Source organism: Cervus canadensis, chromosome 9 (genome assembly GCF_019320065.1).
Source record: "Cervus canadensis isolate Bull #8, Minnesota chromosome 9, ASM1932006v1, whole genome shotgun sequence".
Classification (NCBI taxonomy): domain Eukaryota; kingdom Metazoa; phylum Chordata; class Mammalia; order Artiodactyla; family Cervidae; genus Cervus; species Cervus canadensis.
The window spans coordinates 39,789,106-39,861,194 of NC_057394.1; the positions used below are offsets into that span (position 1 = coordinate 39,789,106).

General features: G+C 36.8%; 1 long non-coding RNA gene across 2 annotated transcripts; it reads right to left on the bottom strand.

The window, feature by feature from the left end:
- Positions 1–16,552: 16,552 nt before the first annotated feature.
- LOC122447473 lies at positions 16,553–45,085 on the bottom strand. Of its 2 annotated transcripts, XR_006271249.1 has the most exons (4): positions 45,009–45,085; positions 32,083–32,213; positions 17,642–17,841; positions 16,553–16,925 (listed from the first exon to the last, which is right to left on the bottom strand). It is a non-coding gene; the product is annotated as an uncharacterized LOC122447473 (long non-coding RNA). The 2 variants fall into 2 exon arrangements; XR_006271250.1 differs by lacking the exon at positions 17,642–17,841.
- Positions 45,086–72,089: the final 27,004 nt, after the last annotated feature.

Here is a 72,089-nt window from a genome sequence, read left to right on the forward strand (position 1 = left end):
AATGTTGAGTTTTAAGCCAGCTTTTTCACTCTCCTCTTTCACCTTCATCAAGAGGTTCTTTAGTTCCTCTTTACTTTCTGCCATAAGGGTGGTATCATCTGCATATTTGAGGTTATTGATATGTAGACTATGGTTTTTCCAGTAGTCATGTATGGATGTGAGAGTTGGACTATAAAGAAAGCTGAGCACAGAAGAATTGATGCTTTTGAACTGTGGTGTTGGAGAAGACTCTTGAGAGTCCCTTGGACTGCAAGGCGATCCAACCAGTCCATCCTAAATGTGATTAGCCCTGGGTGTTCATTGGAGGGACTGATGTTGATTCTGAAACTCCAATACTTTGGCCATCTGATGTGGAAAGCTGACTCATTTGAAAAGACCCTGATTCTGGGAAAGATTGAGGGCAGGAGGAGAAGGGGACGACAGAGGATGAGATGGTTGGATGGCATCACCAACTCAATGGACATGGGTTTGGGTGGACTACGGGAGTTGGTGATGGACAGGGAGGCCTGGCATGCTGCGATTCATGGGGTCGCAAAGAGTCGGACATGACTGAGCGACTGAACTGAACTGAACTGAATTGGTATGTGTCAATAACATATTCTGTTGAATATTCATCTTTATACCTGATGCTTCTCAGAAAGCTCTCTCTTCATTGATACAGATTTCTTTACGTAACTTTACTTTTTAATTGTCATAGAATTATGTCTGTAGTACAGTTGTTACTGAAGCTTAACTTATAATAGAAAAATACACTTGGCATAAAATGTCATATAAGATGAAAGGTGCCACAGTATAGAAAGAAAGCAAAATTAACAAACACCAACCAAGCAAATAAAAAATACACTTTTCTTACATTATGTTTTACAGTTGGGGAAAGAATGCCATTATTTCTCTAATAGGGAAATGATACTCTAAAAAGAGAACTACATAAATATTCAAATAATCATTTTAAATTGAGAATCAAATTTGATAACAGAGACCCAAATGCTTGAACGATTGTAGCCTGAGAGGCCAAAACACAGCAGGTGACAGCGTAAACAAGCCGAGAGAGCTCTCCATGAGGGAGCAGATAGAGCTGGCTGGGCAGTTGCTTCTTGTCTGCCTATTGTGTTGAATTTTCTGTCTCTCCAAAATTAGATAATATTTTTCAATGGAAATGCTATTTTTTCTGTTTTACTTACAGAGAAAAGTAACTTCTCATAGGTGAAAATATCAGAATCAGAAAACTGGTGAGATGGTAGTGTCTGCATGTGTGTTTGTGTGTGTGTGTGTGTGTACGTGTGTGTGTGTGTGTGTGTGTGAATTTGACCCCAGGTTTTTCAAAATACAAAGACGGTGCCATTACCACTGGGTGCTATACAAGAGAATTTACCTGTCAAATCACTTGTGTCCTATTTTCTGTTTCTGAAGCCATAGACTTGTGACCTTCAGACCCATGGGTCCCCTAGAATTCTTTTAAAAGGGGGTCATATATGATAGCAGATAGTCAAATGTTTAGAAGAAGATGTTTGGATATAAAACTGGGCCTGATAAGTTGTGGTAAAAATGTAACAGGTGCATCTGAAAAAAGAAAAAAAAAAGAAGGGTAAAGAAAAGGAAAGCGTTTTTCACTTACAAAAAGAAATCCCTCAAAAATCTATTGAGGCCAAGGAGGATGATCAGCTTAGCTTATATTCATTTAACTGATTATAGAAATTATCACTCGGTTTTTATAGCACAAAGACAGTCAAGACAACTTGGCATGGAAATCACTGTTGCTAAAATTTCAGAAAAAAATACAGTATTTGCTGCACTACATTATATATATATATATATAATGTATATATATTATACACTTGGAAGATGAACATTTTAAATGAGAAGTCAGTGGAGAAAGAATATTTGGCATCATTACAGGATTTGGAGAATCTAGTTCCTATTCTTCCTGCCAAAAAGTTTTTAGGACTGATTCCAGCTCATTCTTTCAGCCAAACACCTACATTTAAAAATTTTCAACATTTCAGAACAAGTATGAAATTACTACCTTGAGAATCTGGCACATTTAACTAAAACATCTTTATATTTCTTAAGTAGACATGACTCTAGTAGCAAAATGCAATTTTTTTTTCTGTCTCTCTTGTTCACCTATCTTCTCCTCACAATTAGGAAATGAAAGAATATCCTGATCAGATTCAGAATTGTTATAGAGAAGCCTCTGGACCACAACAAAGTGAGAAAAAAGCTAAAAATAAAGACACAGACATGAGAAAACTAGTTTTTCGACTCCTCTATAGCTCTCCTCCACTAATCCATACGGAGACTATCAAGAGCTTTGGTGCATTTGTGGGTATTTAACCCTAAGAATAAAGCAGGCAACAGTCTAGTCTTCTTTTATAGCAATGGATCCAGAGTTAATTAGCTAAGGTAAATAGATTAAGTAAAATATCTAGTAAAATAGCAAGTAATAGAATACCCCAAACCATAATTCTCATAATTATGAGAATTCTCAATTACCCCAAACCATAATTCTCATAATAGATTACCCCAAACCATAATTATCATATTCTCATAATACTGTAATTTGTAGAGATAAAAGTCTTCTTATTCTTCAACTTCTAAGTATTTGGGTGCATTTTCCCCTTTTATTAAAAAAGGCATACAAGCTTCTGTGATTGTGAAAGAAACAACTTTGGGGGTGTTAAGAGTACATTTGTGAACTTTCCCAATTGAGTTTTCAAAAAGATTATTTAGAAATCTTAGAACATCACCATCCTTTTTACTCTACCAGACAGTGTGCCAATAATTTCTTGGGTGATCATTCTAAATATGTAATAATGCATTTCATTTTCATGCCTAATTAGTACCCCCTCTGCTTTGAATGTTATGCTGGTTAACCTTTCTCTCCTCCTTCCTATGACTGATCTGAGAACTGTTTGCTTTTACATAAAACATCACTAAATATTAATAAATTTTTTGCCTATAGGTTGCATGTGCTGAAACGTATAAACACTGCTAGTCTATGCTGTCAGAGGCTTACATTTCTTATCGCCAAACAAAATTTTACTAAGGAAACTCACTGAGTATATATCTAAACACCACATAGTCTGAATTGAAGAGGTAAAGAAGTAGGCTGACATATCTTTTTACTTAAACTCAGATTTAAATAAAAGTTTCCTCTAATTTTTAGTAATAATTTTGATGAGATATAATTGAAATGTCACATAATTTACCTTTTAAAGTGCATAATTTAGGGTTTTTTAGGGTATTCACAGTTGCACAACTTTTTGTTGTTCAGTTGCTAAGTCATGTCCAACTCTTTGCAACCTGATGAACTGCCTTCTCTCGGAGTTTGCTCAGACTCATTTCCATTGAGTTGATGATGCCATCCAACCATTTTATCTTCTGTTACCCCCTTCTCTTCCTGTCCTCAATCTTTCCCAGCATCAGGGTCTTTCCCATTGAGTCAGCTCTTCACATTTAGGTGACCAAAGTATTGGAGCTTCAGCTTCAGCATCAGTCCTTTGAATGAATATGCAGGGTTAATTTCCTTTAGGATTGACTGGTTTGATCTCCTTTCAGTCCAAGGTAGTCTCAAGAGTCTTCACCATCACCATAATTTAAAAGCATCAATTCTTTGGAATAGTGCACAACTTTAACCATTATCTAATTCCAGAACATTTTAATTATACCAAGAAAAACCTTGGGCTTCCCTGGAAGCTCAGCTGGTAAAGAATCTGCCTGCAATGCAGGAGATCCCAGTTCAATTCCTGGGTCGGCAAGATCCTCTGGAGAAGAGATAGGCTACCTACTCCAGTGTTCTTGGGGTTCCCTTGTGGTTCAGTTGGTAAAGAATCTGCCTGCAATGCGGGAGACCTGGATTCTATTCGTGGGCTGGGAAGATCTCCTGGAGGAGGGCATAGCAACCCATTCCAGCATTCTCACCTGGAGAATCCCCATGGACACAGGAGCCTGGCAGGCTACAGTCCATGGGGTCGCGAAGAGTTGGACATGACACAGCAACTAAGCACAGCACAAGAAGAAACCCCGCACCGATGGTACCCACTCTCGGTCCTTCTCTCTCCTGAGTGTTGACCATCACTAATCTACTTTCCGTCTCTATGGATGTGCTCACTCTGGACATTTCATATAAATAGAATCAGAGACCGTGCAGTTGTTTGTGTTTCTTTCACTTAACATAATTTCAAGTTTTATCCATGCTGTAGCATTTATCAGTATTTCATTTCTTTTTATGGTGAATAGTATTTTGTGGTATGGATAGACCACATTTTCTTCATTCATTCGCCAGTTGATGGACACTTGGCTATTTCTACTTTTGGTTAGTGTAAATAATGATACTTTTAACATTTGCATGCAAGTTTTTTTTTTTTTTTGGTGGACATAGATTTTCAGTTCCTTTGGATATAGACCTAAGGGTAGATTTTCTTGATCATATGGTAACTTTATGTTTAACAATTTGAGGAATTGCAAACTGATTTCCAAAGTGAATGTATTATTCTACAACCCCACCAGCAGTAAGTGAGTTTTCAAATTTCTCTATATTTTAGCCAGTACTTGTTACTGTCTATCTATATTGTTTGTATCTATAGTGGAGCAGTCCTACATTCTATTTACTGGATATTTCATAAAGAAGTTCTGCTTTTACCCTTTCCTACTCCCAAGACTCTAGTCTGTTTCAACCACATCTCTTCCTTGAATAAATACAGCCATCTCTTTTTTGCTTCCCACCATTGCATCCTTCCTTTCTATACAGTTACAGTGATCTTTCTCCATCTACTACTGGAGAAGGGCAGGGAAATAGCTCCAGAAAAAATGATGAGCCAAAGCAGAAACAACACCCAACTGTGGATGTGTCTGGTGGTGAAAGTAAAGTCCAATGCTGTAAAGAATAATATTGCATTCAACCTGGGCTGGTAAAGTAATTAGCCTCCAACTAATAAAAATAAATGGAAAAAAAAAGAATAATATTGCTTAGGAACCCGTAATGTTAGGTCCATGAATCAAGGTAAATCGGAAGTGGTCAAATAGGAGATGGCAAGGGCGAACATTGACAGTTTAGGGATCAGCGAACTAAAGTGGACTGGAATGGGTGAATTTAATTCAGATGACCACTATATCTACTACTGTGGGCAAGAATCCCTTAGAAGAAATGGAGTAGCCTCATAGTCAACAAAAGAGTCCAAAATGCAATACTTGGATGCAATCTCAAAAATGATACAATAATCTCTGTTTGTCTCCAAGGGAAAACATTCATTATCACAATAATCCAAGCCTATGCTCCAACCACTAATGCCAAAGAAGCTGAAATTGAACATTCCATGAAGACCTACAACACCTTCTAGAACTAACACCAAGAAAAGATGTCCTTTTCATCACAGGAGAACTGGAATGCAAAAGTAGGAAGTCAAGAGCTACTTGGAGTAACAGGCAAGTTTGGCCTTAGAGTACAAAATGAAGCAGGGCAAAGGCTAGCAGAGTTTTGCCAAGCGAATGCACTGGTCATAGAAAACACCCTTTTCCAACAATACAAGAGACAACTCTACACATGGACATCAGCAGACGGTCAACACTGAAATCAGATTGATTATACTCTTTACAGCCAAAGATGGAGAAGCTCCATAAAGTCAGCAAAATCAAGACTCAGAGCTGACTGCTGAGCCACAGTTCATAAGGATCATGAACTCCTTATTGCCAAATTCAGATTTAAACTGAAGAAAGTAGGGGAACCACTAGACTATTCAGGCATGACCTAAATCAAATCCCTTATGATTATACAGTGGAAGTAACAAACAGATTCAAGGGATTAGATCTGATAGAGTGCCTGAAGAACTATGGATGGGAGTTTGTAACATTGTACAGGAGGTGGTGATTAAAATTAAGAAAACCTTCCTACGTGAACAATGCAAAGAAATACAGGAAAGCAATAGAATGGGAAAGACTAGAGATCTCCTTAAGAAAATTAGAGACACTGAGGGAGTATTTCATGCAAAGGTGAGCACACTAAAGGACAGCATTGGTAGGGACCTAACAGAAACAGAACATATTAAGAAGAGTTGGCAAGAATATACAGAATAACTATACAAAAAAGATCTGACCCAGATAACCACAATGGTGTGATCACTCACCTAGTCAGACATCCTGGAATGTGAAGTCAAGTGGGCCTTAGGAAGCATCACTACAAACAAATCTAGTGGAGGTGATGGAATTTCAGTTACTTCAAATCCTAAAAGATGATGCTGTGAAAGTGCTACACTCAATATGCCAGCAAATTTGGAAACATAGCAGGGGCCACAGGACAGGAAAAGGTTAGTTTTCATTCCAATCCCAAAGAAGGGCAATGTCAAAGAATGTTCAAACTATTGCGCGCTTGTACTCATTTCACATGCTAGCAAAGTAATGCTCAAAATTCTCTAAGCAAGGTTTCAACAGTAGTTGAGCTGAGAACTTCCAGATGTTCAAGCTGGATTTAGAAAAGGCAGAGGAACCTGAGATCAAATTGCCAGCATCTGTTGGATCATAGAAAAAGTAAGAGAATTCCAGGAGAATATCTACTTCTGCTTCACTGGCTATGCTAAAGCCCTTGACTCTGTGGATCACAATAAACTGTGGAAAATTGTTAAAGAGTTGGGAACACCAGACCACCTTACCTGCCTCCTGTGAAACCTGTATGCAGGTCAAGAAACAACAAATAGAACTTGATATAGAATAATGGAATAGTTTCAAATTGGGAAAAGAGTACATTAAGACTGTATATTGTCACCCTGCTTATCTAACTCATATGCAGAGTACATCATGAGAAACGCTGGGCTAGATAAAGCACAAGCTGGAATCAAGATGGCTGGGAGAAATATCAATAACCTCAGACATGCAGATGACACTACCTTTATGGCAGAAAGAAGAGGAACTAAAAAGCCTCTTGATGAAAGTGAAAGAGGAGAGTGAAGAAGCTGGCTTAAAACTCAACATTCAAAACACTAAGATCATGGCATCCAGTTCATCACTTCACGGCAAATAGATGGGGAAGCAATGGAAACAGTGAAGGACTTTATTTTTTTTTGGGCTCCAAAATCACTGCAGATGGTGACTGCAGCCATGAAATTAAAAGATATTTGCTCCTTGGAAAAAAAGCTATGACAAACCTAGACAGCATAGTAAAAAGCAGAGACATTACTTTGCCAACAAAGGTCCATATGGTCAAATCTATGGTTTTTCCAGTAGTCATGTATGGATGTGGAAATTGGACCATAAAGAAGGCTAAGCGCTGAAGAATTGATGCCTTTGAACTGTGGTTGGAGAAGACTCTTGAGAGTCCCTTGAACTGCAAGGAGATCAAGTCAGTTAATCCTGAAGGAAATCAGTTCGGAATATTTATTGGAAGGACTGATGCTAAAGTTGAAACTCCAATACTTTGGCCACCTGATGTGAAGAGCTGGTTCATTAGCAAAGACCCTGATGCTGGGAAAGATTGAAGGCAGGAGGAAAAGGGGACGACGGAGGATGAGATGGTTGGATTGCATCAACGACTCAATGGACATGCGTTTGAGCAAGTTCTAGGAGATGGTGAAGGACAGGGAAGCCTGGCATGCTTCAGTACATGGGTCGCAAAGAGTTGAACATGACTGAGCATTGTTGAAAAACAATGACAGTTATCTCTAAAAATATGTGAGGCAAATGGAAACATTTTTTCAAAAGCCACACTTGCTGGAATTTTTGCTGTTGATAACCTGCATCTGCAGGGGCGGGGGGTGGGGGTGGGAAACAGTAAAAGCTAAGTTTTTTTCAGCGCCTTTGAGTTTGGATTTATATTTCTTTTCAATACATATCTATGTTTTGTTTTAAAGTTGGTGAAAAAGATCATGCTTCTTTTGGGTTTTTACTGCAAGACATTTAGATTAAAACAGCAGTAAAGTCAAGCAGCTCTCAGATGTAATAGTAGCTTAGTTTATTGAGTGCGTACTATGTACCAAGAAGTTTTCTCAGTACTTTCCACGTGTTAACTCATCTATTTCTGATAACAAAATTTCTGATGAGGTGAACATGGTTATTATTGAACTCATTTTCACCTTATGCAATAGAGTCACCAAAAAGTTAAGTAACTTGCCCATGGTCTCATAGTTAATAGATGATAGAGCCTAAATTCTAACCAAGGAGTCTAGTTCCCAAGGGCACAAGTGTAGCCACTAAGGTATATTGTCTTTATTTTTTACTTGCCATCTTAAATGTATTAGATTTAAAATAAAAAGTTTTAAATACTAGAAAAGCCATATTCTAGTATTCACTGTGGTTTAGGGTAGTTTAACACTGTTCATGCTTTAATTTTTATACAATATTATTATATAATGCAATAAGGTTGTATATTTTAAAAAATCTCCGTTTTTACCACCCAGAAATTTCCAAAATCAATTTTGCCAATAAGGTCCTACTGTATAGTTCAAGGGTGGTGGTAGTGGTTTAGTTGCTAAGTCATGTTTGAGTCTTGCAACTCCATGGACTGTAGCCCACCAGGTTCCTCTGTTCATGGGATTTTCCAGGCAAGAACACTGGAGTGGGTTGCCATTTCCTTCTCCAATAACACAGGGGACTACATTTGTTATTCTGTGATAAACCATAATGAAAAAGAACATGAAAAAGAATGTGTATGTATGTATAACTGAGTTACCCTGCTCAAATTAACAAGAAATTAACACAGCATTGTAAATCAACATTACTTGAATTAAAACTTAAAAAGCAGTAACTTAAAAATGCTATTGAATTACTTAAAGGACAACTTCTAAAATACATCATTAGAAAAAGACATTTCCTGAAATTTTCATGAAAGCTGATGTCTTATTATCATATTGCCTGCCTGTTTATGTGCTATCCACCCCCCCAACCTCTTTTTAACCATCTAACAGAGCATTTTGTGTTTCTGAACATTTACATTCAATTTGTTAAATGTCACCGAGGAAAAATAAAATGGAGAGGACATCAGTTAATAATGTACTCCTACTTTCCGTCATCCCATGATTCCATGTCTTGCCATGGTGACCTAATTTGCCATGACAGGAACATGGTTCTGGTTTCAGAACATTCCAACTGTAGCAATCACTAAACCTTACTGGGAATTTTTGCCCCCTTAGCAAATTGAACCAGATTGCTTTTCTCAGGACTGTTTCAGATGGATATCTGTGACAAGGTGGGGAGGGAATGATGGAGAATTGAAGAGTGACTCTTTTATATTAGAAATATTTCAAATATACTGAAACATAATGTGAATATGTATTATTACAGAGTGGCTGATTTTTACTGTTTAAGTAGACTTGAGGAGAAAAGATTCCAAAGAATATTTTATTAACGCTTCCTAGTTGTGTGAACAAATCCCTCAGTCCCCCAACTCTAAAATGAGGATAATATTAATGACAATAACTTCTATACATAACAATAGTAATACCTATATTTCAGGATTGATCAGAAAATTAGATAAAAATTCACTCTAAGTAACATTTAAAACAATATCCAGTATTCAGAACCCACTGTATAGGACAGGGAATTCTACTCAATGATCTGTGTTGACCTAAATGGGGAGGAAATCTCAAAAGGAGTGGATATATATATATATACACACATATAACTGATTCACTTTGTTATGCAGCAGAAATTAACAGAACATTGTGAAGCAACCATATGCCAATAAAAAATAAAAGCCAGTATTCAAAAATATTAATTTTAATTATAATTTTAACATTTTTGAAATAAAAGTGTTTATTTTATGTTCATAAGGATAAGAAATTTTTTAATTCCTTGGCAAATCAGAAACTATCATATAATAGATTGTATTGTATTCCTATAACAACTTATGAGCATCAGTGCTTGATCATAAGTATGTAATACATATGTATGTCCCAGGCTTCACTGACCCACAGGTAAAAGTGTTATCAAGATTAATAGTTGATTTTTTTTTTCATTTGAATTTTTTATTTTGTATTGGAGTACAACCGATTGAGGAGGGCATGGCAACCCACTCCAGTATTCTTGCTTGGAGAATCCCATGGGTGCCATTTCCTTCTATCAGGATCTTCCTGATGCTGGGATCGAACCTGCGTCTCTTACTTGGCAGACAGATTCTTTACCACTGGGCCACCAGGGAAGCCCTCACATAAGAGAGTATCATGGGCACTGTCTCCCAGATGCCAAAAACACACTTTTTAAATCCCCGCTCTTTGAATCATATCATCTTCAACATTTCACCTCAAGTGTGAATCACAGGCTTACTGCCCAGGGAGGAGAATCTTGATGCTTCCTGGAACAGGACTATTTACATCCTTGTTAATTCTTTTGAGTTCTTAGTGAGGCTATAGCTTGGTGGAGGGCTTTCCAGATTACACTTTTATTTTTAATTTGTCAGTAAGTGGACTGGGAGCCTGAGTAGCAGATCTCAAAGTTTTGCTCTCAAGATGCCTTTTCTCTGTTAAAGAATCATTGAAGAAGTTTTTGATTATATAAATTCTTGCTGTTTACTTATTAGAACTGAAAACTAAGGAATTTTTAAAAAAATTATTTGATTCATTTTAGTATGTCAATAAGCAGCTCACTACATGTTAACATAAATCACCTATTTTCATTAAAAAATGATATTTTCTGAAACCAGGAAAAATCAGTGAGAGAAATGGAACTGCTTAATATTTTTGTGAATGTCCGGCTTCATAGGAGACAGCTGGAGTCTCATATATGCTTCTGTATTCAGTCTTTTGTAATATCACACATCATGCAGCTCTGGAAAACCCCACCATACACTAGTGAAAGAGTAAGAGTGAAAAAGGCAAACCATGCTAGTATTACCGGGATGGTTTGATCTTTCAATCATGAAGGGGACTCCCTGGATCCCACTTTGAGAAATTGTCCATTGAAGTTCAATATTTTACTCTACCAGGAAATCTAAGACTAGAAGGTAGACAAAAATTGCCTTTGCCAGCCTTTGGGATTGTGGGGAGACTAAAGGGGAGAGGACTTAGGAGAGGGAGGGCATGGATATATCTGGTCTCCCCCTGAGCCCAAGTGCAGCCTTTGCAACTTTGGGGGCAACTTCTATCTGGTGGTGACTCTAGGGGATAGCTCAGAGGACCAGCAAGCATGCTTTGTTGAGAAAGGTGTGACTCTAGCTTTTCTTAGGTTGTCCATTGTAGAGTGGGCTCCCTTGGTGGCTCAGACACTAAAGAATCTGCCTGCAATAAGGGAGACCCAGGTTCGATCCCTGGATTGAGAAGATCTCCTGGAGAAGGGAATGGCTACCTATTCCAGTATTCTTGCCTGGAGAATTCCATGGACAGAGGATACTGATGGACTTATAGTGCATGGGGTGGCAAAGAGTCCTACCCAACTGAGCCACTAACACTTTCACTTTCAGAGTGGCAGGCAAATGATGGGTGAATTGAAAATGGAGTCTAAGTGGGATTGGCCAAGGAAATCATGGTAGTGGGGGTGCAGAGCCATATTGTAGAGCATGGTGGGCAGACCACTGGGACAGGACCAAGGGGGATTCAGTCCTATCCCAGGGCTCCTTGGCCCTCACAGGAGTCCAGTTGTATCTGATCAACTGAAGACCCCACCAAGAGATGGGAGAACCCACCACAGATACTAACAAAGAACAGTGGGCCTGTTGAGACTGGCAGCTAGAGGACAGTTGGAAAGACCAACTCTCTTTCCTGTTGGTCCCTGGCAGAATGTGGTTCCCCTTCCTCCCTCTCTCAGGAGACCCCTTGAACTCACTTCTCCATTTGCCCAGTTGCCATCTTGGTGAGAAACCAGATGCAGTGGAAGAAATCAGACAAGTTGGACATTTATGTTAAAAAAAAGGTTAAGTTCTTTCTTTGTGAGTCTGGTTATGTTTTGTTATATTGTTCTTTTGTCATCCTATTTAGATTCCACATACAAGTGAACACAAACGGTTCTTGTCTTTTTGTTGTTGTTGTTGTTGTCTGACTTATTTCATTTCTAAGCATGATACCCAGAGGTGATGGTGTGAAATAGTGAAGGGGACTGAGAGGTACAGACCATCAGTTATAAAATAAATAAGTCACAAGGATGTAATGTACAGCACAGGGAATATAGTCGGTAACAGTGTAATAACTCTGATGCATAATCTATAAAAATATTGAATCTCTGTGTTGTACACTGGAAACTAATATAATTTTGTAAGTCAACTATACTTCAATATAAAAGGAGAAAAAAAGGTTGTTATCTTTAAAAAAATTCAAATTAATAGAATGACAGAAATTAGTAGATTATACTACTAAATGTAGTTGTTTTAAATTCCCCTGCTACCTTAATATGTTTGGATCTTATAAATGAGCTCAGATAGACATGTGTGAATGCTTGCTAAGTCATTTCAGTCGTGTCTGACTCTTTGTGACCCCATGGACTCTAGCCTTCCAGGCTCCCCTCTCCATGGGATTCTCCAGGCAAGAATACTGGAGTGGGTTCCCATGCCCTCCTCCAGGGATCTTCCCAACCCAGGGGTCAAACCCACGTCTCATATGTCTCCTGAATTGGCAGGCAGGTTCTTTACCACTAGCGCCACCTGGGAAGCCCCACAGATAATCATAGAAACAACAAAAAACACTATATTTCTTCGCATTTTTGAGTGAATATGCTTATATTAGTAACCCCACCACAGTTCAAAATAATCCAAGAAGCCGTTTAAGAGAAGACATTGTACTCCTCCTCTGTTACTTTTGCCTCTCTTTGAGTCTCTATGTTCTAAACTTCTCATCTTTTAAACAAGATTCTCATGCATACTTTTGTCTGAATATAAAGCCTGCAAAAGTTTCTGATCTGTCAACTCCCATCTAAACTGTTTGAGTGTATAATAACTAGAATACACTACTTTGCTCTATTTATGTGTGCAGGTATAATTTTAATACTGCATTCTAGTCAAAACCTTTTAATTGTCTGTGTTGTAAGACTTGAAGGCCAAAGCATTCTTTTCAATGAAATTAGGAGTTGGGGTTTGTCCCCCTGCATTTTTATTCTTTCTTTATAAATTTGCTGTTTGCAATAGTGTGCCTGACTTGTGTTATGTGCTGGATTTCTGGTGTCAGTCCCTCCAGACACGTTCCCCATCCTGTTCACTGATAACCCCTTTGTGCTTCTGAGGGGATTTATTTGGAACAGAGCATTGGTTTTCCTTGCTTGCTGATTCCCCATTCACTGAATTTCACCACTGGGGTGCACTAGCTGAGTATCAGAGGGACAGCTCAAAGGGAGATTGGGGTATTTATTTCTCTGGGTCTTAGCTCACAGAGTTTCCAAGAGCTAGCTGCAGACCCTAATCTGAGGTCACAAATTCTGTCAACTCACCCTCTGCTCACAGCCTTTCTCGGTTCCTGGTCCTCGAGGCCTGGGGATGGTAATGGCCATCTACTCCTCCTAGCTTTGGATCCTGCACTCTCCCTGTGTCATCCCTACATTCTGCCCACAGCTGGTAAATAGTTCATTGAACATCCTCTCATAGCCTAGTGAACCATCTGTTCCTCCCAGGTCTGTGACTGATATAGATGCATTTGTTCAGTTTTCTCAAGCCCCTCTTATCTTATAGATGGTACATCTAGAACTTAAAATCTAAAGTGATTCATCAGCTAAGTGTGTTGTTTGATTCTTGAATCTAGAGCATGATTTTCCAGCTTCTTAAAACCAGTGAAGGAGGAAGCCTTTCAGACCATGTTTGGGAGCTTTTGCTCAGTTTCCTTCCGTCTTACTCTCCCTCTCTCATTCCCTTCCTTCCTTTTCTCCTCCTTCCTTTCTTCTTTTCTTCCTTCTTACCAACTTCCTTCTCAATCATGAGTTTCAATATGGTAAACTCCATTCCAATAATTCTGTGTGGACTGGCAACAGTAAAAGGGCTTTAAGACAACTTATATCATAGATTTTTTTTTCTTCTGAACCAAGATAAAGCTTTAAGACAGTTCTTTCTTATCTTGGGTGATAAAAATTTAGTGGCTATGTTGTTTCAAAGGGCAGACCCAATACATGGTGGAATGCTGATGAAAATAGCTCTTGAGTTAAATCTAGGTAAAACTGGTGGTGTGGAACTGTAATTGATAAGAATAGGGTTTCGGCTAGTAACATCTTAAGTTGACCGTCGGTTAAGGATAATGAAACCCGTCCATGAGAATTCTGAGTCTGAATTGATTCACAGCGGAGAAGGCATCAAATCAAGTTCATCATCCCTTAAATAAAGAGCAAGCATTTGATTTCAGGCTAATAATATAACTGAAGCTTTGTAAAAGCTATCTTGAATATTACATGAAGATGGCTGTCAAGATAACTGTGTATTCAATGGCACATCAAGGATTTTCCTATTGACAGGATAAAACACTGGGACCAAAGCAGCTGCTGGTGTGATGCTGCTGCTTTACATGTGCTTGGAGTGATTCTGCCAAATGCGTTCTCATTTGCATTTTAGTTCATAAAAGAATCCTTGTTTCTTTTAAGGAGTACAGTAAAAAAATGTTCAAAATATAGAATCTTAATTTGCAACTTCTCTGTATATAAATTATCAGAAAATTAAAATAGGGATCTCATCTATGGAGACTATTTCACTGTAAATAAATTAGTCAACCATCAAATTACTTAATAGTTGCCTTACTGTGGCTATTGAGAAGTGTACATTAAACCCGGGGCTTCATTTTATATTTCCAATGTCAGTTCAAGGCACTTGCCTTCATGACAGTTTGATCAGAGCCTGCTACTAAGTTTGAGAGAAGTCCCCCAGTCACTGAGTCAGAGGCTTCCGTTCCCTCAGTAGTGTTAGTTGCTGAGTGTGTCTGATTCTTTGCAACCTTATGGACTGTAGCCTGCCAGGTTCCTCTGTCCACGGCATTCTCCAGGCAAGAATACTGGAGTGGGTTGCCATTCCCTGCTCCAGAGATCTTCCTGACCCAGGGATGGAACCTGGATCTTCTGCATTGCAGGCAGAGTCTTTACCATATGAACCATCAGGGAAGCCCTAGACTGCTCTCATCTTCTATTTAGCAAAATCCTACCAACTGTTCAAACCAAACACAAATGACAGTCTCTCAGGAAGTTTTACCGTATACCCCACATCCTAATGAATTGCCACTTTACATTTTTTTAAGCACAAAATATTACGTGCACCTTTACCTTTATTTCCTTCTGCTTTATAATACAGTAATATTACATGTAAGTTTCTTTAAAGTTATGTGTTACTTAAAAAAATCCTGTACATGTAGTTTCTTGTGCTTATTCAAGATTGTCGAATACATGAATTAGATTCTGCAAGTAATTATTTTATTTTAATTCACATACTCCTAAGTATGGTGTTAAGTGATAATAAAATGTTCCAGACATGATACAGATAGATTGCAGGTACCTAGCATGTCACAAATAGAATAACTAAAAAGGAAAGATGCTTTTCTCCTGATCTAACTTTAAAAGAGAAAGTACTTTGAGACATCTCTTAGAGAGAATTTGCCTTTCTTATTGGAAACATTTCAGTGAAGATATCAGGAATTTTGAAAGTGATAGCCCCTGTCCATGCAAAGGAAGATTCTTTGAATTACATTTGTTTTCAACAGGTTTGGGAAACTGAAATTTGTTCATGTTAACACAGAAAATTCTGACTAGCAACAATTTCCTTGCTGGAAACCACTCTTTGGTGCAAGGTTTTCACGTACAGCATGCAAATGCGTGTCATGTCCATAAATCCAATCACAAATGATGGTTTTATGACCAAACTGTATTTCTTCCAAACAAAGTGGCGGTAATATTTTTAAAAATCTGCAAGCCCTTTGAGAGTCTTCAAAAAGAATTTCATCATCTTTTCTCATTGAAGTGAAGATATTTATAACTGAGAGGATGCTATATTGCCACTATGGGGAAGAATTGCATTCCCCACCTAAAATATAGCCACCAATAGTGTACATGTTTTGCATTTAGCATTCAAAATATATGGGGAACAAGATCTAAGTAGATGCAGTAGGATCTAGAAATTAGCCTAAGTCAGCTCTGGAGACCAGATTTAGGGAGGATTGTAAATCACACCCGTGGAATAGAACATTACTGTTCAGAATACTCCAAAATGGACCATGGATCAAAACCCTTTTTTCTAGTTATTTATTCTATCAGACCATATCTGTGATTTCATAGAGGTGAACTACTCATGTTTAAATGCCGTGTTCGGATTTTTCTGTAAATATTGGGTCTCACTGATACAAAGTTCCCTGAGGGCCTCTATCTGTATTTTCATAAAGGTTAAACCTAAAGAATATTCTTATCCACAAGGCATTTACTTCTCCCCTTCCTAGTTCCTTACAGAAGACATGCTTTTAATGGGTATTTTTAAAGTTCCTTGAAAAGCTACATTGCACATTCTTAGTACATGATTTCTAGGAATATTTATGCCATAATTTTGAAGAACTCCTAGTGATTTTAACACTTTGGCAAAGGGCACTGTGAAGCAATATTTTGGAAGACATTTTCTTCAATTTATTGACTAGCATCAACTGTGCCTTCCCCAGTGACCTAAAATTTGGATGAGCTCTGTTGTAACTCAGTAGAGGCTTGAAGCCTCCTCTCTGGGCTAGAATTGCAAAATAATAATGGAGATCATGAGAAAGTGGGCTGGGAAGATGGTCCTGAAATTCACTTTAAGTTCAGCCTTTCTCCATATGTCCTGTGTTCCGCATCCTTGAGTTGTAAGTGGAACAAAGGTGTAAACTTCACATGCAAGGCAGACATTTGAATATGTGAACCTACTTATCCATCTCTTTGGAGCAGTTAGGTTCTGTGTTTAACTGCCACACTGGTGAGAATGTTCCATCATTCATTTGTTCAAAAGGTGCTTTCTGAGGATCTGCTGTGGTCCAGGCACACTCTCATACTCTGGTGGCCGTGGTGAACCAGACACGTCTGCATCCTCATGGGGCTTCCATCTAGTAGAGGAGAGAGGCAATACATATGAAAACAAGCATACGATATAACTCTAGAGTGATAAGTACCACAATATAAAAGAAATAAGTCTAGGGTTTCTTTTCAGTAGGTGGTCATGGGACAATACATAACAAGTGACAATATGTAATATCTATGTTATGGTCACGTGTTTTATTTGAGACCACCACTTTAATTTAAGGCATGCAGGAAATACCATCTCAGTGCTGAAGGAGCTTTCTTGGTCTATTACACACTTCTATTTTGGTTTCTATCAGGAAATACCCACGGAGCACTTTATGTAAACTCCACAACCATGGCAATTCTACAGCAACATTTAGGATAGTGTAAAGTGTCAATTAGCACAGTTCCTCAGTACAGATGCCAATGTCCTTCTTGGGCTGTTGGTTCCATTTGTGAAATGTAAATCTCCTGGCATTGGCTAGAAATATGCTTTTAAGGAACTTGGTGAGAAATACGCCTTTTGGGGATTCTTGGAAAGATCAGGGAAGAGTTCTTTTTCAGTAAACTCCAGGATTGAGGCTTAGTGAGACAACTTCTCACTGGTTTGTCTGGACTTCACTGATCTTCGGGCCACAATTGGCTGTTATGATGAATCTTTAATCTTGTTTGTCGGCAGAAGGTATCAAGGCGTAGCAGCATTTGAATCCCCAAAAGTAAAATGGCTGACACTTTTCAGCATCCCCACTTCACGCATTACCTAAAATCTCTCTGTAGACCCAGGTTTTTAGAATGGAGGCTATGGCCATGTCTTTATTCCTAGCAGTACTGGTGTCAGTGTGCAACCTTGGCTGTTGACATGCATATTGTTTTCTCTTGTACTGATTCATTTGCCTTCATTGGAGAAATCATTCTGGTTGATTCCACCCTTATCCCATCAGCATCCTTGTAGGCCCAGAACTAGGAGAGAGGAAAATATCAGAGAGATTAAACCAGTGGGATCTCTGGGTACAAAACACTAGAATGTTGCCATAAGACTTAGGTCTCATATTCTTTATAGATTTCCATTTTGTCTCTACTGTACTTTCACAGTGTAAGTCATATTTCATTGAAAAGCTACTTATTCATATTGCCCCTAGGATACTGGAACTTCATATGATTTCTCTCAAATCTAGGGGAGTTTCTTGATAAGTAAGTTGGAAGATAAAACAGACTCTTACACAATATTACACATTAGTCTTCCTTTTTCCTTTCCCTTTCTCAATAAAAGAATGTTGAAAGAAGCTTAGTATTTTTATGAGGGTAAATACAAAATGCCTTAAGATATGGTGCCACAACAGAAATTATACACTTTGGAAGTACATTATCAAATGTGAAAATTTGACATTTTTGCTTTTCATACAAACATTCATATTCTATGACAAACAAGATATAAAAACTGAACATATTCATTTGGGGAAATTTTTAATCTTTCATAATAGTAAATTGGCATAACATGAAACTTACATGAGATGTTAAGTATGACTGTTGTATTTTTAAACTAATTTTGAAATATAGCTCTTGAAAGAGAATTTTATATATGAAATTTTTGCTGAATGGAGAGGTCAGATGAAATGTGCTAGAACAACGTGAGGCAAAAATTAGAAGTACATCATGACCTCTAAATGTATTTGCTCACATTTATTAAAATATATTTTACATATAATTTTCAATATTCTTCCTCTTCTTTCATAAATTCTTTGAAGCAAGAGAGCAACTTTAAAACATTGATAGGAACCCAGGGCTCAGGTTGGGTAGTAAAGAGTCTTGTGGGTAGAAGAGTCTTGTGATTCAGCCTCTGCCAACTGTGGTTCTAAATTAGAGGCTGCAGCCAGAGGAACTTGAGGACATTAGAATGAAGTATAAAGAAGTCATTTTGGACTTTCTAGTGTATTAAAACTTCTCCATAGTTAATAAATAAATTCATGAAGTCAGAGGGACATGGAGTCTCAATGTGAAGTAGTAAAGCAAAGATTCAAAGTTTTTGGGTCCAGTCACAGCCTCAATTAACTCCAGGAGTCTTAGTTAAGCAGCCTTCTTGGAGGTCATTTTCCACTGCTGACAATGGATAGGATTCTGAATACTGAAGATTCAGCAGATACTGTATTTGGTATGTGCTAATTTACTGGAACTATATGATCTGATCTCATCAAGAAACGTTTGGGTTTGTCATAGGCTGATTCTGATAAGCTCATTCCCTTCAGCAAGGCAAACGAGGAAGTCATTTATATAAGCAGAGATTCATTTTAGACTGACTCAGTTTTCTGAGATGAAAGGAAGGACTTCCAAGATGCAATTTCCACTGAATTTAACATGCTGAATCAGATGTCAGTCAAACAGTGACTGGCACATAGTAGGAACTCAAGTTAAAATCATTGAAATGATATTCTGATGTTGAATCACCTTTAAATTTGTTTCGATTTTATTTTAGAGATGAAAAATGAAATCTGTGAATTTGGTAAGATGTTAATTTTTTCTCTCACTGACTGCTCATCTATTTTACATTTTCACACTTTGTGAAGTTGCAGAGAAGTCGTCAAAGGAGATGAAGGCCCAGTCTGCCAATTTTTTATTTGTTAGCAACCTGGATTCATGATTTAGCAGGACCTGAGTTTTGAGCAGCTGTGTGAAAGATGTCTTAGGTTTATGGGTGCATTGATTTTTGCAGTCTCTGCTCTGTCAGTGTCTTGGATAACAGAGCATATATTTTGCTTGTGGTACTTTATTACTTTAATTCTGTTAAAATGTTTTGGGATCTGTGTCATTTTTATGGGCTGGTATTATTTTTGAGTATTTTTTAATTGTTTACAGTTCTTTTTCTGGGTTTTCATTATTTATTTATCTTATATTTTACATAATGAGGCTGAAATATCAGTCAATCTCATAATGTTATCATGAGATAGAAGAAATTATGCCAAAAAAATACATTTCTATAGATCTAGAATTGAATCTCCTATTCTTTATAACCCCAAAACACCTCCAGAGCTGTTAGTGAACACATATGTAAATCAGCAAGTGCCAATCATGGACCATGAGAATGACAGGTAACTAGTATGACAACGCATAGGGTCCTCTCTTGATTAACTTAGTCTATTTTTTTTCCCAAAGAAGATATCTTTAAGGTGGAAGAAAACATTTGTTCCTGTGGAATGGTGATATCTTTTATTGGGACTAATTGTCACAGTCAGAGCCAAAGAAACATTTCCATCTAATTCTGGATGACAAAGGCAAACTATAGCTAGAGGAAATGAGGCTCAAATCTACCTGTTTTCTACATAGTGAACATGGTCATTAACACTTAACTTTTTAAAAAGCAGGTGCTACTCTGGTGGAAAGGTAAATATGCAATAACATTTGTTTTCATGTAGTGAATCCTATGAAGATTTCCTAAATCCCCTAAATATCCCAGTTTCAAAGTCTTTCATTGTTAAAATTCACAGTAGCCAGGGCTTCCCTGATGGCTCAGTGGGTGAAAAATTCACCTGCAATCCAGGAGACACAGGAGATGCAGGTTCAATCCTTGGGTTCGGAAGATCCTCTGGAGGAGGAAATGGCAAAACTCACTCCAGTATTCTTGCCTGGAAAATCCCATGAACAGAGGAGCCTGGTGGGCTACAATCCAAAGGATCACAAAGAGTCGGACATGACTGAGCAACCAAGAAGATAGCACATCATGATTTACCATGTTAAATAAACTGCATAACATCTACATGACAAAACTGCAGAGTATAAAGATTTTTTCTGAAGTCTAAGCTACCGCATTTTATAATTTTAATTCAAAGAAACAAAGGAAATGTATTTGAGTGGTCTCTGGCCTGTAAGGAGTAACCGTGCAGATGAACTCTTAAGAAAAGAACTACAAACCCCAGCTGACACTAGGTAATATAACAATGTTTGAAGCAGCTATTATGAGCATTCTTGGGGACTCTTTGAAAGCATCTTATCCCATGATAACTGTGTATTATTTGTCACTATGTTAGATGTGAAATAGAAACTGGGAACAAGTGGAATGAAAAATAAAAGGTCAGAATGTGTGTATTAAGCTGTTTGGAAAGTGCATGAAAGAAGTGAGCATCTGGAAAGCACAGTTGTTTCAGGAACTAGCAGTCATGGTTAACTGTGAAGCAGCTATGTCAATAATTCAGTGACACCAGCGTCCCCACTAAGGAAAGTCGTAACCACCTCAGGGACATGATGAGGTGTTGAAATGTGTGTAGATTGTTCCTGGTTAAGGTGGAAGGAGGCTGGAATTCTGGTTCTCTTGCTGAGTGAGTTGTCATCTTCTGCACAGTATTCTATTCAAATGGCATTAAAAATATAAGTGGATATATAAGTAGACAGACAGGAGACATATGTTGACTATTAATTGTCTAGGTCAGGTTCACTTAGTTTCATTGTGCAATAAAATTTTGTTATGTAGAAAAACGTTCTGATTTTTTCCTTGGGTGGATATCAGAAAAGACTGTGTTTCAATAGTTCCTGCATATATGCATGCTACACTTAGCTTCAGTCAGGTCTGACTTTGTGACTCCATGGACCGTAGCCAACAAGGCTCCTCTCTCCAAGGGATTCTCCAGGCAAGAATACTGGAATGGTTTGCCACGCCCTCCTCCAGGGGATCTTCCCGACCCAGGGATCGAACCTGAGTCTCCTATGTTTCCTGCATTGGCAGTTGGGTTCTTTACCACTTGCACCACCTAGGAGGGAAGTCTACAGAGGTAAATAAATAATTTATTTATTTATCCTGTCAAGGTTGTACTTGATTTAGAAACACTTTTGTATTTTGTATTTTCCCCTCTTAATTCCATGGATTAAAAATACCATTGAGGAAAAATGATTTGAGAAAGTTAGAATTCAACTAACTTATTTTGTTTTCTAATTGATCTTCATTCATGAGACAATTCTAATTTTACTCTCTCTTGGCAAGCCTGATTTAATAATCCAGTTCCAAAAAAGAAAACCAAAGGAAACAATTTTAAGAAATCATCTGAGAGTTAAACATTTTATTAATAGTGAAAAAATGTTAAAGGAGAGAAATGAAGAAAGACTTCATTTCACTAAAATCTGCTTCCAAATTATGATTACCTAATTGATCTATGTCAAAGAAAATGGAAAACTTCCTTTGTTTTCTTATGCTTAGTGGTCAGAATGCAGCTTAAAAGAGGAATTTGAAATAAAACCACCAATTATAATTTAAGTTCCTTCAAAATAGATTTTTAGTGGTAGGCAAAAATTATGTCCAATAGAAAGAGAAAGTAATTACACTCAATGCAAGGATAAAATTGTAATATAAATCAAGAAAGACTCACTTGCACACACAGAAGGAGAAATAAGCATGGGTTTCAGTTTGTGGTACAGTATGAGTTAGTAATGGAGTTAGTCACTAGTTATGTCCAACCCTTTGTGACCCCATGGAGCCCACTAGGCTCCTCTGACCATGGAATTGTCCAGGCAAGAATACTGGAGTGAGTAGTCATTCCTTTCTTCAGGGGATCTTTTGAACCCAGGGATCAAACCCGGGTGTGTAGGCTTCCTGAATAACAATATTTACAGAAGAATTTTTAAATAAAAAGATTTCTTCCTCATAATAAAAAAAATGTATTAAAACTTAACAATATAAAATTCTATGTCAGTTTTTTTTTTCTTCTCTGTAGTTAATAACCCAAGATAAAACTGATTTGAACACACTCACAACAGACTCTATAAATTAGACCAATAAAATACTGAAAATAGCAAAATGTGTATTGGTAAAGAGCAGGTTAGTAAGTCACTAAAAGGTTTCCTGTTGACACAGAGTGATAACACTAAGAGGGATTTGTTAACTCCTTTTCAATTAAGGCAGGCTTGATGCAAGAAGCCAACATCAGCAACATCTTCTACCAGGAAGTAATAAATGCCCTACCTGACAATTTTAGAAAATAAACAGGAAATCCCTGTCCTAGCCACTCCCTGCAACCCCTTCAGTTTGGTGTTTTTCCTCAAGTTGTGCTTAAATGTATTTATCATCCATTTTCCATGATCAATCAGGTGCAAAAGTAATAATAACAAAAACAACAATCAACACAATATCAGAAACAGATTTGACTAGCACTTAACTTTCAAGCTGTTTTTCTAGAATCGATTTCACTTATCTTCATAAAACCCTGTGAAGTTGGGCAAGTATTACTACTTCCTTTTTAAACCATGGGATCTAGATTGAGAAAAGTCAAATGGCTTTCACCAAGGTCATAGGGTTAGTCAATTAGGAGGTGGGAGTTGAAGTTCCTAATTAGTTCTTCAAAGAAAGGGTGAATCAGAGATAGTCCTGGAGTGGGCTAGACCTGGTGTGAGTGCTGGGCCTGCCACCATTCCATGAGATGTGCACATACCTGTCCTTGACTGAAATGACAGTTGACTTGCTTGGAGGTTCAGGGCCATGATTTTGGAGCCCAAGAAAATAAAATTTGTCATTGCTTCCATTTTTCCCCCCTTCTATTTGCCAGGATCCAATGAATACTGGCAATTTGATCTCTGGTTCCTCTGCTTTTTCTAGACCCCACTTAGACCCCACTTGTACATCTGGAGTTTCTTGGTTTACTTCCTGCTGAAACCTAATTTGAAGGATTTTGAGCATTACCTTGCTAGCCTGTGATATGAGCACAATTGTACAGTAGCTTGAACATTCTTTGGCATTGCCCTTCTTTGGGATTGGATTGAAAACTAACATTTTCCAGTTCTGTGGCCACTGCTGAATTTTCCAAACTTGTTGGCATATTGAATGCAGCACTTTAATAGCATCATCTTTTAGAATTTTAAATAACTCAGTTGGAATTCCATCACCTCCGCTAGCTTTGTTCATAGTAATGCTTCCTAAGGTCCACTTGCCTTCACACTCCAGGATGTCTGACTCTGGGTGAGTGACCATACCATCATGGTTACCCGGGTCATTAGGACCTTTTCTGTAGAGTTCTTTGGTATATTCTTGCCACCTTTTCTTAATCTTTTCTGCTTCTGTTAGGGACATGGCTATATACAAGTAAAAAAACGGATAATGAAATTGAAATTTCATCTGGGTAGACTACTAATCAGGTTCATCCCTATCTAGCAGGTTCTCCCCTATCCAGAAAAAAATTCCTCAACACCTTATATCTCTATTCTCTTTCATTTTCAGTTTGTCCACACATCGTGTATTTCATGCACACACATATTTATTTACATGTACACATCCCTTCTATATTACTATTTTAAAATATTTTCCTCATTTGTCTAATGCTTCCCTTTATGTTTAAAACAGAAGTTGTTTGATTTTATTCTTTGTGAGTCAGAGATGTATGTAACTGAATTTATCTTCAATTATTATATGCTAATTTAAAAAAATAAAATTAATTTATTTTAATTGAAGGCCAATTACTTTACAATATTGTCGTGGTTTTTTCCATACATTGACATGAATCAGCCATGGGTGTACATGTGTCCCCCATCACAAATTCCCTTCCTACCTCCCTCCCCATCCCATCCCTCTGAGTTGTCCCAGTGCACCAGCTTTGAGTGCCCTGTTTCATGCATAGAACTTGGACTGGTCATCTATTTCACATATGGTAATATACATGTTTCAATGCTATTCTCTCAAATCATTCCACCCTCGCCTTCTGCCACAAAGTCCAAAAGTCTTTTCTTTATATCTGTGTCTCTTTTTCTGTCTCACACATAGGGTCATTGTTACCATCTTTCTAAATTCCATATATATGTGTTAATATACTGTATTGGTATTTTTCTTTTTGACTTCACTCTTTATAATAAGCTCCAGTTTCATCCACCTCACTAGAACTGCTTCCTTTTTATAATACTTATGTTTTTGTTCTCTCTTTTCTTATTGAACATATTATTTGTAAATTAAGCTCTCCCACCTCTTTCAGAGGGTAGAATTTGAGATATTCTTGAAAAGCTGCAGTACTTGACTCATCATATGGTTGTCACTTGAAGATTGTCTTATTTCAAATTAACTTCTTGCATTTCAGTTGATCATTTTCTCCTCCAACACACTGTTGCAAAATATAAATACTTTTCATGATTTTAAGTGACCTTTTAGCTTAGGGTTTATAATGGTAACATATTGGAATATTTTTTAATCCATTAGATTGTATTGGATTAAAGGAATATTCCAATAGAAAGTAGTTGCTACCGGTATAAACTGTAATATGAACACTGTTATCTGCATTCACTTTAAGAATTACTTGGTAAGTGCAAAGCAATTAAGCAATAAGACATGACAGGCATTGCATTTGGGGGAAATTATTATACTTCTCAGATGTCTTGAGAGGTTCAGGCCAAAGGCTGAGTGGCTTCAACCACCCAAGAAGTATAATAAACCCTCAAGAACTGCACCACCTGTCATATCTTATTGCTATTATGAAATGGAAATCATGAAACCAAAACAGGGGGAAAAGGTTAGATCTGTGCCCTTGCTGGGGATTACTTACATGCCTATGACATCACTGACAGTTCTATCTGTGTCCAGAGAATTCTAAAGCCATTGCATAATTATTGCACAAACAACACAACTCATTTGAAACTGCTGCTTCAGCATTCTACAATGCCAACTTTGTCATCTACCAGTCCCCCAATGTCCTCTTTTCGCAGAAATCATATTGGTGCTCTTAATCCCAAGCTTTCCCCTTTCACTGATCATACAGCTCCAGAAGCTGGGGAGGGTGAGTGAGAGGAGGTAGAGGTTGTTATGTAGAAATAATCTTGCCCCCTAGAGGACAGGAGGCATTTGGTTCCTTGCATGCCTTGCAACACCCCAAGGTCATTATCTCATGATAATCACATCTCCTGGAGTTGCCTTCTTGCTTAAGTGTAACACTAAATTTTAATTACAATGAAATAGAGCTCTTCTGGTAGTTTACACAACATCTTGTGTTCTCATTGCCAGATGGAAATAAGGGAGAGCTTTTACTGTAATCGCATGTGGTGGTCCTGGGCTCCAATGCAATAAACACACATTGTTGGTTTGTTGAGAAAAGCACTTTGCTTCGTGGAACTATCTACTTCTTTTTGGTGTGTTTTGAGCCGACAATTTATAGGAAAGATTTCTGCTTTGTTTTAAAAATACTGAAACATAGTAACACTCCCCTCACCCCAATTTGACTGTAATGGGTAAATTTAATGAGAAAATAAAAATAGAGTGTAGCCCATGATAGAGGAGACAGATTGTTTTACATGTAGGATTTAATTTTCACAGTTTCTCTTTAGTTATTCATGTAATTTTGACTCTCATACCTGAATGAACATTTTTAAATAATATCATTTTTTCTCAAGGATTTACTATATTTCACAAGTGATTATCATGAATATCTTTGTTTTAGCATTTGGGCAGCTTCTTGGGCTTTCCTATCATTTCTGACTGTTGGTAAAGAAACAGTTACTCAAGATACTCAAAGAGCGGCAAGGTGGACTTTATTCCGGGGGGCGGCACACCCACTGCAGTTGGGGAGGGCCTGCATTCAACTCTGAATACAATAAGGAAAGGTGGGAATTTCTAACCAAGGAGTATGGTGGGAGTCGGGGATAGAATGTGACTAAGAGGAAACATCCGTTTTACCTCAAACTAACACACCATTATAAATCAACTATAGTCCAATAAAAATTTTTTTAAAAAAGGGAACATCTGGGTAAAGCCAGGGATTTCAGCTAACTCAGAATTCTTGCTGAAGGCAAGACAGTATGATCAGACTGGGGATGGTGGAGGATGAAGAACCTGACTGGGTATCAAGGATAATCAGATTTGGAGGATGGGAAATTCCGGTTAAACCATCTTAGCAAGATTCTTGCTAAAACTGGACAATGAAGAGTCAAAAAAGGAAGTGCAAACGTTGAGTACTAGTTGAAAAAATTGCTCAGAGGCGTCTGATTAGAGTCTGGGCAAGGAGGAAATTTTTGTCATTGCTTCTTAACCAGTATTTTTTTGTCAGATAGCTGCACAGTCCTTGGAAAAACTGAAAACCTTGCCTGAGCACTTCAAGGTAAGAGAAGAGGTGGAGATCCAGCTATTAAAGATATAGTTTAAAAAGTTAAAAGTATAAAGTGTGAATAAATGACCTTAAGAATATTTTTCTATTCTTATTGATTTGTCACAAAATTTAAGCAAAACAGCATTTTTGTTTGTTGTTTTTGTCTGTTGTCACTAAGTCGTATCTGACTTTGCAACCCCATGGGCTCCAGGCTCTTCTGTCCATGAGATTTCCTGGGCAAGAGTAGTGGAGTTGGTTGCTATTTCCTTCTCCAAGAGATCTTCCTGACCTAGGGATCGAACCCATGTCTCCTGCCTTGGCAAGAGGTTTCTTTACCACTGAACCACCACTGACGGCAAGCAACAACCGTGCAGTCAAAAGTAAACACAAAACAAGTCTCCTAACCACTGTTCCTTCCTTCCATGTTGCTGCTATAAGCCACGCCTGTTATAATGTGGCTGTTACAATTCCAGAGTTTCTGCTCCATGGGCCCCAGACTACAAAATTCCTTTCTCCCTTGTTCACGCTGCTGTATTCACTCAAGTCCCTTCTTATTCTTCCAGAACTTAAGGCTTACTTTCCTTAGGGCCTGGCCTGGAATGCTTCTTCTCAGATGCATGGCAAACCTCTCACCAACTTCAAATCTTTGCTTACAAGTCATTCTCTCAAGGAGATGAATGTTTATCCCTCTATTTAAAATTGTAAACAGTCCCCTGGTTACTCCTGGATCACTCTTATCTTGCAGTGCTTTGTCTTTCTTCCATGGCATTTATCATCTTCTAAGCTACTGGTGAAACTGAAGTATCTAGGACAATGCTTTGGCACATAGTAACTGTTCAATCAAAATCTTTTGAATGAATGAATAAGTGAATAATCAAAGTAGAAGTAGGATGCCCCAGAGCTTTTGGCAATCCCGAAGACTTCAAAGTAGGAACTAGACTGGGTTTTTCACCACAGAGGCTTGTCCTAAACAATATATGGAAAAGGTAAGTACAATTCCAGCTCCTTACTTCAAAATACAAAGAGTTTTTGCAAGCAGTATTAGAAGGTGGCCTTTCCTTTGGTAAATTTTCTTCAGAAAGAGGTCCAGTCATTATGCCTTTAATATTTACTTGTCACCAAATATTTTAAAATATCCAATATCATATCTGTAATATTGCTTTAGATTCAAGTGTTTAAATATATATTGCCGTATTCCTTTTACTGAATGTTGGTTATTTTCTCAGATTCTCCTACATAATTAAAAACATATTACCCAAGTGTATCAATTTATGTTTTCATTTGTAATATTATTATAAGCAATTCTGTAAATTTATGATAATTCCATTGCATGTTAATCCATGATCAAGTAATATCATTCTATTATATTACTCACTTCACATGTTGAAGATGGATCTAGCCACCTGAATATTTATTAAACTGCCAGTCTGAAAAATACCACCTTTTTCCAAAGGTTAAAGACCATTTTTAGACTACAGTGTGAATAAAATAGTAACAATAAGGAATTATTTTTATTTTATTTTATTTTTTATTATTTTTTTTTAATTTTTTGGTCATACATTGATATGAATCAGCCATAGATTTACACGTATTCCCCATCCCAATGATTTAAAAACTTAATTCAATAGTTCAGATCAAGTTAAAGATACTATATATATTGTGGTACATACACACAATGGAATATTACTCAGCCATAAAAAGGAATGCATTTGAGTAAGTTTTAATGAGGTGGATGAACCTAGAGCCTATTATACAGAGCGAAGTAAGTCAGAAAGAGAAATATCATATACTAACGCATATATACAGAATCTAGAATAATGGTACTGAAGAATTTATTTGCATGGCAGCAGTGGAGAAACAGACATAGAGAATAGACTTATGGACATGGGTAGAGGGGAGGAGAGGGTGAGATGTATGGAGAAAATAACATGCAAACTTACATTACCATATGTAAAATAGATTGCTGATGGGAACTTGCTGTATGGCTCAGGAAATTCAAATGGGGCTCTGTATCAACCTAGAGGGGTTGGGATGGGAGGGAGATGGGAGGGAGTTTGAAAAGAAAGGGGATATACGTATACCTATGGCTGATTCATGTTGATATTGGACAGAAAGCAACAAAATTCTGTAAGCAATAAAAAAAGATACTAAATACAACATGTTACATGTGCACCCAATTTCATCCCCTTAAGTGAGGAATTTCAACAGTTTCACCAATGCTGTGATATTCACAAAACTCAGTCTTGGGATGCTTGAGCCAGTGCCTTTTTATTCTGCAGTACATATGAATATGATTGAAATTGCAACTTTATATATCAGTGTTCTATATTCAGTGGGTTTTTAAAAAAAAATATTACTATTGTCTTCCAACAATTCAGTAATACTTACCACAAGGATAATTCACAAAGTTTCCAAGATATAGGCCTGATTTCAACTTTTTTAGGTTATACAATGTGTGTGTGTATATATATTTTTTGGCCCCACACATGGCTTGCAGTCTTAGTTTCCTGACCATGGACTGAACCCATGCCCTAGACAGCGAAAGCACAGAAGCCTAACCATTGAACTTCCAGGGGATTCTCACAATGTTATTTTTTTAAATCCTTTCTTACTGTTGGACTATTTCCTCTTAATTGATGCTGTTCAGTAACTATGTCCAGTGCTTTGCAACCCTATGGACTACACCATGCCAGACTTCTGTGTCCTTCACTATCTCCTGGAGTTTGATAAAACTCATGTCCATTGAGTCAGTGATGCCATTCAACCATCTCATTCTCTGTCATCCTCTTCTCCTCTTGCCCTCAGTCTTTCCCAGCATCTGGGTCTTTTCAAATGAGTTGGCTCCTTGCATCAGGCAGCCAAAGTATTGGAGCTTCAGCTTTAGCATCAGTCCTCCCAACGAATATTCAGGGTTGATTTCGTTTAGGATTGACTGGTTTGATCTCCTTGCTGTCCAAGGGACTCTCAAGAGTCTTCTCAAGCGCCACAAATCAAAAGCATCAGTTCTTTGGCACTCAGCCTACTCCATGTTTCTTCTTAATTAGTCCATTGTTTTAGTGTTTTGAAATTAGATTTAATGTTATCAAATGTTATTAAAGACTGCTTAAAATTTTTTACTGACTTTAGAATAAAATCCAGACTCTTCCCAGGCATGTCAGCTCTGATGTGGTTTGGCTGATTCTCTCCTCTCATTTTGTGCACCCTGTCTTAGTCATTAAGCCCTTAGTTACAATGCTTTTTGCTAAATTTCTAAGTTTCTAGAGCCCTCCAAGCAAATGCACCTTTTTTCTGGTTTTCAGATAATCAGCCAACTCCTTCTCCTTCTAAGTCTTAGTTGCAGCATCATCCCCTCAGAGAATTCTGCCCTCACCAGTCTGTTTCATTACAGCCCCTGATATATTTTACACATTGCACGTTACAGCCTATAATTGTTTTATGTTGAATTTTTGTTCATGTTTTTGTCTCCCATCATGATGTAAGCTCCTTGAAGGTAGGGCCCTTTTCTGTCTTGTTGGCCATTGTTTCTCCAGTGACTCATACATACCAGGAACTCAGTATTTGTTGAATGAATAAATAAATAGATGGGTGAATGTGTGTGTGCGTGTGTGTGCACGCACACACACTTAGTCATGTCCAGCACTTTGTGATCCCATGGACTGTAGCCCACCAGGCTCCTCTGTCCATGAAATTTTCTAGGCAAGAATACTGGAATGGGTGTCATTTCCTACTCCAGGGGATCTTCCAGACCCAGGGATTGAACCTGTATCTCTTGTGTCTCCTATATTGGCAGGTGGATTCTTTACCACTGTGCCACCTGGGAAGCCACAAATGGATGAATAACAGGATTAAAAGTTGGGCTAGATTTAATAAATATATACCAACTATTGCAAAATTTCCTTACTGCTTATTTAATAGTATTTTTTCCCTCTAGAACCACTGTTTGGCTTAAAAACTAGACAAGGGCAAGATAGTGAAAGTCGCTCAGTGGTGTCCAACACCTTGCTATCCCATGGATATACAGTCTGTGGAATTCTCTAGACCAGAATACTGGAGTGGGTAGTAGTCCCCTTCTCCAAGGGATTGTCCCAACCCAGGGATCAAACCCAGGTCTCCCGCAAGGCAGGCGGATTCTTTACCAGCAGGATCGTTTTTTAGTAAGTATCTATTGAAAATAAGGGTCTAAGATTTGGTAGGATTTTTTGTTGGTACTGTCTCACTCACTCCTAGCAATTATATTCTTCCTTATCATCCCTCATCCCACATAGAAGGGTTAGAATTTGTGGTTTTAAATGCTATTAATTTCACTGATAATCATTTTTTGACATGGTTTAATTTAGACATGCGTATAGAAAGTTTTGCTAATATAGTTAAGGCCAGTGAAAGAACTTAAAAAGTGTTTTAAGAAATTATCTCTCAGCTGTTTTTTTCACTCAGTCGGCTCTATGTAGAGAGAAATTCTTCAGACACTAGTTTCAGTGAAAGATTATTTTGATTTTTGCCCAGCTTGAAAGTTTTTCATATTTCTTTGAAGTTTCATTTATACTGTGAGAACCCAAATTGTCATGCTATCTAACAACATGAAATTTGATCAATATTTTATTTTTTTCTAATTGGCCATGTGAAATAATACAATGCATGTAAGATGCCTCAAACTTATTGTTTTATCCTTGCAGTTCAATATCAACTAAACTTGATTCTCTCCTTTGGCATGACCAAGTGAAAACATAAAGAAAACATTCAACATCATTTAGCAATTGTCTGGAAACAGGAAGCCAAACTATTATCTATAGCACAGGGCAATCCCATTGTGGAAATTTCACCCTGGCTGTAACCTTTTATCTTGTTCTGCTCCTACACCCGGGTCATATTATGCACTGCTTTGTGCTAGTTTGACAAGAACTAATGTGGATGCTTAAATATTTTAAAGGCTGAACGCTTCAGAATGATAAAATACAGAGCTGATCAACCCTTCCTGTTGCATTTGTGGTTAATGATAAAGATAAAGTAATTTAATACTTTTTTTTTTTTTTGGTCTATTAGTAGTTTCAACAACAAACATTAAAGTTCCTTGAAGGAAAATCTTCAAATAAGGCCATGCAATGACATTTTTTAACTACAGTTGTTTTTTATTCAGCCATAAAATCTATCTTTCATAAAGAAACCCACTTACATGTCTTACTTCAGTGAAGGTTATTTGTAGACTGAAGGTCTTTTCTTGTCAAGATATGATGAATACCATGTGTGAAGACAGAAGAGCATCAGACCTGTATTAGCTGGAAAACCCACTGATCTGTGAATAACCTAAAAAAGAAAACCTGAAGATTAGCAACGTCGCTTTTAAGAATGATCCATCAAATTCAACAAGCAGATTCACAGAGATGAATCATCTGGTTCCTTTTATACCTACTATACAGTAAAGGTTATTTCCTTTCCCTACAAATAGAAGTTTGGAAATAAAGGGAGACTTTTGAACATCTGTTGGTATAAGTCAATAATCTTAAAGTGCTTCTGATTTTTTAGATATAAATCCTTATTAATGACTATTAAGATGGTGTAGTCAATTCTTTCTTTTTTCTTTCAGTATTAGTTTCAGGATTTCTGGGGAATCACTCTTTATTCTTTTGTAAGTATGTTGTGGAGAAGTCAAATTTTCACACCAAATTTTAATTCTATGCAAGTTGGAATATCTGTTGGAATTATTTTTAGGAATTTCCTACATTGTTTGTATAGATAAGTGAAAATAATTGGATGTTACTCTTTTGAATGTTATGCTGGTCGATTAAAAGAATAAAAAGATTCAAATTCTGTTAAAAGTAAATGTTTTATTTTATAATTTTTAAATCTAATATAGTTTCAAAAGTATGGACTTAAAATACAAATTTCACAGTATAATTGTTCTTAGTTTTAATATGTTGTGTTGGGAATGTTTTCACTTCTTTTTACATTGAACTTGAATGTATAGAATGACTTAAAACAGAAAGTACTAAAAAGAAATCACATAATTTTTCATGTTTATTTCATGCCGGCATTTTCAGTAAATAAGTAAGTCAATATAATTTAAAATAAATTGATATGAGGCAGCAAAAAGAAATAATTACATTGCAATGCAGCCATGGAAACTGAATATTTTTTTTGGCCTTACCTCCTAAAAAAGATTTCTGACAAAATACACTTCAGTAATTCGAATTAACCATTAGGTGATTTTTTTGTTGTTGATGTGAGGTTAGCAGGAACTAAGACTCTAAGTTTATTTTCTTTAAAAATGTTGGTATTATTTTAGGAGGATGTCTTTTTGTAAAATTTTAACTATGCCTATTTAAGTAATTAATTTACAACATGCCCAACATAATAAAAAATAGTTTTTATAGTGACTGAATTATAAACTTTCTGTGTGTTCAAGTAATTAATAATCATTTGTGATTTGGTATTCTGTAATGTTATTTATAACCATTTTCATTATGTAAATTAAATAGCAAAATAGAAACACCATTTCTTAAAGAGTGAGTTATAGTTTAATGAAGGAGAAGTTTGCTGTCAGAAAGATTTTAATGTTTGAAACCACTCAAAGGCATTTGAAGACTTCATCCCTCATCAGAGTTTCTTACAGGAATGAAAACATAAGGAAGATCTAAAAATTCAAGGACCTAAACTGATTTTGTTTTATATGAAATTTGAGGGCATGTTTTACAGAACTACTTTTCCCCCCTATAAGTCAGATATTAACTATTGTAGAAAACACATTAAGTTCTGAACTTTTACAAAATTCTATTTTTTTATGATTAATTTTTCTAAAATTGCGCATAGCAGTCTCAGGTCAAAAAGAGTAAGGAATGAAAATTCTTCTGACTATTTAGAAGCTTAAACACTGCAAGAGCCCTTGAAGCTTTCGTCCCACAAACTAGAACAGCCATAAATCATAAATGAATACGGGAGAAAGCCCCGTCAGTGATCTTTAGATACAGGACTGCAGCAAAGCGAAAAACATGGAGTTTGAGAATTTAGCACCTAAGGTCCAGCTAAATATTATTGATTTTAACTTAAGCTGAAATAGTCACCCATTTGATTTAATAATCCTTTCTGTGGATGATAAACCAAAATTTAACTAAATAAAATTAAAAAATGGCTTTAAATAGATGCGGCATTTATGATATACAAAGATAGAAACAATTTAATTAAGCAATAATGTTCATGGCGCTGGAGCAATAAACAATATATGCAGCTGATTAAATGCAGGAGTTCAGGGTGAAATCCTCCTTTCGGAAATAGCTGTCCACGGATCCTTCTAGTCCTTTATTTGGTGGTGTGAGATGTGACTCCAGGGGGATCATGGACATTGGCTTTGTGTCACATTTCCCCTGCTCTGCTATGCTTTGTGGTCGTATTTAGTCATTGGTGGGACCCAAGACTGAGTTTTAGACTAGAAAATGGCAATTTCTTTTCATTCAAAACTGAAAATTATACTTTTTTTCCTCTTAAAGAAGTCTACTGATTTTCTTTCGGGAATCACTGGCTTCACACAGCATTGCCGATAGCTACTGGGGCATTGATTTTTTCTTTCTTATTTTCACTCTATTCCTTTTACTGGGCTCCAAAATTGGGGGTCAGTTTCTGAATGTCAACTGTTCTTAAAAAAAACAGCTTAAACAATCTGGAACTGGTTCTAATATGGAAGTGTATCAGTAACAATTCTAGACCATGGGCAAGTGTAGAAGGCAAGAAAAAAAACAAAAAAACCAGAGAAATTTAACAGTAAGGTACTATGATATGGTGCAGCTGCAGAATATTACAGCAATTAGAAAAAAAATGTTTTTTTCTTCCCCCAAATCTCCCTTTACACTTTGCTTCTGGAAATTTGGATCTATTAGGTTGCAAATGAATGTATATTTCATGATTCAACTTTTTTGTTCAAAAATGTGTATATTCTGGTTCACATATATGTATATATAAGTTTAGGATTGGGCTATTGTATTTTTTTTTACATATGTGTCTTTTTCTATAATGTTTTCAGAAAATAAAGTGAATATTATAAAATAAAAAAATAAAATAACAAGTAAACTAAAAAATCCACACAAAGAGTAATGTTTTTGGTTCTTGTTACTGCACCCACCACTTCAGTGTATAAAATATTAACTTATTTTTATGAAAACATACTTACATAAAAGTTAAAATTTAAAAATTGAAAGTATTTAATATATTTTTAAAAACTTATTTTCTTCTAACTATTTAAACTCAAGTAAAATTAAAAGTAAGAACACAAATTATTAAGGGATCAATAGTATCTAAAAAAAGTTGAAATTTCAATTTAGTATTTTAAAAAATTGATTAAATTGCATCATTTTTGATGAAATAAAATAATTCCTAATTGTAGTGTTCATGACTATCTAATAGCCAGTGTAAATAATTTGTATTTAGTGCAAGTGCCATCTAGACCTCATCTATAGAAATTGAAAGGTAATATAAATTTCTTAATATGACAAAATATTTCAACTACCATGTGCCAATTATTGCAAAAACAGTGTTAATTCATGGAAGTCACTGACTTTAATATAAAGAGAAACAAGAAAATGGCTGATGGGCTCTGGTAGGAAACACTACTTCTCATGCAAGGATCTATTATTAATATATTCATGCTCTCTGGGAGGAAGAATTTATATTAATTAGCATGCATTCTCTATAACTTAAATGTTTCTACTGTAGTTTGCAGCACAACCTACAAAGCTTAGGGCACTGCAACATAGCTGTCTTATTTGGAGGGCACTGGACAAAGAGACACATGAAGCATTTCTGTATTAGGGACAGAGCAGATGTTTAAGACTGTAAGTTGTGCTGGGCCAATGCTAAGTGATAGATACTCATGATAGTGGTGCCCAAGTGTTTTTAAAATACTTTCATTTTGCATGTGTGTTTGTGGTATACAAGATCCTGTAGAGCACGAGGTTCATCCAAGGCTGCTGCTGCTAAGTCACTTCAGTCGTGTCCGACTCCGTGTGATCCCATAGAAGGCAGTCCACCAGGCTCCCCCGTCCCTGGGATTCTCCAGGCAAGACCACTGGAGTGGGGTGCCATTGCCTTCTCTGTCATCCAAGGCAGAGGGCCCTCAAACTTGGATCTAATGCAAGTGCTATCTATTGTTTATCTCAAATATAAATATGTATGGAGTACCTATTATATCCAAGACATGGAGCTATAGTGAAAACCAAAGAACATGATGTCCCTACTGAACAGATTTTTAACATCCTATGAGTGATGTGAAGCAAGAAGTACGCACACACATCAATTGCACCAAAGGAAGGTTGACCGGAAAAGGAGCTATATTGAAAATACAAAGATGAATTCCAGTTGGGGATATATGATTACTTTGCATTTTAAATAGACTTTGAAGAACTGGTAGGATTTAAACAAATAAGGTGAAGAAGGCATTCTAGGAATAGTCAGATTTTGAAAAGGGATAAAGGTAGATTTAGGATGGTAGATAGCCTAACACATTAGGGAGAGACATTTGTATTTTATTCTATATGCTATGAGAGATATGGTGAGTTTTTGAGAAGAGGCATGGTATGATCACTTGACTAATTTGGGAATACACTTAATTGAAACATTCCTGCTTGTTTAAATAATACCTATCTAGTGATGGGCTTGTCAAAACACAGAATATGGATGGATTTCGAGGAAATTAAATATTTAGTGGCCTCAAGTTCTTGTCTAACACCATACTCATTTAAGTATAGGCATTTCCCAGAACAAAAGATGGATTATAAAAGCCAGGTATTTTATTCCTTAATTGCTATAGAAGCTAGTCTCCAGTTAAAGCTCTGAGCTTTAGCTGATGTTAAGAATGTTTCAGCAAAAGTTAAGTTTAATAGAATGCATTAATTCTTCCCTGTAACAACCAGAACGTAGCACAAATTTTAGAATGCATTTACAGCATGTTAAAAGGGCAGGCATTTATAAGGATAGAACAAACCACCTTGCTGTTTTAGCTAGAATATAGGAATATAGACGACTATATTGTAAAATAATTGACTTCATAGCTCTTTTCAAGAAATAAATGCCATATACATTTATGAAGTAAATGGAGAAAATATCAAATAGTTATGGAGAAAATATCAAATTTTATGGAGAAATTTATGGAGAGAATATCAAAAAGTGTTGGCTATTGGGAATTGAGTCATATTTAGGATTTTAGTCTTTGCAAGTTTTATTTTCCAAGTTTTATTTTCCAAGTATAGAACAGAAGCTAGAATCCTGGAAAGAATTAATTTTTCCTTCTAGGAGAAGCATTAAATACCAGTTTAAAATTATTAGGTGATAAACACAGACAGAAAAATAACCACAAGTTTCCAAATATCCTAAAATAAGAAAGTGGACAACCTTAGGTAAAAGAATATGAGTCACATATTTGCTGGTTTGTTTTTCACTGAGAACACCATTGTTTTCTTGACATGTTCAAGAAATACCTATAAGTTGGTGAACATTTGTCCCTTCTCCAATTTACCTGCAATATTGTAGGTTAGCTGTCTGGTTGATTCTTTTCCAATAAACTACCATTGAAAGTGTTTACAAGTTCAATTTCAAGGAGTTTGGAGACAGAATAGTCTCAAATGGAAATGAGAGACATTGGGTTTAAGCAGCTTTGGACTCTATGGCAGTAGTCCCTCTAGACCCACAGATGTCAATTTGTTTTGCACTAAAAATATGATCTTTTCTCCAACATCTGTGAGAAGGGAAATTTTCAAATGGAGTGTGGATCCAACTCTGAGTTTAAATCTTGTATGTGGATTGAAGCAGATTTAGTAGGGACATCTGTGATGTATCTTGGGTAGAAACATATGGCAATAATAAATACTATTATACAATGAATAATCACATTTTAATACAATTTTAGTAGTCTGCTTTCCTTATCCAACATTTGCTGTTCTGAAGTGAACTCTTACTGCTCTCCTCCTTATTTTTTTAAAAAGATTAATTTCCTTAATTGCTTATTGCTGTGGTATTTAGTCCCTTGTCATAGCTCTTTAACTAGAGTATAAAAAACTATATTGCATTCAGAACCAGGAAATATTAAATGAGATCCAGACTTCAGCAAATCAGAAGACTAATTAGGAATTTATCTAATTCTATGAAGAAAAACATCTCATTTTTATCGTTCTCATTAAATGAATACTTTATTCTTTACAGAGGCTTTCATTTTAAGGCATTAATAAACACAGAAATAACGGAACTTTAAGCAAAGCAGTGACAACATTGGTTAGCTTAAGTTTCTCAAATTTCTGTCTAAATTAAAATTCAAAATGATTTTATAAATAGGCCAGATAAAACAATTACATAAAGAAGAGATGTATGACTGTGGGAATATATTGCTTTATCTTGGCTATGGGTGTTGCCAAAAAACATACAAAATCTATTTTGTGTAACATAAACTGACTAGAACAAGACCTACATAAAGCATTAAATCAGTAGTTAATATAAGACAGGATTTATAAGAAGAACTCATTATAAACCAATCAACCTTAATTATAAGTCAATTTATGTAATCACTGACTGTGTAACAAATGATATAAGAATATATATCCTGGTTCTCATTGTGTTCAAGTAATACATGATCATATGGACATGCATTATATAAATATGCAACTCCAGACAATAGGATGAACAGAGTTTAAACCAGATTTCAAGACCAAGGGTTGATACTAGAGTGTGCAGTTATGCCATCAGAAATCTTTATAAAGTAACTGAAAACTTTCACCTCGTCCTGCTACCTTTGAGATATACTTGCAGATTATACAGCCGTCATGCTCAGTCGCTCAGTCAAGTCTGCCTCTTTGCAATCCCATGGATCGTAGCCTGCCAGGCTCCACTGTCCATGGAATTTTCCAGGCAAGAATACTGGAGTGGATTGCTATTTTCTACTCCAGATCTTTCCCACCCAGGGATCGAACCTTAGTTGCCTGCTTTTCCTACACTGGTCTTCCCTTGTGGCTCAGATGGCTTCTCTTGTGGCTCAGATTGTGGCTTGCAATGTGAGAGACCTGGATTTGATGGCTGGGTTGGGAAGATTCCCTGGAGGAGGGCATGGCAACCCACTCCAGCATTCTTGCCTGGAGAATCCTCATCGACAAGGAACCTGAAGGACTACAGTCCATGGAGTTGCAAAGAGTCAGATACGACTGAGCGACTAAGCACTGCTACATTGGCAGGTGGATTCTTTACCACTGAGTCACTTGGGAAACCCGCTGGCACATAAAACCAAATTATGAGAGCCCAACATATGCTTTAGGAGACAAAGATCTGTTGGCGGGTTTTAATGATTTAGCATAAAATCTCATGGTGAGACAAGCATAGCTCTGAAGCATGACTTTGCTCCCTGTGTGTTACCCTGCTGCTTTCTTAGTGGTGCTACCAAATATCTTTATATTAATTGAGAAGATTCCATAAAGTTTGAATGTATGAGATCTACCAGCCTTAGGTCACTGATTTTCCTCACTCTTAACTCTAAGAAAAAAAAAATTTCTTTAAAAAAAGAGTAAATTAGAGTGGGAGGTAATAGATATAGTAGAAGAAAAGAACAGCTTCTGAAAAGGTTTATGCAACAAAACTGAAACATTAATTCATTGACTAATTGATTAGTAGTAGTAATAGAGAGAGATCAGTTGGTACCCACTAGACAATGGCATGGTAGTTTCCCCTAAATACAAGGTGGTTGTTTCTTCTCCATACTTTTATTCACTTATTTAACACACAAACCAGACCAGTTTTAAATACATCATTCTTTAATGATGCATCTGAGAGGTTAGAGTCCTTTTTACTCTATAGTATTTGTTTGGTATGTTGACTATTTATTGAACTGCTATTTGTTTCTTGTAATATATCTAGTCCTCCTTCTGTTTTTCATTTTCTTTTCTACACTGGAAGCTTAATCCTCTATCACCAGAAGAAGCATTGAATAAAACATTTTATTGCTTTGGATTTTGAGATAAACTCTACAATTTAATAATGACTGTTCATGATATAGCTCTGAGATAGTATTTGTATCTCTTTCTGGAAAGTACATATGCTGTTTTCTAGTGATTATAGACAAGTATATTTTATACTATCATTGAGGGATTTTGCTACGATTTAACAACTTTATCAGAAAACCATCGTAGTTAATAGAAATTCATATTTTAATCTTAATTAAAATCTTAATCTTTAATCTTCTTTGCTTTTTCCTTCCTTTCTTATTTTTTGGGGAGGCTTCCCTGGTAGCTCAGAGGGTAAAGAGTCTGCCTGCAATGTGGGAGACCCGGATTCAATCTCTAGGTCAGGAAGATCCCATGGAGAAGGAAATGGCAACCCATTCTGGTATTCTTGCCTGCAAAATCCTATGGATGGAGGAGCCTGGTAGGCTCCAGTCCATGGGGTTGCAAATAGTTGGACATAACTGAGCAACTTCATTTTCACTTTCACTTTTCACCTTACTTTTGCTCATTTGTGTTAGAAAGAGAAGCGATTTATTTTTTTATAATATTTTGAAAAATTTTGAAGTAATATAGGTGTTTCCTTTGGAGATATAAATGAATGATTCTGCGAAATACAGACCAAAGAACTGTTGGGATTTTCAGTTTCTCTGGTGGAGATTTCCTAAGATCTTCTAGAACGAGAAGGACACAGATGTAATACAAGGTAATTTAAAGAGGTCTGATTGGGAAAAGGCTTAAAGTGATTCTATTGTGTCAAAAAGCATCTGAGCTTTTTTTTAAAGGCTAAAATGTTAGAATTTTTTTTCAAGACTGAAATGAGTTGAAACTCTCCTCCATAATTAAGTAATAATATGTGACAAAGCATGAGTTATTGCATAATAATTCATACCTTTTTGCTTTGCTAAGAATGAGGCCATAGGATGAGTGCTTGTTTAAATGCACAAGTTATGAGTTATTACATCATAATTCACACCTTGAAGTACCATATTGTGATTATAAAATGGCCCTGTGCAAATATTATTAATTTTTAAAGTTCAGAAATAAATTATTAAAAAATAACACATTATGACTTCAAAAGATCCTCTCTAATGTGAATTCATTAAAAATGGAATGAAAACTAAATTAGTACACATGGAACCAGAATTATATATAACCTTTCTTGTTGAGCTGTTTTCATTGACATATGGCTGTGAAGCATCTGCTATCGAACCTGTAGCTGTTGTGTAGATGTTTTTTTTCTTTAATATTCCAACTCGCAATGTATGTTAGCTTGATTTTTTTTTCTCTCAGGGACATAACTCAGTAGTGGCAATAAGTTGGTCTTTACAGTCACTTTTAGTATTGCTAATTTTGTTTAGCAGCATTGCATAACAAAATTGTGAAGAGCAACTCTCTTCAGCATTTGAGGACTAAGCCCTAGGCTTTGAAGTCCATCTTGGCTTCTAGGACAGTGACTTTTACTGGTATCCCTCTCCCTTCCCTTTCCCCATATTGCTCACCAATTTCTTTTAATCTTTCTCCCCATTGCCTTTGGGTGGTCTCCAAAATTCTTGCAATATTTCATTTTTTTCTCTGTTAAGTCCTACTCCACCAAGGTTCTATTTCAATGATACTTCTCTATGCAGATAACTCCCTAATATAGCTCAATTTCTAAAATTTCACTCATAATCCAAATTACCAATATTTCCTATTATTATTTTCATTATTCTAGTTATTATTCTCTACCTAGAAATTTAACATATCAAAAATAGGCCCTTGTTATTCTCTCTAAAGTGGCTCCTCTTCCCTCCATGGCTTTCAGTCCCTGAGGTTAAAAGCTTTTTTACCCTTTTATATTACCCTTTATATATTGTTTACCCTTTTATATTTTTGAACTATTAAGCAACTACTTTGTACTAGTTACTCAGTGAAGAATTATTTAAGGAGAATATCCTTAAAGAACTTGCGTGGTAATAAAAGAAACAGTTATGCAAATTTGAAGAAGAATGTGATATGCATAGCAGAACAAATAAATACATTCAATTGCTTCTACTTGCAATACTCATGAAAAGCTTTGTGGAGAAGTGATTCTGGAGATGGTCTTGGATGAGTGGAATTTCTAAGAACAGATAAGTTACTGCAGGGCAATCAAAAGCACAAGCAAAGACTTGTGGTAGGTCTTCGTATAGGTGAGGATACCAGAAGTTCTCATTATATTTCAGTGTTAAAATACCTCTTTCAGGAAAGCGTAGGTGTTGTTTTATTATTTTAATGTTCCTACTTGGCAAAATAAAAATTGACAAAACTGTGTCAGTCCTGTGAAAATTTTTACATTATAGTAATAAATTTGAAGCACAGGAAATCATTGCTCTGTATAGACAGTGAAAAAGTCCTTTTCTCATACTACATCTATCTTATTTGTTTCAGACTCTTCTCCAAACTCTCCATTTATGTGACTGTAACCTTAATTTAGAAATTCACTGTTTCATTCTTAGTTACTATAACACCCTTTCAACTGGTTTCATCCCATCTATTCTTTTTATGTTCTATGTAGTACACTATCAAATTAAGTTTCCAAAAAATCCTAATTTCTTTCTATTTCTCTTATGATCCTGAGATTATTATATCTATCTCCTTCCTGTTCAAAGTTCTACATTCAGCTTTTAGGCTTCTCTGATATTTGCTTCATAAACATATTTTAGAAACTTTTCATGAAACATGACATGATGCTGGCCTTCCAGTCTTCTGCAAAAATATCCTGTTTTCATGCTTTTCCAAATCTTGTTTATTCTTCAAGTCACCCCTACATACCCTCTACTCTTCCACCAATTCCATCTGAAGTTGGACTTTCTCCATGAAATAGTATTTAATCATTGCAACTATCATCTTTCCTTCCATACTAATTTTCAAACTTCTGTTATACTCAATGGTAAAATATTATGTCATTCAATACAAATTATTTAAAAATATCTATTCAGTTTAAAGCACTGTTGGTAATAAAGAAAAGGAGAAGGGAAAATATCATTACTGTGTTTTTTACATATTAGGCACTGCTTAGTATTTTTAAATATCTAAATACTGATCTTTATGCAGCTTTCAACCCAGATATGAATGAATCCATCTGCAAATGCAGGAGAGTTAGGTTTGATCCCTGGGTTGGGAAGATCCCCTGGAGGAGGAAATGGCAACCCACTCCAGTATTCTTGCCTAGGAAATCTCACCAACAGAGAAGATTATTGGGCCACAGTCCATGGGGTAGCAAAAAGTCTGACACAACTTGGCCACTGAGCACTCATGAAGAGTCAGTTGCAAATCTGTGAAGTAAAGAGACTATGCTAAATGCAGGTTACAGGTCATCATGGAGAAAGGGCTCAGTGACTCTGAGTGGTGTGATGAGAAATGGTTTCAAGAACAAGGTGGCATGAACTGGGCCTAAGAGGGAGAGTGGACTTTAAGATGTGCAGAAATAAGTACAAGGTAATCCAGGCATAGGGAATATCCTGTGTGATTGCAAAGACTTAGAAAAATGTTGAATATATTTAGAGAAGAGTGATTAGTCCCATTTGGCTATATCTGAGTTTAATCGGTCATTGATCTCTAATTGCTTCATTAGACTGTTTCCTTACAGCTACATTAAAAGCCTCTGGAAACATGGAATGCTACATCACTTTTTAACAATGTCCTAAAGAAGGTAGCACAGGCTAAGGCTATAATATTCACTCAATAAATGTATATTTAATTAGTTCAATTTTATTAAGCACGAAGCTTTTCCTAATAATTTTTTTTGCCTTTATGTGTCACTTTTATTCTTTAGATCTTTATGTAAAGTCACTTGCCTATTTGATCTTTCACAGAGCTTGCTTGCTGAAGTTAGGAATCTTTTTAGATGTACTTTTACAAAGTATTTAAATAATTAGCTGAATGGGCAATGATTAAGATTCCATGCTTCAAATGAAGCCAGCTTTTACATTGCGTAATTCTCTGACACTCTAATTTTTCAGACTTCTGATACTTTATCATTATAAAATGTTTCACATTTATTCTTATTTGTTTAGTAGACAATTATCTAGTGCCTATTTCATGCCGAGTTCTGGCACAGAGATTGGAAGATTCAGGGAGAACCAAGTTCCATACGACTAATAGCAGAGAACAATTCAGAATGTTGACGATGCAGTTGGAACTTAAGAAGAATGAGGGAAAACCATTTATTATCTAAAGTAGATCTCTCAAAGTTTAGTCCAGTCATGTCCCATATACATACTTTCAAAATCAACTAGGAGTCAACCATTTTAATGCATGAGACATGACTCTTTGATCTCAAGCAATTCACAGCCTTGAAAGGACCAATGGTATAATGTGGATATAATTTTCTCAATATAGATTTGTGACTACTTTTTAACAGGCTCATTTCTACTTCTTCTTATAAATAAAACCTGAAGCTTCTCATGTCATAAATGCCATAATGGTGTATATGAAAATGATTTTCTTTTCAAGGACAAAAAGTAAACTTACATAACTCAACATGCCTTAGTTGGGATAATGCATATGAAGTAGCCATTGATATCATTATTGGAATCAACTGAGGTTCATTACCATAGTGGGATTCTTGTGACAGGCATCTGCAACTTCCAAAATACATGCTTAATTTTGCTTGCATAAATTAACTGTTTTACTGCTGAAATTGCATCAGATAGCAGACAAAGTCAGTCTATGATATGGGGGAACAAAAAAACCTTTGCTCTTGGAACTGTGTTTATGGTTTAATGAAATGTTTCTAACAAGACTTTTTATTTCAACCACTAAAAGTGGGTCTTTGCTGAATTACTTCTCCTGCCTTTAAACTCTTACTCTAGATAAGATGATGGAGGAAGGGCAAGAGAAAATCAAAAAACAAACTTAATAACACCATACCTTCGAAGTGGCTTGATTTATAATGAGTTTGTGGGAACATTCTGAACCTATTTCATGTTGAATTACAGTCCACCTTTACAAGTGGCTGCTACAGAAAGAGTTCATGAACATACTCCTCACACTCCTTCAATCCTCTTCCTGCTCAGCCCCTAAAATTTAAAATGTGATACAAACAAAATGCGTCTATAAATTTATATAGTAACTACACAAACAAATGCAAACTCATTCTTAGTAACCATAAAATTACCTTCTGTTATCTATCACTTTGTGAATTATAGTTTCATCGCTTGGAAGAGCCCACGGCACAGAATAACACTGCTTTTCTTCCTACCTCTGTGTCACGGCTGCTCTCCTGGCTGGAATAGCAATCAATAGTCTCACAGATAAACAAATGATTAAAGGGCAAGATGAACTACTGTAAATAGGGATCACGTTATCTGCTTTTGCTCTGAATATAATTTAAAAAAAATCAGTGTTGAATTTTTGGGCACCAGGCTAGAATCATAATCTCATCAATGTTCTTTTGTTTCTCTGATTTCACTTTTTAAAAATCTTCTTCAGAAAGAATAAGTTTGCAAACAGGTACAATGTAAACTATGCAATAGAGGTATATTTAAATGGATTTCTTATTGTAGAGTGCAAATTGAATACACATGGATACATAATGAAACATCATAGAAATTTTAGCTGCAAAGTCACAAGAATTTTAAAACCTTTTCTGACTTCGTATTAGTTCAGTATCCAATTAAATCACTGGTTTGGTGCATTAGAAATTTATGAAGTTTCATAAGACTGGTATTGCATAATAATGTAGCTGAAATGAAGTGACAAGAAAATGATTTTTTAATTATTTTTAATTCTTCATAAATATAAATAAATTAATTTCTCCATAAATTATGGGCTATGTAATAATCAATTTTCATTTTTTTAGATGAAGAAAATAAATCTGAGAGTGGAAACACATTCCCAGTATGTTTTATGCACTAAAACTCTGATTATAAGGCTAGACTCTTCTGATTTTATTTTTACTTTGTTCATTTATTGCTGTTTGGTAATATCAAATTAAAGGGTAGTCAGTATGGTTGATGATCATTCTACTTATACTTTTAGTTGAGAAATTTTCTTATGAAATATAAAATGTTGTCGTGTTTTATGATACTCCCAAGGTATCTTAGGATACCTTGGGAGTATAACATTTTTAATTTATTATTTAGTCAAACTGGTGGATCTAAATGAAGATACCTTGAGAATACAATATAATCACAGAAATTAGAATTTTAATACAAACTTTAACAAATAAAGGCAAGGAAATTTCTCAGGAAGTAGATTAAAAGGTCAAAGAGAGGGAATATATTAAATAAGAGTTAAAATATATATAAAATCAATACAGGTGAGCCAACATCCAACTAATAGCACCATCAAAGGTACAATAAAAGACAGTTTCCTTAAACAGAAGGAGCAATGCCCAGCATAATGTGTGAGGGAAAAAAAATAGGCCCATAATTGTGCAGTTTCCATAACACCAAGGATAATGTAATGACTTCAAAAGAAACAAATAGTTCATCTCTAAAGCAACAAAAACAGATTAGCATCAACTGCACATCTGTATAATTGGTTGCTAGAAATTAATACAGCAATATCTATGAAGGTTTGAGAAATAATGATATTAATTTAGAATTACATACCCAGCTAATTTCAAATACCAAACTTGAAGCTAGAAGAGATATATTTTCATATTTGGAAGGCATGAAAATTTATCTCCCTTCTTAAAGAAGCTACTCGGGGATAACTCCAGGTATTTAAACCAAGAAAGAGGAAGATGGAGAATATAGGAGCTTGTTGAACACTTGACTCAGGATATCAGTGGTGGACCAGGTCTAAGGAGGGGTTTCTGAGAAAAAAGAAGACTCCCAGGATTTAATAGCATCCTTGGGAATTTGGAATAATTTAAGGAAGCAATGAAGGCAGTCAATACAAGAAAAAAGATGTCAAGTAGAAACTCCAGAACAAGACAAAACAACCAAAATCCAACAAAATAAAACAAAACAGTAAGTCTGTATGCAAAAAGAAATTGCAATTATAGTACATTATTGGTTATATATTATGTAATATTTGCATAGTCATAATATAATACAACCACTGATATTCTGTATACAAAAAATGCTGAGGGACATAATTGTGCTTTACAGTACAAAACATAAATGCCATTACCTTCATTTAAAAGAAAGCACCTATGGTAAAAATTGAGAGTTGAAAGGAGAAAAAGAAAGCTACAGGTAAAGAAAGGGAGTTGGTCATCTTTATTTTTCACTGAAGGGAGTTAAGAATATGGTCCACTGAGAAATCAAAAAGTAAAACTATTTGCATAATATTTAAAGTTATAAAAGTAATCACTAGAAAGACTAAAGAGTGCTATGGGGAAAGAGGTGTAAAGTGGTATAAATGGGCTGTTTAAATTAATCCATCAATTATGGAACAAATACATATTCTTCATAAAATTTCTTTCAATACTTATTTGTTGACTGGAGGAAGAAAGGAAGTAAAAACAATGACCTGGTAGGAGGACATCTGGTCTACCTATGACACTGGCTACCAGATTCCTACCCTCTACTATTCTGGGCCACACACTTCTGAAGAATATTTTAAAAATGACTTAACAGAGATCATAGTAAAATATGAGAACAGCATGTTGAATTAGGGAAATCAAAATTATGAGCAGCAAAATAGATGTACACATTGCTGTAGGCTTACAGAGAATGGAGAAACTGAACCTTAAAGGGAAGAATCATTAAGGTAGCCAATAGCTAGTGACCTTTGAGTAGACCCATTAAGCTAGTCTATATAAATTAATTATGAAATCATGACTGGTGAGAGTGGAGTTTAGGGAGGGCATTCCATGCATAGGTAACAGCAAGTGGAATTGTGGCCTGGGGTGCTCATAATTTGAAGTGACTACAAATGGCAAACTATGAAAATAAAGATGCAAAGAGAAAGGACTGTTCAGCGCAAGTTAGGAGTGATAACAAGTCATACTTTGAACAGCCTTACATTTTAGAGTAACAGGCTCGGTGCTCTATTCAAAGTGTAACAGGGAGTCATGGAGGGAACTAGCCCAAGGAACAGAAGGGCTGTTCTTATGATACTGAACTCTTGCCATAATATGAGTAACTGCTAAGTAAGGTCCATCATTGCATGGCAGGCATTTTGGAAATGACTTAAAGAGAATATCCTTAAATGTTCACCAGATAACATTCGCATTCCTGAAGGAATGTCTTCATGGAGGATTTGATAACAAAATTTGGAAATTCAGAGAGCAAATTAAAATAGTTTTGGAAGAGTAGGCAACAAAAAAGGATAAAAGATAACCAAAAAAATGTCCTTCTGGTAGAGACCAATAACATAGAAAGATTTGCCATCAGCATAAATACTGACAGGGTCAAGTAAATGAATGTAAAATAATGTTAAGTGAAGCAGTTCCATTAGAACAAAGTTTTCTCATAACTTAGGTTCTCACATATCAAGGTCTAAAATAAGAGCCTTAGAAGAAGCTTACTGGGTGAAGTCAATATCAGCATACAGTTGGTGAAATCGGGAGAGGAAAGAAAATATTTTATTTTAGTTTCTAGTGTAGTAATCTCAGATCTTTTTCTTTTTTTAAAAAAATGAAGAAAAATAACATACATAGGGGAGTAGTAAAGAATTTAAATACATTTTTAAGTCATTTAAGGATTTTCAAGTCAAAATCTCAAGGTAAGGAATGCTGCACGTACTATTCATAGATTATTTTAGGTCTGTCCTCTGAGAGGTGAGCCATTGTTAGTGTATCTTATGGATTTGCATAGTATAACCACTTGCTAATATCACTAATTTTTCTTAGTAACTTAGGTTCACAGTCAATAAAAACTCTATTCAGCAACTCTGCCAAGGAAATTGATATTACTACTTCCAAAATTGATTTTTTTGACCCAAGGCATCTTAATTTTTTTTTAAACTAAAGCCAGCTATTAGGCTATGCTTAACAGACTTTCAGAAGAGAGGAGAGGAAATGAACAACTCTATATTTAAAATATCTTATTTTTATTTTTATTATTGTTATGAAAATGTTAATTTCCTAAGGGAATCGAGTTTAAATGAACACTCTGGAGTCCATTTCCTAAGCCAATCAATAATGACCTCATGTGCATGAAAAACAGAGTACCTGTACATTTCAAAATAAAATTTATGGCACCCATATAAGTAAAGGGATAAAAATTTCTAACGCTAGACAGCAAACACAGATTTATGTTGAAATACTTAATTCAGCATCTCATAAGTCCTCATGAAAAGAAACGAGAAAGAAGGGGCTTCACATTTCTACATAAATGTGTATCCTCACTAAGTAAAATTTGGGATCAGTCAGAAATTAGGTCTCTGTTTAGACTTAGATTAACATTAGTAAATTACCTGTTCCAAAATTCTCATAATACTATGCTTTTGAGGTCAAATAGCTAGTGTCTCATTTGCAAAGAAGAGCTGGAATTTACTGGCTAGGTAAAGTAGCTTTAACTGACCCATTAGAAAGTTGCAGAAGTAGTTTAGCATAATAACAAAGCAGTTGATAGGGTTGTTAAATACTTTTATTCACAGAGGGGAGTGCTTTGGTTTGGATAATGGTACATAGCAAGAACTTCTGATTTGAATATTTGTGTTTGTCTTCAAAATAACTTTTCATCATCCAGCAATGTTTAATTATACAGGTAAAGGCAACTTTCAGACTGGAGATGTCCATCAGAAGTTAGGCAGAATGGATACTCCCAGTTCTTTTTGGATGGTGTGCCCCTACTTGCATCTCTGGTTTGACTGCGTAGGTACTGCGTGGCTATTCACATATGTTATCAACACAATAATTCTTCATTTACATAGTGTTTTATATGCATGCTACAACTGCCAACATTTCAGGGCTAAAATAATATTGGAAATAAATATGAACAGAAGAAAAGAAAATTTAATTGTTGAGAGAGAAATAAGATGCTCTCATGTATGATTTAGAAAGATGGGAATTCGATGAAGTGGAAGGATATGGAAAGTCGTTCTGGATGCTAACTACTTGCAGAGAATCTTGCATCAGTGATAGTGATGAGTGATGACAGCCTGCATCAGATGAGACTCTCTGCCATTTTGATAACTGTACAAAGTAGGAAATTCCAAATCCATTGATGAACTTAAACAGTTGACAGTAAGAGAAGAAAAGTCATTTGTTCTTTTAAAAGGGACTTAGTTCAGTTCACTTCAGTCGCTCAGTTGTGTCTGACTCTTTGCGACCCCATGGACTGCAGCACGCCAGGCCTCCCTGTCCATCACCAACTCCAGGAGCTTACTCAAACTCAAGTCCATTGAGTCGGTGATGCCATCCAACCATCTCATCTTCTGTTATCCCCTTCTCCTCCTGCCTTCAATCTTTCCCAGCATCAGGGTCTTTTCCAATGAGTCAGCTCTTCGCATCAGGTGGCCAGAGTATTGGAGCTTCAGTTTCAACATCAGTCCTTCCAATGAATATTCAGGACTGATTTCCTTTAAAATTGACTAGTTTGATCTCCTTATAGTCCAGGGGATTGTCAAGAGTCTTCTCCAACACCACAGTTCAAAAGCATCAATTCTTTGGTGCTCAGCTTTCTTTATAGTCCAACTCTCACATCCATACATGACTACTGGAAAAAGGGGACTTAAGATATCTATATTTTACTGCTCACTTTTTAGAGTAGGAATTGGAAATGGGCCCCTACAGAAGAATTAAGAAGTAAACTGAAGACCAAAATAAATCACTACTCATCTGTATTTTCTACATCTTGTTACAAACAAAATTTCTTGCTAAATATTTATTTTCAAGTAATTTGAATAATAGCAAATGGTAGGACAGTTTTGAGTTTGGGGTGACTTCTGATTTTATTTTCTTTACAAATCTCATGTTGGAAGGATAAATGCAAAGACACATGAAATGGAGACAAGCTACCCATCAATTCAGATTTTATGTGGATTCTGTGGTAAGGTAGTAATCATGATCAAAATAACTGTTCATAGAGTAGGATCAGAGAATGTTAAAGAGAGCTTGTTATTCGGAATAATAGCAAAAGAATGTTTGTGTAACCTGATGCAAGATCAGGAAAAGTGTCTTAAATTTTACTACCACATTTAGAAAGGTGAAAGTGAAGTCATTCAGTTGTGTCTGACTCTTTGGGACCCCATGGACTGTAGCCTACCAGGCTCCTCCATCCATGGGATCTTCCAGGCAAGAATACTGGAGTGAGTTGCCATTTCCTTCTTCCAGGGGATCTTCCCAACCCAGGGGTCTCTGGCACTGCAAGCAAACTCTTTGTGGCTCAGCTGGTAAAGAGTCTGCTTGCAATGTGGGAGACTCAGATTCGATCCCTGGGTTGCGAAGATTCCCTGGAGAAGGGAAAGGCTACCCACTCCAGTATTCTGGCCTGGAAGATTCCATGGACTGTATGGTCCATGGGGTCGCAAAGAGTCCGACAGGACTGAGCAACTTTCACTTTCACTTCACTTCACTTTAGAAAGGTTATGAAGGTGGGAGATAAGTTTCTATTATTACTAAATATCTCAAACATGGGAAAAGCATATATATAATCCAGTCCAACATCCTATCAAAAATGGAAGTCTGGTGGCCTTCTTGAATGTAAATTTTATTTTCTTTCCTAAGATTTCAAAGGCAGTCAGGAATATTGCCAAGGATTTGTTTGATTTTTTATAACATTAATTTTTTAAAATTAAGAAGTGAAGCATTTTGCTTTGTAAAAGTTGAGCACTTAAGCAGAGCATAAAGAAGAAAATAAATATCATACAATCAGATGGATTCTTAATGTGACTGTTTTATAAACTCAAGAGAATATTTTCAGATGGAAATATTGTATGCTTGATCATTTTCACAACTATCATATATTCCAAACCACTCAATCTGATTGCCCTGGTCTGATGCTATGGTTGGGTTGCCCAGGGCTGCAGTTCAAGGTGCCATGTACATGCCTAGACAACTGGATTCATTGTTCGGCCATCCTCGCTTGGACCTGCCCTTAGGAAAGAGCTTCCCAAACCTGGATGGATTCTGGCCCAGCAGGGGGAGGACCCGTAGTCTCCACCTCAGCCCTTGAGGGGCAGGAAGCCACACGTGCATTGCTCTTTGCAGGAGCATTTTCAACAATACATTAACTAGGACTAAGACTACCTTCTCTGAACAGAATATATGTTGATTTCTGGCTCCAGTGATTAGCATCCTTTTATGTGCTCTCTGTATCTCACAGATAGAAGGGAAAGGCATGAGAAGAAAAGAGAAAAGTGTGGCTGAGGAACAGGAAAGGAAGAATTCATTGTGAGAAGGCACGGCTGGCTGGGATCGAAGGGGTCTGCTTCCCACAGTTGCTCCACTCAATTTCCTTAACAGCTTTCTAAAGCACTTTGCGTTTCTGCATTACTAATGCCTGTCCTTTAAGCACGGTTCATTGCTGACTGAACGGGGAGCCCCTCTACGCCATCTTCTGCCCAGGGGTGTGACAGACTGCACTGTTTGGCGTTTCTCCTTTTCCTGACATCCTCTCCAGGAAGGGTCGAGGCTGGTCAGAAAGGGGAGAAATAGAGAGGCCCTTTTTGACTCTGCTGTGACACAGCTGCTGGACAGCCTTTGGGAATATCTCCCTTTTTGACCCTGCTCTGCTCCTTGCAAGTTGGAGGATAGCAATCCTCAAGTCCAGATGATGATTCAAAACAAAACAAAAAAAGATCCTTTCAAAGTGTGAGTTATGGAAAACAGAAAGGCACACATCTCTTGTTTTTCTAGAGTCAAACTAAAATACAAATTATAAGCATGGGAAATCACATATTTTTGTCTCTCTTCATATTTCTTGGGTTATATACTACAGAGTGTTGTTTTTTTCAGTCAAGTTCATAGAGGGCAACCATAAGATACTCTTAAGTGAGTGATGTGCTTGATGAAGCAAGAAATGAGGGAGGTAAAGTAGGTCTGTTTGTGGTGGTAGAGAGCACTTTGAGATCAGGGGATGGAGTTTGAACTAGGTGCTTCATAAACACAGTCTCTTTGGAAATTAATCAATATTTAAACAGCTTTATATAAGCCTGAGAGCAAACACAGAAGAAAGACTGATGGATAAAAAGAAAGAATGCTCAGACACAGGAAGGCACTGTGGGTAAGAGTGGGGATTCAGGAGGTCAATGGTCCAAATTGCAACTTTTACCATTTACTGGCTGTGTAATTGTGGGCAAGTTGCTTAACTTAGCTGAGCTTCACTTTCTTCAGCTGTATAATGGAGATGATGATGATAATAGTGCATATCTCACAGAGTTGTGAGGATTAAAATCATTCTATATGAAAAGTACATATAACGTAGAAAGCATCACAAAGCAATTATTACTGAACATGAGGTTTTATTAATCAAAAGAGGTTAGGTTTGTAATAGAATAATTTTATCTGTAAGAATTTATATACTAAAGGGCAGAAAGTTCAGAGGCAAAATGAGGTTATACATCAAGGGTCAGTGTACTGCTTTTATCTCTTTATTTGAGCTTTATTTCCTAACAGTAGCTCAAGTACCATACTATTATTGGTTGTTATCAATGCATAGAATATCTGATACAGGCAAACTTGTCAGTGCAAAGTTGGGCATTTATGTGCCTATGGAAAAGGCTGAGATAACTTAAATTTGGTCTATACATCATTGATGTTTGCATTTTCTCATTTAGAAATAAGGAATTCGTAAAAAAAAAAAAAAACAAACAAACAAAAGAAATAAGGAATTCGTGAAAAAATTAATTAATTAATTAAAAAAAAAGAAATAAGGCATTTAATTCCTAATCACATGGCTGACAAGAACACTTTGGGAACCTTCCTGACACCCATCCTGAATATTCTCCATATGCATAAACTTAAATTTTCTAGTATTTATTAAAACTCATAAAGTATAGATTGGGCATACACAAATCATTTTAAGATGATATAAGAACTAGAACAAATAACCTGTACTATCCAAAACATGACTACCAGATGCAGAAATATGTGTTATTGTCATTTAGATACTTTAGTGACCTACTAGAAAGTTTTAGAAATGCTGTTAATATTTACATGGCAGAACCTATATTTAGTGCTCTGTAGATGAAGTCAGGGCTTCCCAGGTGGTGCTAGTGGTAAATAACCCACTTGCCAATGCAGGGAATGTGACAGAGGTGGGTTCTGTCCCTGGGTCAGGAAGTTTCCTGGGAGAGTGCATGGCAACCCACTCCAGTATTCTTGCCTGGAGAATCCCACAGACGGAGGAGACTGGTGGGCTACAGTCCATAGGGTCACAAAGAGTTGGACCTGACTGAAGCGACTTAGTACGGCGCAGCACAGACAAAGTCAAAACCATGCTTTGCCTTTAAGGGTGAAAACAACAATCAGAGAACAAAGGAAATTATGTAAAAGAAGAATTTGTATTTGATTTTTGAAGGCTGAGTGAGTGAAGTCGCTCAGTTGTGTCTGACTCTTTGCAACCCCATGGACTGTAGCCTGCCAGGCTCCTCTGTCCATGGGATTCTCTAGGCAAGAATATTGGAGTGGGTTGTCATTTCCTTCTCCAGGGGATCTTCCCGATGCAGGGATCAAACCTGGGTCTCCCCCATTGCAGGCAGACGCTTTAACCTCTGAGCCACCAGGGAAGCCCTTTTGAAGCCTACACTTCATCAAAAATGAAGATTAGGTGGCTTCTAAATGTCTTTGGTTTACAGAGTCAGGGATAAGACTACAAATTACCAAGTATACTTCTTGAAAATACTGGAAATTTTTAGTTTGGGATTGCTTCCAATGTTAATCAGAGCCCCACGAAGGGATGTGATGCCATTTTTAAGTCATGTTCTAATAGATATTGTTCATGACTATTATCAGTCAAGAATTCTGAAAATTATTCTCTTGACCTTCAACGAGAAATAATTTAAACTATTTTCTTACAATATCTTCTTTAAATGACTTTTAATACACTTCTAATATCAGTAACTTTCCCAGTATCAGATGCAAGTTCATAGTTCATTCAGCTTGTGAGTTTTCATTGACTCTTAAATTGGCAAATATATTGTTCTCTTGTCCCACCACATGGGATTATGCATATGCTAAGAATGAACATTTTTAGGAAGTTTAACTCTACATTTCCCTGAAATAAAACAAATTATTTTACAACTGGAAACCTTGTCTGTCTTGTTTTTATTGAATTGAAACCTAGGAAGAAGGCACATTCTATTGAGAGATGAATGCAATGACATTGAACAAAAAGAGGAAAAGATACCACTCTTTGCCCACCATTTTTGTTTCTGACTGAAACTGAAAATGGAGTTAAAGCTCTATTTTATGGTGTATGCAGGGCTCCAGATGAATACTGACTGCTAACACGGATGTTATGCTTGTGTCCCACGGGCATCCTATCACACATAAAGACTTCTTAAGAATGGGTGTGGTGCTGAGAACTCTGAGGTTATACCAACACTGTCCTTCCATGAACTATAACTGTCTGCTAAACAAACTCCATGAATACACGTACACCTTTGAAAGTGTTTGAGCCCTGATAACACTGCAGAGTGGAGGATCAAAGGTCTTTTCGGAACTGGTGAAAGTTGGTTGGATAAGATAGAGGCGTTCTAATCACGAGATTCAGCACTGCATATTTCAACCACATTATTTAAATCCTGTGCCAGTTCAGTCAAATATGAATTCAAAATAATTGTAAAATTCTGAACGAAACAATTTCTTATTGGACAATCTAATTTTTATGATGAGGTAAAGCACGCTAACATCAGAAATTTGTCTACTATGAGAGTTCAAATCAAGAGTCTCATTATCAATTATTAAAGCTTCCATATGCAAAATATCTGTAAATCTGCATCCTTTTCCAACAGAATGCTTGTTCTTCATGTTAATTATGACTTAGATTTCATTTTATCTTCATAACTGTTTCTAGATATGGAATACCCTAAGTAACTCTTATTAATGTGTGTGTGTTTAGTCACTTCAGTCATGTCCAACTCTTTGTGATCCAATGGACTATAGCCTGCTAGGCTCCTCTGTCTATAGCGATTCTCTAGGCAAGAATACTGGAGTGGGTTGTCACGCCCTCTCAAGGGGATCTTGCCCACCCAGGGTTTGAACCCGAGGCTCCTTCAGCTCTGCATTGCAGGTGGATTCTTTATCACAGAACCACCTGGGAAGCCCACCTCTTATGAGAGGATATATGAATAAACAAAGGATTTTAGTTAATCTTGCTCTATGAATATTTGAAAAATTACAGTCTTTTGATTAATCCTTGCAACATTTTATTTTATATGGAAGAACTCCTAATTTGGTCACTTTGAGCAGTAATTAGTTATTTCTTTATTACCTCTCCTCAGCCTGAGGTTTTAAATGTCTGTCTTGCACACAAATTAAGGTCACATTTTGTCATCAGAACCACTTACACAATGTCTTTCTCAGGTTTCCTGTTGAATAGTGGTCATCCATTATCTACTATCTGATTACCTATTGGCTTTTCAGGGAGCTGTCCAAGATGGTATACAAATATTTCAAACAAAATTTTGTAAACATAAACTGAGCTAATGCACTATTTCTCAGCATGAGATTTTACTCAGTCCACTTCACTACTTGTAAAGAATGTGTCTGGACAATGACTCAAAGAACCTTTTTAAAAAAGCATATGAATCATACTCAATGATTTATTCACATATCTATTTAAAAAATTCCATTGGTCATGCTAAAAAAGGTTGCAAGCCCTTTGACTTAAGTATTTCTATAATGGCTGTTAAAATCAATTCTGGCATTAAAGTCTCCAAGAATGAACAATGCATTGAGTGGAAAATTGATTACATGGTCAAAGAACAGTCCTTTGTGGCCTCGTTTGCTTTTTCGATTAGCCCAGCTGTCATGGCTGCTGTAGGTGGTCCTCAAAACTTATAGGGAAAAAAATCTGTCCCTGACACTTAATGCTTTTCTATAGATTTTTGGGAAAAAAATATGTTTTTGTTTGCTTATTGGAACCTACTGATGTAGGTACCAATGTCAAGTTGAGTTTTGCAGAGATAAATGAGAGATAAAAAGGAGAATGATTTTTGAGGAAAAACAGATTAATATAGAAATCTACTTCCAGGATTTCTAAGTTTATGGAAAATACATTCTTTTGCAATGGAAGGTGCTCTGATACTCACCACAACCAAACCTATAGGAAGGTAACTTACTTTTGGTAGAAAATCAGATTAATTAGGAAATTGTGGAAGACAGTAGCTTAAATTGGGAACTGGTCACCCTTTTCTCTTGATTTCTATCATTGCTTTTTTTTTTTCCCACCATCAAAAAGAAGCTTTTAGAACACCTCCCTGGTGTTCAGGGAGAGACTTCCCCACCTACATTGATCTTGTGCACTTTACCTTGACTCACAGGCTATGGGTGTTTAATAAGTGCTTATTGAAGTGTGCTATCGATTTATCTTGGGTTGATTTACTTATTTATTTACCTATGTTTAACTTTTCCTTTCTAACGAGCAGGTTTCAAACCAAATCCTCTTAGAGTTCTGGAATGTTTATCTGCTTTGGTTGCTTGGAACTCTCTTTATTTTAAAATTTTTATTGGAGTATAGCTGCTTTACAACATTGTGTTAACTTCTATTGTATAGCAAAGTGAATCAGATATATGTATACATATATCCCCTCTTTTTTAGATTTATTTCCCATTTAGGTCACCACACTGGAAAACTCTTTAGAAAGGACTGACATACTCTGGCTCTTCAGACTAGTAGTCAAAGGAGAATTTTCTACTTCTCTTCTTGTGTGTTGTATTATTTCCTATTGTGCTGCTGAAAGAATTTACACACATTTATTGCCTTAAAACAACACAAATTTATTATCTTACAGTTCTGGAGGGCAGCGGTCGGGAATGGGTCTCAACTGGCTAAAATGAAGATGTTGGCAGGTTAGCCTTCTTTCTGGAGGATCTACTGGGGAATCTATTTCTTCTTCCAGCTTCTAGAAGCCGCCTGTATTCCTTAACTTGTGTCCTTCTATCTTCAAAGCTAGCAATGGCTGGTTGAGTCTTTCTCAGACTACATCACTCTGATGCAGATTCTGCTGCCTCCATCTGTTTATAAAGACCCTTGAGATTACATTGGGCTCACCTAGGTAACATAGTTCAGTTGGTAAAGAATCTGCCTGCCATTTAGGAGACCCTGGTTCAATTCCTGGGTCAGGAAGATGTGCTGGAGAAGGGATAGGCTACCTACTCCATTATTCTGGCCTGGAGAATTCCATGGACTGTATAGTCCATGGGGTCACAAAGAATTGGACACGACTGAATGACTTTCACTTTTACCTGGATCACCCAGCATGGTCTCCCCATCCCAAGGTTAGCTGATTAGCAAACTTAATTCCATCTGCAACCTTAATTCTCCTTTGCCAGGTGAGGTTACACATACACAGGTACTAGGAATTAGGATATAGAAATCTTGGGGGGTGTGCTATTATTGTGCCTACTCTACCTATATTCAGTCAAAGTGAACTTACTGCATCTATAACATTTCTGATATTAATAACTATGCAATCATAGCCATGTCTTTGATATAGGAAAGATACAAGTCCAGAGAAGTTCAATGCTTTCCCACTAGTCTCAGCTTTCCTTCCTTTCTGGCCTGGAGAATTCCATGGACTATATAGTCCATGGGGTCACAAAGAATTAACTCAGATGTAACTCATCTTTCCTTCTGAAAAAAGATCTGTAATCTGAAGTTTATTGACTCCTATGAGTTTTACATGAGCCTTTGAATCCTTTGAAATCTTGTGTTAAACATTTTGGTAAGTCCATTTTCTGTTTTCAAATAAGTCATGGACAAAATTAAATAATTATATATAATTCTATGTATTCCTACATTCAATACTCTTGATTTTCCCACCTCAGAAAACTACAGTGGTTTCCAATGGTTTTAAATTTATATTAAAACTTATAAGTATTTGAGTCAAGATATTCTGTTGGAATCTATTTATCATTCTGGAAGGGAACATGGAGATTCCGATATTCTGCTGTGTTCTTAAACTTTAATAAGTATCTTTGGTGACTAAAATGCCAGTGAATCTTTCCATGAGGTTTTCCATTTCTGTAACTTTGAACATATTGCAAAGCACAAATATATTCCACAGTGGAAGTTAAGAGAACTGAAGATTTAGGGGAAGACTTTACCTTTTCACTGCCAGTGAGTTCTTTTTCTCTTTATTCAATTTGATAGTTTCTGTGTAAAACTCTTACACTTTCCTAAATACTCTTTTGTTTTTATGTCTAAGATAATAATGAGATGGTTTTGATGTCACAGGTAAACCAAATGGTGAAGAAAGAAGTAATTGTTGGAGACCAGATTTCTCTTGGAGAATTTCTTCATCCCCTCTATTTTTCTCTTACTTGCATGTAAATTGAAAACTTTATGCTTTCTAAGTTGATAATTATGATTTTGGCTCTTAGAATGCTCAAATGTGGAAAGGAACAGAGACATATAGGAAGAAGCCTCTTAATGTTCCCTCTTTCCCTCCATGGAGATTCTGGAAGACTAAGTCTTGTGAAGCTTTTGTCCTTCATGTTCTTATCATTCCTCTGCTGGAAAACCCTCAGAACTGTGTCATGCCCCAGCGGCCCGCAGTTGCGGCAGGTAGGTGAGTGATCTGTGAGAATCTGTCCTGCTTCCTTCTCTCAAAGGAGCTGCCATGCATGTGACCTTGAAGAGGAGTCAATGAATCAAGATGTGGCACAATTTCTCTAGAAATATTGCTGAGCCTCTCTCCACCCCACTGTCTAGCTGCCTATCATCTCCATCCTTCAACTCACAGATTATCAATTTTTTTTAAATCTTTACAGACATCTACCAGGCCTCCAGTATAAGATTAAGTTTTAAACTCACTTTTCAAGTAAACAACTTTCATTGAACACTTACCGGTTGCAAGACACAGTGCTGTGTGCCATGAAGTAATGTTATATGTGGCAGTTCATGTAGTACTTGCTCCCATAAAAGTGTAAAACACAGCTTTAAACAGTTTAAAAAAATAAGGAAGAGAAAGAGAGTTGGAGAGAGAGGACAAGACAGGGGGTGGAGGAAGGGGGGAAGGGAGAGAGAGAATGAGAAAGATATTAAATAATATCAATTAAAGAAATATCACAGGTCATTACATGATTAATTACCAAATGAGTGCTATAAATTTTAAGTGCCCTGGCTTCAGAGAAAGGAGAGATCATTGTGAATTGGAGGATGAACTTGAGATACTTTTGAAGGGTAGTTAGGTAGAGAACAGAGAGTTGGCATTTTGAATAGGTGGGTCCAGCATGGAATAAATGATCTGATACAGATGCTTTATAAAAATGATTTTTTTAGTTTTATTCATGCCTTACAAAATCAATCTGGGTATAACTCCACACAGTTATTAGTCTAACCATAGAAAAAAAATAATCCTTAATATTTATATGGATTATAATGTAAGTATATATTTTTATTCATATTTACAGGCAACAAACATACCTTTGATTATTAAGATCCAAAATTAATATATCAGCAATATTGACAAAGACCCATGCTGAAAATTTTAATTTCAGATTTGGATTGGTTTTGGCAAAAATAATTTAAAAACCTTCTTTAGAGTGTATTAAGTTTTCACAAGCAGAAACTTTCTGTGGGCCTCTGTCTGAAGCTTTCTTTGATGCTTGTGATTGCCATACTATATTTACTTGTGATTAAATGGAGCCCTCAGCTAGTTGATAATGACTTTTGGCTTGTAAAGAGCAATAAAAGAATTTAAATCATTTAAAGTAGAGCTCTCCTTTGATATCAACTATCCAACATTATTCTAATAAAAGAATGCCTAACATACTTTTAATGAATTTCCTTTTATATAAGATAAAATATTTAGCAAGAGATTTTGAGATGCCCCATTAGAGCATCTCATTCATAAATGTTCGGGATGTTCATGATGATTCAAGGAAAGGTTTATGTGCTGGATAGAATTATCCAGCAAATGCATTTACCTTTGGAAAAGAAAGACTCAGATTCATGAGTACAAAGCCTTTTCTAGACTCCTTTATTAAAATTTGACTAAGAAAAATATCTCTATTTCCCTCCCCTAACAAATCTCTGTAGAGTGTACATCACACCCTTTTTTCTTCCTTTTTTTCTGGAGGAAGCACACAGATGATAGGATTTTTCAGCAGATTGCTAGTTAGGGACTTTGAAGGAACTTTTAACAGCTGTTCAAGGCCGAAATAGATTACTCTGTTTTACGCAAAACCTATCAACATTTTTGTTATTGCACATTTCTTTATTTCCTTGGAGTTAATTGCTAAATGTCACCCACTTCTGCTGTTCTAGTAAGCCTGAATTTTCTCAAAATGTTTTATACCTTCCTTCTTAGAGATTTCGATCTCTATCAAATATTCTAATTTTCTTAAACAGTACCTCTGAAGCAGGAGCATTCCAAATGTCCTTTTTGGAAAAGAGGAGGAGAAATATCAATTTCCCTTTGTTATCTTTACTCTGGATTAGAAATTTCAAAGCTATGTCTATATATTTGATAAGCAGGTTGAACTTTAAACATTTCATCTATAATCCTTTCACCTTTTTATTTCCCAGTTTCTCTCAGAGTAGCTGCATTTTTCTGATTTTTGTGTTAAGTGATCAAATTGTGCCCACTATATTTTTTCTACTTAAATCTGAAAAAAATGATGTAGCGGCAAACTCATGGGCTCAAAATATCTTCTTTTTCCAAAGCTGCTACAGGATGTCATCCTCATGCACTTTAGTGGGAGTCTCTTGAGCTCTTTCAAAAATGTCTGAGTTGGAGACATTTGTTTGTATTCCTCACCTAAAGGGTATCTTCTTCTCTTCACAATGTAACTAGGTCCTTTAGTCAAAATGTCACACACCAGCCTGTCAACAAATCATGAAATAGGTAAGTTTTCTCTGAAGGTCATGCATACAATTGCTCATCAAAGAATTATACCAAAGGTCTTGGAGCTTTACCACTTCTGTTTGCTCATTTTGCATTCTTTTTTTGTTACCATCATCCTGCCTGTTTTTTTTTTTTTTTTTTTTCCACTTTCCTTCTTGTGCTACTTTGGAATCTGTATTCGTTTGAATCATAAAAGCTGCTCATCTAATTAATTTCTAGTGCATTCGCTATTTTAGAGCGATGTATTAAAAAAAAAAAATCCCAAAGTGCCTGCATATCTCTGTTTCCTCCTTGGTTACACTGTGTGGAGCAGGAATTGAGGGAAAAGGAACAAGGATGTGGGCAACTTTCAGAAGAGAAAACTAAAAACAAAATCAGCAAATGCTAGGGTCTTAAGGAAGGACATTATGGAACAGCTGTATGTCTTTTAAGGGTCTAGATCAGAAACTTCAGCCACAATTTCACTGAGTTATTCAGGGCAAAGCATAGGTGGCAAAGGGGACTATTAAGACATAAACTTTTATAAGATCTTGTACTGCTATTAACTTCACTAGTAATAACTGAATGTAGATTTCTCATGAACACTTCTAAGGAGGCATTCATATTAAAGACTTTTTGTCATCCTATTCAACCGATCTGCCAAGATGTCTCAGATTCAACTACTGACCAAAGACATTACTTCAGATAAGGCCTTTCTCACGGAGGCCAACTGTTAAAAATCTTACCAGCTAATTTGGAGAAGTGTGGCAACTGTGGTAAAGAACCCACCTGCCAGTGTAGGAGATGTAAGAGACATAGGTTCGATCCCTGGGTGGGGAAGATGCCCTGGAGGAGGGCATGGCAACCCACCCCAGTATTCTTGCTTAGAGGAGCCCACAGACAGAGGAGCCCACAGACAGAGGAGTCTGGCGGGCTGCATTCCATAGGGTTGCAAAGAGTAGGACATGATTGAAGCGATTTCACATGCACTGCAGGCTGCGACAGCGCAGGAGCCGCGGCCGAGAGGAGCTTCCCCACGTCCGAGGTCAGGGGAGGCGGCCGAGAGGAGCTGCTCCACCCCGGAGGTCAGGGGCCCCTCCGGAGAGGAGCAACCCCACCTCCGCGGAGCTGCTGCTGCGGGGCACAGGATGGCGGAGAGGAGCTACTCCACGTTCAAGGTCAGGAGGGGCGGCCGTGAGAAGATACCCCTCGTCCAAGGTAAGGAGCAGCGGCTGCGCTTTGCTGGAGCAGCCCTGAAGAGATACCCCACGTCCAAGGTCAGAGGAACTCAAGTAAGATGGTAGGTGTTGCGAGAGGGCATCAGAGGGCAGACACATTGAAACCATAATCACAGAAAACTAGCCAATCTGATCACAGGACCACAGTCGTGTCTAACTCAATGAAACTAAGCCATGCTGTGTGGGGCCACCCAAGATGGTCGGGTCATGGTGGAGAGGTCTGACAGAATGTGGTCCACTGGAGAAGGGAATGGCAAACCACTTCAGTATTCTTGCCTCGAGAACCCCATGAACAGTATGAGAAGGCAAAATGATAGGATACTGAAATAGGAACTCCCCAGGTCTGTAGGTGACCAATATGCTACTGAATTTCAGTGGAGAAATAACTCCAGAAAGAATGAAGGGATGGAGCCAAAGCAAAAACAATACCCAGTTGTGGATGTGACTGGGGATAGAAGCAAGGTCTGATGCTGTAAAGAGCAATATTGTATAGGAACCTGGAATGTTAGGTCCACGAATCAAGGCAAATTGGAAGTGGTCAAACAGGAGATGGCAAGAGTGAATGTCAACATTCTAGGAATCAGCGAACTAAAATGGACTGGAATGGGTGAATTTAACTCAGATGACCATTATATCTACTACTGTGGGCAGCAATCCTTTAGAAGAAATGGATTAGCCATCATAGTCAACAAAAGAGTCCGAAATGGAGTATTTGGATGCAATCTCAAAAATGACAGAATGATCTCTGTTCGTTTCCAAGGCAAACCATTCAATATCATGGTAATCCAAGTCTATACCCCAACCAGTAACGCTGAAGAAGCTGAAGTTGAACAGTTCTATGAAGACCTACAAGACCTTTTAGAACTAACACCCAAAAAAGATGTCCTTTTCATTGTAGGGGACTGGAATGCAAAAGTAGGAAGTCAAGAAACACCTGGAGTAACGGGCAAATTTGGCCTTGGAGTATGGAATGAAGCAGGTCAAAGGCTAATAGAGTTTTGCCAAGAGAACGCACTGCTCATAGCAAACACCCTCTTCCAACAACACAAGAGAAGACTCTACACGTGGACATCACCAGATGGTCAACACCAAAATCAGATTGATTATATTCTTTGCAGCCAAAGATGGAGAAGCTCTATACAGTCAGAAAAAACAAGACCAGGAGCTGACTGTGGCTCAGATCATGAACTCCTTATTGCCAAATTCAGACTTAAACTGAAGAAAGTAGGGAAAACCACTAGACCATTCAGGTATGACCTAAATCAAATCCTTTTATGACTATACAGTGGAAGTGAGAAATATATTTAAGGGACTAGATCTGATAGAGAGCCTGATGTACTATGGACGGAGGTTCGTGACATTGTACAGGAGACAGGGATCAAGACCATCCCCATGGAAAAAAAATGCAAAAAGGCAAAATGGTTGTCTGAGGAGGCCTTACAAATAGCTGTGAAAAGAAGAGAAGGGAAAAGCAAAGGAGAAAAGGAAAGATATTCCCATTTGAATGCAGAGTTCCAAAGAATAGCCAGGAGAGATAAGAAAGCCTTCCTCAGTGATCAATGCAAAGAAATAGAGGAAAACAACAGAATGGGAAAGACTAAAGATCTCTTCAAGAAAATTAGAGCTATCAAGGGAAAATTTCAGGCAAAGATGGATTCAATAAAGGACAGAAATGGTATGGACCTAACAGAAGCAGAAGATATTAAGAAGAGGTGGCAAGAATACACGGAACTGTACAAAAAAGATCTTCATGACCCAGATAATCACAATGGTGTGATCACTAACCTAGAGCCAGACATCCTGGAATGTGAAGTCAAGTGGGCCTTAGGAAGCATCACTACGAACAAAGCTAGTGGATGTGATGGAATTCCAATTGAGCTATTTCAAATCCTGAAAGATGATGCTGTGAAAGTGCTGCACTCAATATGCCAGCAAATTTGGAACACTCAGCAGTGGCCACAGGACTGAAAAAGGTCAGTTTTCATTCCAATCCCTAAGAAAGGCAATCCGAAAGAATGCTCAAACTACTGCACAATTGCACTCATCTCACACGCTAGTAAATTAATACTCAAAATTCTCCAAGCCAGGCTTCAGCAATACGTGAACTGTGAACTTCCAGATGTCCAAGCTGGTTTTAGAAAAGGCAGAGGAACCAGAGATCAAATTGCCAATATCCGCTGGATCATCGAAAAAGCAAGAGAGTTCGAGAAAAACATCTATTTCTGCTTTATTGACTACGCCAAAGCCTTTGACTATGTGGATCACAATATACTGTGGAAAATTCTGAAAGAGATGGGGATACCAGACCACCTGACCTGCCTCTTGAGAAACCTGTATGCAGGTCAGGAAGCAACAGTTAGAACTGGACATGGAACAACAGACTGGTTCCAAATAGGAAAAGGAATATGTGAAGGCTGTATATTGTCACCCAGCTTATTTAACTTATATGCAGAGTACATCATGAGAAACGCTGGGCTGGAAGAAGCACAAGCTGGAATCAAGATTGCCGGGAGAAATATCAATAACCTCAGATATGCAGATGACACCACCGTTATGGCAGAAAGTGAAGAAGAACTAAAAAGCCTCTTGATGAAAGTGAAAGAGGAGAGTGAAAAAGTTGGCTTAAAGCTTAACATTCAGAAAACTAAGATCATGGCATCTGGTCCCATCACCTCATGGGAAATAGATGGGGAGACAGTGGAAACAGTGTCAGACTTTATTTTTCGGGGCTCCAAAATCACTGCAGATGGTGATTGCAGCCATGAAATTAAAAGACACTTACTCCTTGGAAGGAAAGTTATGACCAACCTAGATAGCATATTAAAAAGTAGAGACATTACTTTGCCAACAAGGTCCACCTGGTCAAGGCTATGGTTTTTCCAGTGGTCATGTATGGATGTGAGAGTTGTACTGTGAAGAAAGCTGAGCGCCAAAAAATTGATGCTTTTGAACTGTGGTGTTGGAGAAGACTCTTGAGAGCCCCTTGGACTGCAAGGAGATCCAACCAGTCCATCCTGAAGAAGATAAGTCCTGGGTGTTCATTGGAAGGACTGATGCTGAAACTGAAACACTAATACTTTAGCCACCTTATGCGAAGAGATGACTCATTGGAAAAGACCCTGATGCTGGGAGGGATTGGGGGCAGGAGGAGAAGGGGACGACAGAGGGTGAGATGGCTGGATGGCATCACAGACTCCATGGGCATGAGTCTGAGTAGACTCCGGGAGTTGGTGATGGACAGGGAGGCCTGGCGTGCTGCGATTCATGGGGTCGCAAAGAGTCGGACACGACTGAGCGACTGAACTGAACTGAACTTTAGGCAAAAAACATGCTCATTGTCTCCAGGGCCGTGAGTTCGTTAGACAATAAAATATATAGGTTAGTTGTAAAGTGAAGGCTTCAGAGTAGTTGAGTGCAGACTGCAAAATAAAGATTTTAGGGCATTTGGGGGTTAGAACATGGATGTAGTCCAAGGAAACGGAGCCAAAAGTCAATGAGGTTATTATTAGAAGTGGTGATAAATGTTGCTTACTTCACAATTTTTCTGGTCTTGAAATCTCACCTAACTCAAAGTTCTGAGCATACCCTGTGAATTAAATTGGACAACTAGAAGAACTTCTTAGAAAATGATAATGCTATTCCATGAATTTCATGTGGTTTTTTTCACTAACCTTAAATAAGCTGCTAAGTCTTTAAGACACCTTGAAAAAAAACTACATTGGATCTCAACATTTAAAAAAAGATTTTGAAAAAGCCTGTCTGTAAATGAAGGGATTTCTTCCTGGCAGACTGTCCCTTTTCTACTTTGTGTGCTTTTTGTTTCTTTGTGTTTGTATCTGATGAAGACAATGCTTAGCCCTTTATTGAGAGACAGAGTCATTCCATGATGATGTTTTCTAAATTTAGTTATTTACTTGGCTTTTCTACCAGCTCTCTTGTATGAGTTATTAATGACTCTATTTTAGTTTTCTGTTTTTCAATTGAGAAAGAAAGCATACAATCCATCATTACTTTTAATACTTGCATAGTATTCCACTGTATAGAGGCATTGTCATTTATTTAACCAATCTTCTATAGTTAGACCATTAACTAGATACTGATTTTTTTTGTAACATTTTAACTATCCCTGAGATAAAACGTTTTTATTTAAACATATGAGAATATCTGCCAATTACTTCTTTAGGAACTTTATCTAGATAGAGAATTTCTTGGTGAATGAAAATGCATACCTTAAGTCTTTTAATGCATTCGATTTGCCACCAGTGATAAATTCACCAGCAGTGTGAGTACCCATTTCCTCATATCCTCATAAATACTAATAAAGCACAACCCTTTGTCCACTTAACTTGCGTTTAATTTGTATTTCTCTTATTATTACTGAGGTTAAATTTGTCTTACTTGTTTAGGACAAACAAAAGCCCACAGCTCATATCTGGCCCATGACCTTTTTTTTTTTTTTCCCTGGCACATGCCTTTGTTGAGAATGCTTCCCTGATAGCTCAGTTGGTAAAGAACCTGCCTGCAATGCAGTAGACCCCGGTTCGATTCCTGGGTGGGGAAGATTCACTGGAGAAGGGATAGGCTACCCACTCCAGTATTTTTGGGCTTCCCTTGTGGCTCAGCTGGTAAAGAATCTGTCGGCAGTGTGAGAGACCTGGGTTTGATCCCTGGGTTGGGAAGATCCCCTGGAAAAGGGAAAGGCTACCCATTCCATTATTCTGGACTGGAGAATTCCATAGACTGTATAGGCCATGGGGTCACAAAGAGTCGGATGGCTGAGTGACTTTCACTTTCATTTCTAGAATCTTTGCATTCTAGAAATAATCTTTATTTGGTCACAATATGCTAAGCTTTGAAAATATTCCTGGATTCAATTTGTTAATTTTTTTTTAAATGTTGCTTTATGTTTTTATTCCTAAATGAGCTTGCTCTACAGTTTTCTTTCCCTGAGATTTTCTTCATTGGGTAAACTGCTGTGAAATGGATTGTGATATTTTTTATGCTTTTGTATGTTTTTTAAAAGTACTTTTTAACACACTGATTGAAATGATTTGTCCCGTGGATGGATAATCCAATAGAATTTATTTGTTAAAAATTTAAAGGACTAATGCCATTTTGATGAGTAGTTTTTTGATAGTTAATCTAATTTCTTATATCCCATGGATCAGATAACATTTTGAGTCAGTCTTAATGACTGAATATGAATATGATTGAATATGACTTAACGAAAATGAATATTTTCATCAAAGTTTTCATATCTTAGTGAAGAATTGCCTGAAGATTTTGTTGATGATCTTTGAAATATTTGTATAAGTGATTGTATCTCCAGGGTTATGCTTCATGTTCCATATATCATTATTATCAGCCCTAGCAGAGGTTTGTCTAATTAGTTCATCTTTTCAAAGAACCAAATCCCGATTTTATTTAAAATTCCATTGGTTTTCTATTTTCAAATTAGTCAAAAGTTTCAAATTAATTAAAAATTTTATGCCTATTATTAAAGAAAGTGTTCATTTATTCTTTTCTTCTGATTTTATATCCATCCTTTCTTTCTTTTTTTCAGCTCTGCCACACAGATTGCAGGATCCTAGTTCCCTAACCAGGGATTGAACCCATGTCCCTTGCAGTAGAAGTGTGGAGTCTAAACCACAGACTGCCAGGGAAATCCTTATGCTTTTATTTTAGAAGTCACATGTCCTTCATTTTTCATCCTTTGCTTTTAGTTTCTGGTTTTCTGAGTATATTGCTCAGTTTATCTATTTTTGTCTTTTTTTAATAATGGAAGCATTTAAGATTATGAATTTCTCTTTGATGAGTACTATGTTAGTCATATCCATGTTTTTATATGTCATATTATCATTGCAATTAATCTCTAATTGTTTTTAACTTTGCTTTTTCTCTGAGAATTCTTTAAAATATGTTTCTTAATTACCGTAAACTTCTTATTCTGTCCTCACATGGTGGAGGGAGGGTGAGAGATCTTTCTGGAGCCATTTTTATAAGAACACTAATCATACTTATGAAGGTTCTACCCTCATGATCTAATCACCTCCAAAGGTCCTACCTCCTAATACTATCACAATGGGAATTGGAATTTCAGTACATGAATTTTTGAAGACACATTCTGACCATAGCAATTACATACCAAGCTTCCCAAATAATAGGTTGTTAATATTACTTAATATCCATTTGTATTCATTGTCTCCCAGTTATCTAACAGAAACCTTTTTGCAGATGGTTTGCTTTAATCAGGAGCAAACAAGTTGTACACACAGCATCTGGTTATATGTCCCTCAGGTTTTTCTTTAAGTGTCACTCTGCCCTTTCTTATGCCATTTATTTGTTAAGAAAACCTGGCCATTTACTTTGTAGAGTATCCTACAGTTTTTATTTGGTTGGTTTCTTTGTAGTTTTGTTTAGCCAGTTTTCCTATTCCCATTATTTAGTGATAGAAACTTTTTAAGCAAATTTTCTCACCATTTTACATGTTGTAAAACTGTGACTCAGAGAATTACTCAGAAGTAAATTACTCAGAGTAATTTACTTATAAGTGACAGAATTGCAATTTAAATATTCATTTGACTAATTTTAAAGTTCAGACTCTTTCTACTCCACAGTGCTCCACAAATAGAGAGATTTAGAAAGGGCCATAAAGATGTAAAAAGGAGGAAGAAGTTAGAAGAGGCTGCCCTTTTTACTTTCCATCAGGAAAAATTTTTTTTTTCTTGGTACAATTTCAGCTAAGGAGAAAGTAGAATGCCTCAGGTGTCAGCTGTCAGCTTGTATTTTTTTTTTATTCACATACTCACAAATATTCAGATTTCAGAAGCTCTTTACCTCCCCTGGAAGTAATTGCTTTGCACTAAAGGATTGATTTTCAATGTAAATTTTACTGAATACATATGAAGATGGAAAAATGTTTAACATCCCCATGCCACTCTCAGTTCAGTTCAGTCCAGTCACTCAGGCATGTCCAACTCTTTGGGACCCCATGGACTGCAGCATGCAAGGCCTCCCTGTCCATCACCAACTCCTAGAGTTTACTCAAACTCATGTCCATTGAGTCAGGGATGCCATCCAACCATCTCATCCTCTGTCATCCCCTTCTCCTCCTGCCTTCAATCTTTCCCAGCATCAGGGTCTTTTCTAATGAGTTAGTTCTTCGCATCAGGTGGCCAAAGTATTGGAGTTTCAGCTTCAGCATCAGTCCTTCCAATGAATATTCAGGACTGGTTTCCTTTAGGATGGATTGGTTGGATCTCCTTGCTGTCCAAGGGACTCTCAAGAATCCTCTCCAGCACCACAGTTAAAAAGCATCAATTTTTAAGTGCTCAGGTTTCTTTATAGTTCAACTCTCACATCCATACATGACTACTGGAAAAACCGTAACTTTGACTAGATGGACTTTTGTTGGCAAAGTAATGTCATGTCTCTGTTTTTTAATATGCTGTCTAGGTTGGTCATAACTTTTCTCCCAAGGAGCGAGCATCTTTCAATTTCATGGCTGCAGTCACCATCTGCAGTGATTTTGGAGCCCCCAAAATAAAGTCTGTCACTGTTTCCATTGTATCACCATCTATTTGCCATGAAGTGATGAGACCAGATGCTATGATCTTAGTTTTCTGAATGTTAAGCCAACTTTTTCACTCTCCTCTTTCACTTTCATCAAGAGGCTCTTTAGTTCTTTTTCGCTTTCTGCCATAAGTGTGGTGTCATCTGCATATCTAAGGTTATTGAATAGACTTCAGTTCAGTTCAGTTCACTCGCTCAGTCATGTCCAACTGCTTGTGACCCCGTGAATCGCAGCACGCCAGGCCTCCCTGTCCATCACCAACTCCTGGAGTTTACTTAAACTCATGTCCATCGAGTCGGTGATGCCATCCAGCCATCTCATCCTTTGTCGTCCCCTTCTCCTCCTGCCCCCAATCCCTCCCAGCATCAAGGTCTTTTCCAGTGAGTCAACTCTTTGAATGAGGTGGCCAAAGTATTGGAGTTTCAGTGTCAACATCAGTCCTTCCAATGAACACCCAGAACTGATCTCCTTTAGGATGGACTGGTTGGATCTCCTTGCAGTCCAAGGGACTCTCAAGAGTCTTCTCCAACACCACAGTTCAAAAGCCTTGCTAGGTTTGCCATAACAAAGTACTACAATCTGGGTGTCTTTAATCAGAAAAATTTTTTGTCTCACAGTCTGGAGGCTAGAAGCCTAAGATCAGGTATTGGTGGGTTGGTTCCTCCCGAAAGTTTTGAGGGGAGAATCTATCGATGGTCACCTTCATGTACAATTAATATCCTCCCTGTATACATTTGTGTCCAAATTTCTCCTTTTTTAGTAATATTGGATTAGGGCCTAGGCTAATGACCTCATTTTAATTTGATTCCTCCTATCAAGATCTTATCTCCAAACAAGGTCACCTTTTAATGTACTGGGCTTTAGGACTTAAACAAATGAATTTGGGGGATGGGGGATGGGGGGCAAGGCATAATTCAATCCATAACAGCATGTTTCATGGCACATGGCTTCACAAAGCTTATGTATTTCCCCCAGGTCTTTCTAGCCTTGCCACATCCCTTCCCATGAAAACCGAGCTCCATTACAAATGCATTTCTCTTCTTGTGCCTGGTACCCAGGTGCCAGGCCCTGTCTCTAATTGGGCTTTCAAAATATTACCTAATCAGGATCTCCTTTGGGAAGATTTTCATATTAGCTTCTAGCTGAACAAAAAAAATCTGCCAGCACCAGGCTTTTAAAATTCAAATATATGGAAACGTAGATTGAGGACAAGTTCAAGAAATGCCTAAATCTGAAAGTGTTCTGTGAATTGGAAGGAATCCTTTTCACTTGTTAGGAACTGCAGTTTAATCAATAAACTTCAATGAACTATGGTTTAATCAGTATTAAATTTCTTTTTTATTTTAGATTTTGTTTTACTTCTTAAATGTATTTCTTGGCAATGTTACTTGTGTTCAGCTGGATTTATTTATTAAGGACTTTAGTTCTGAATTTTAGAAAAATGATGAGTGGAGAAGTTTACTGTTCTATTACAGCAAACCACAATTCTAATTTAAACCAGTCAATATAAAACTTATCCTGTGGTATCTACTTTTCCAAAGTGTATCTCAAG